We start from the raw sequence: 71,655 nt of genomic DNA, 5'->3' as shown, positions 1-71,655 counted from the left end.
AGATTTGCCTCTTTGCGGATGATACAAAAATCTGCAGTAGAGTACACACCCCAGATGGTGTAAATAACGTGAAGAAAGACCTGGTGAAGCTTGAAGAATGGTCTGAAATTTGGCAGCTAAAATTTAATGCTAAGAAATGCAAGGTCATGCATTTGGGCTGCAGAATCTCGAAGGAATGGTACAATTTAGGGGGTGAAGAATTTATTTGCACGACGGAAGAGCGTGACTTGGGAGTGATTGTATGTGATGATCTTAAGGTGAAAAGGTGACAGCGAAAGCTAGAAGGATGCTGGGTTGCATAGGGAGAGATATGGCCAGTAAGAAAAAGGAGGTATTGATGCCTCTGTATAAGACTCCGGTGAGACCTCATTTAGAATATTGTGTACAATTCTGGAGGCTGCACCTTCAAAAAGATATAAAAAGAGCGGAGTCGGTCCAGAGGAAGGCTACTAAAATGGTATGCGGCGTATGGGGATCTCAAGCTGTATACTTTGGAGGAAAGGCGGGAGGGGGAGATATGATAGAGATGTTTAAGTACCTACGTAATGTAAATGCGCATGAGTTGAGTCTCTTTCATTTAAAAGGAAGCTCTGGAATGAGAAGGCATAGGATGAAGTTAAGAGGTGATAGGCTCCGGAATAATCTAAGAGGAAATACTTTTTTACAGAAAGGGTGGTAGATGCTTGGAACAGTCTCCCAGAAGAGGTTTGAATTCAAGAGGGCCTGGGATAGGCAAATAGGATCTCTTAGAAAGAGGAAGAGAAATTGGTTACTGCAGATGGGCAGACTGGATGGGCCATTTGCCATCATGTTTCTATGTTTACCACCGGTGTTACACATTATTCAATTATTATTTATTTGGTTTTATATCCCGTCCCCCCCAGGAGAGCTCAGAATGTGTTACAAGTTTACATACATAATAAAGTATATTTATACAAAGCGATGGTAAAATATTGTTTAACAAAAATGGCAAAAAAACATACCCCCCCCCCCTCTTTCACTAACGCACAGTATGGGTTTAGCGCCGGCAGCGGCAGTAACTGCTCCAACGCTCATAGAATTGCAGGCAGGGTCAAAGAAACACTAACTCCCTTTTCTTTAGAGATAATAAAATCCAGCTGTTTTTTTGTGGTTCAAAGAAAAAATAAAAATACTTCCATCCAGCATCACAAGATATCTCCATGAGAACTTTTTTTTTTTTTTTTTTAATTTTATTTATGAATTTTTAAAAATTTTAACAAGCATACAGTCTTGCACAGAAAAGTACAATCAAGAAAACATATCATTGATTATTCTCAAACTTGAACATAAATCAAAATTACATCAAAAACATGAAAGGTAATAAGTCCAACTTAATCATACACTAGTCCTCGACAATAGATCCAAGATTAAGGAATTAGGAGTAAATATAGTACAATAAGAAATTTAACCAAAACACGTCATCTGATGCTGAAAGAGAGCTTAATTAATTAAGACACAGATGTTTCTCCTTTTTCTAGGAGCTTCATAGAGAGGAAAGCAGTCAGATGAGACGGTTCAAAGAAAATATATTTAAGGGAATTATATCTAATTACACACTTACAAGGATATCTAAGAAAAAATAATCCCCCCATCTGGGTCACACCAGGTTTTAACAATAAAAATTCCCTCCTTCTTTTCTGAGTTTCTCTCGAAACATCAGGATAAACTTGAATATGGAAGCCAAGGAAATCCCTGGATCTATTTTTGAAGAAAAGTTTAAGAATCCAATCTCTGTCTGGAGCCAAAGCTACAGTCAGTAAGAGAGAGGCTGGACTAGCCGCCTCTCTATCAGATTGTTCCAATAAAGCTGTAACATCCAAAGGATGAGAACTTTTAAGAAGAAAGCATCTGCCCTTATTTTTGGACAAATTACTAATACCCCAAAGTTCTCCCCGTACCTTACGATCTACTGACCAAAAACTCCTTTTCATTCCCTCCCTAAAAGAATCTTACTATACAAGGAAAACAAATTTTGCTATAACAGCCCCTACATTATGGAATTCTCTCCCTCAATTTCTTCGGGATGAAATTCATTTACCTAAATTTAAAACTAATCTTAAAACTTTCCTATTCAAGGATGCCTTTAATAAATTCTAATCTTTTATATCCACTTACTTACTCATCCTTTTCACAAAAGATCTCTTTCATTTCTGCGCATATCATTTTTAACTTGCACCCTTGTCCTTCATGTTCTATCCCTTCCCTCTATCTCATTTCCTCTAATATTATGTAACTTTTTCCTTCCTTCCCAATTTTCCTCACGGTCATGTTTGTCAGTATATGTCTAATATGTTTTCGTTAATTTTTCCAACACACCAATAACTAGTTCTTACTCTCCTATTTTAAATTCTTTTTTTTTAAATTGTTAACCGGTCAGATATTTGTTTTATGATCGGGATATCAAAAATCAATAAACTTGAAACTAAACAGAGGGAGAAATATATATCTAAGGGCTAAGAATTCTTCTCTGGGTATCCCTATTTAAAAAAAATTATCAGGAAACATGTGAACTTGTGATCCCCAACAAGTGCATTAATATGACAAAAATATAAACTATGTACGATAGAGTTTCGATTATGTCAGAGAGTGTGGCACGGCAGTTAAAGCTACAGCCTCAGCACCCTGAGGTTTTGGGTTCAAACCCACGCTGCTCCTTGTGACCCTGGGCAAGTCACTTAATCCCTCCATTGCCCCAGGTACATTAGACAAATTGTGAGTCCACCAGGACAGACAAGGAAAAATGCTCCAGTACCTGAATAAATTCATGTAAACTATTCTGAGTTCCCCTGAGCCTCGGAGACTTGTATAGAAAAGTGATTAAATTGTAAAAAAAATTCTGTCACATAAAGGGGACCAACAGCTTTGCTCAGATAATCAAGACCAAAAATGTCAGCTAAGCCAGACAGGTTGGGGCACCGCTTCCAAACACATCACATCTCTCCTTCTACCACACAAAACAGTAGCAGCCACACTTCCTGGAACCCCCTGCAAAGTTCCCCTCCCCCACATAAACAGTAGCAACCACGAGTCCTGTGCTCCCTTCCCAGATGGCTTCTCCCCATGCCCACCTCACCTGTATCCCCTCCCCCTCCCCCACAGCCTCATTCTGGACTTACAAAATAACTATGACCTAACTCTATTCGTAACTGTACTGATCTACCTGTACCAGCAACCCTATTGAATGTCTGAGTCAAACTGTCCCTTGTAACTTCCTGGGTAATTGGCCCAACCTCTTTAATGTAATCTGACCCTGAACTGAATAGGTAAAGGTGGAATAGAAAACTTGATTAACATAAAATCTGCTGCCCATAGGTGTCGCCACCCAAGAAAACCAACTTGTCATTGCATCTCCCACCCCAGTCAATGGGTAGCAAAAATCTTATACACGAATACGGGATGTCCGGTGCAGTACTCGGAGAAACCCCCCCCAAGAAAGAGACTTGGGAGTACTGGTCAACAAGTCGATGAAGCCATCCGTGCAATGTGCAGCGGCGGCAAAAAGGGCAAACAGAATGCTAGGAATGATTAAGAAGGGGATCATGAACAGAACGGAGAAGGTTATCATGCTGCTGTACCGGGCCATGGTGCGCCCCCACCTGGAATAGTCTAACACTGGTCACCGTACATGAAGAAGGACACGGTACTGCTCGAAAGGGTCCAGAGAAGAGCGACTAAAATGGTTAAGGGGCTGGAGGGAAAGATTGAGAGATTAGAGAGACTGGGCCTCTTCTCCCTTGAAAAGAGGGGACATGATCAAAACGTTCAAGATAATGAAGGGTATAGACTTAGTAGATAAAGACGGGTTGTTCACCCTCTCCAAGGTAGAGAGAACAAGAGGGCACTCTCTGAAGTTGAAAGGGGATAGATTCCGTACAAATGTAAGGAAGTTCTTCTTCACCCAGAGAGTGGTCGAAAACTGGAACGCTCTTCCGGAGGCTGTTCTAGGGGAAAACACTCTCCAGGGATTCAAGACAAAGTTAGACAAGTTCCTGCTGAACCGGAATGTACGCAGGTAAGGCTAGACTCAGTTAGGGCGCTGGTCTTTGACTGGAGGGCCGCTGCGTGAGCGGACTGCTGGGCACGATAGACTACTGGTCTGACCCAGCAGCGGTAATTCTTATGTTCCTGTCACTCGCATGAGAAAAAGTTTGCACGCACCTAGCCAATCTTTAGAGGGAGCACTGCTTGTCATAGAAACATAGAAATAGACGGCAGATAAGGGCCCACGGCCCATCTAGTCTGCCCACCTTAATGTCCCTCCCCTACCTTTGCCCTGTGAATAGATCCCATGTGCCGATCCCATTTGGCCTTAAAATCAGGCACGCTGCTGGCCTCAATCACCTGTAGTGGAAGACTATTCCAGCGATCAACCACTCTTTCAGTGAAAAAGAATTTCCTGGTGTCACCTCGTAGTTTCCCGCCCCTGATTTTCAACGGATGCCCTCTTGTTGTCGTGGGACCCTTGAAAAAGAAGATATCTTCCTCCGCCTCGATGCGGCCCGTAAGATACTTGAACGTCTCGATCATGTCCCCCCTCTCTCTGCGCTCCTCGAGCGAGTATAGCTGTAATTTGTCAAGCCGTTCTTCGTATGGTAGATCCTTGAGTCCCGAGACCATCCGAGTGGCCATTCTTTGCACCGACTCCAGTCTCAGCACATCCTTGCGATAATGCGGCCTCCAGAATTGCACACAGTATTCCAGGTGGGACCTCACCATGGATCTATACAATGGCATAATGACTTCCGCCTTACGACTGACAAAACCCCTTCGTGTGTAGCCCATGATTTGTCTTGCCTTGGACGAAGCCTGCTCCACTTGATTGGCAGACTTCATGTCCTCACTGACGATTACCCCAAAATCGATTGTCACCCAAAATCGATTGTCACCCAAAATCAAAATGTTCAAGGCTAGTCATCTCCACATCCTGTAGACTAGTTATCACACAACCACAGAACTGTCTGCTTTAAACAGTGTCTGGTGGTGGAAAGAGCATGTGCTATTCCCGAGGCGATGGAGGGAGGGGGGGGGGATAGCTCTATGGCTGGGAAATACAGAGTCTGTCAAACCAAAGTGGCTTCAGGGTTTATTCCAGGTGCTGCTGAAAAGTTCTCAGCCCACCCAACCAACTTTCTAAACGCTGAGCACTATTTTGTCACTATTTTGTAGCAGAAGAGTGTTATCTTATTTCGTTAAGTACCAATTTGCAGAAACAAAATTCTATGTTTTGACATTGTTTCCGACCATTGATCGAACCATATCCACGTTATTCTCTTCTTGGTGAGGCTGAGATCTTTTCAGCACCCCCTCATAGCAACATTCCAGAGCTGAGATTGTGACATCATAATACCTCATTCCACCAATAAGAGCCAACCTCATCAGTGATGTCACAATGGCTTGATTGTCCAATACTTGGCTCACTTATTACATACAAGGAGTCTTGAAAAGTTCTCATCCCAACCAACCAACTTCTCTGAACAAATCCCCCCTTCCTTCCCTTCCCACCTATTGTCCAGGACTTCTGAACCCTTTCCATCTACAATAATAAAATGCTAAGCGCGCATGCGCACTCATAAGCTGTATTCCCCGATTCCTAATCTGTCGGGATGTGGCCGGCAGAGTGCGCATGCGCGCCAGACAAGCATCGGGCTTACCACCATCTCTCTCTCCCAGCGGGCTACCAGGCCCGGGCTGCTCGGTCCATGCGTCCGGCTGACTCTCCCACCAAAGCCCCCCATGGTGGCGGCTCCTCCCGCATCCGGCTACCCTTCCGTTCAAAGCCGTGGTGGCAGGCCCCTCCCAAGAGCCGCACCAGTGTTGGAAACCCCTCCGACGTCACAACGTCAGAGACAAGGCTTCCGACGCCGGTGCAACATTTTTATGGGAGCCAGCCCTTGGAGAAGCCCAAGAGGAGCCTCCACCGCGAAAAGCTCCAGTAAGTGGGGATCGGGTGAGGAGCCGCCGCTGCCTGCCACTTTGAAATTTGGCAAGGGAGCTGGCCAGAAAATAAAATAAATGCTGCTGCCCTGGGGACTTCAAAGATAAGGGAAGGGTTCAGCTGGCACCCTCAACTGCATTGAGTGGGACCAGAGTTAAAAAATAAATAAAGTCAAGGTGAATAGGGCAAAGGCTGGGGTTGGGTTTAATCCTGGTAGGCTGGGGAGGTATTCCACTATGACTATTCAGTCTCTCAATCAATTCAGCTCCAAGAATTTCTCTCCCACATCAGGCTTTATAAAACCAGCCCAACTTTACTAATAAAGCAGCACCATCTACTCACACAGGATCACACAGTAGGGAAGTTCATTATTCTGAGGTCTACTGGGTCCACCCCCTCCTGCACCCTGGTATTCCTTCCTTCTCTTCCTGTCTGTCTTCTGCAGCTAAACCCATGGAGAAACTATTGATAAGAGGAAGTGATGAGAGTTTCCCTCGGTGATTAAGCACAGTTACTTACCGTAACAGGTGTTATCCAGGGACAGCAGGCATATATTCTCACATGTGGGTGACGTCATCTACGGAGCCCCGATGCGGAAGCATTTTCAAGCAAACTTGATTGAAGATTTAAAGTTTGCTCTGCTGCTCCACGCATGCGTGCCTTCCTGCTCCACTAGGGGGTGCATCCCCTCGTGGTCTCCAGTTCACTTAACTAGCCAAGAAGCCAACCTTGGGGAGGTGGGCGGGTTGTGAGAATATATGCCTGCTGTCCCTGGATAACACCTGTTACGGTAAGTAACTGTGCTTTATCCCAGGACAAGCAGGCATGATATTCTCACATGTGGGTGACCTCCAAGCTTATTGAAGAGGGATGGAGGGAAGTTGGCAATTTAAGCAAATAGATTTCGCAATACCGATTGGCCGAACCGGCCATCGCTTCTGGACAGGGAGTCCAGACAGTAGTGGGAGGTGAAGGTATGAACCGAAGACCACGTGGCAGCCTTGCAGATTTCCTCGATAGGTGTGGACCTGAGGAACGCTACGGAAGCTGCCATCGCTCGGACTTTGTGTCCCGTAACTCGACCATGCAGCGCGAGACCAGCCTGAGCGTAGCAGAAGGAGATGCAATCGGCCAACCAGTTGGACAAGGTGCGTTTGGAAACTGGGTGGCCTAACCGGTTTGGGTCGAAGGACAGAAACAGTTGTGGGACTTTCCGGTGTGGCTGAGTGCGTTGGAGGTAAAAGGCCAACGCTCTTTTGCAGTCAAGAGTGTGGAGCGCCACTTCTCCGGGGTGAGAGTGGGGCTTGGGAAAAAACACGGGTAGGACGATGGACTGATTGAGATGGAAATCAGACACTACTTTAGGTAGGAACTTTGGATGGGTGCGGAGTACCACCTTGTCGTGATGGAATACCGTGAAGGGTGGGTCCGCTACCAGCGCTTGTAGCTCACTAACCCGCCGTGCGGACGTGAGCACGAGTAAGAAAATTACCTTCCAAGTGAGGAATTTTGGATGGCATTTGTTTAGTGGCTCAAATGGGGGTTTCATTAGTTGAGCCAGAACCACGTTAAGGTCCCAAACCACCAGGGGAGGTTTGAGAGGGGGGTGGACGTTCAGCAGACCCTTCATGAAGCGAGTGACTAAGGGATGGAGCGAGAGGGCTTTCCCTTCCAGGGACTGATGAAAGGCCGCAATCGCACTGAGGTGTACTCGAATGGAGTTGGTCTTTAGGCCGGAGTGAGATAGTTGAAGTAGATAGTCAAGGACCAGGGGGACGGGGGCCGACACCGGGTCCTGGCTGTGGGAGGAGCACCAGGTTGAGAATCTGGTCCACTTTTGGGAGTAGCAGGTTCTCGTCGAGGTTTTTCTAGAGGCCTCCAATATCTCCTTGACTGATTGAGACACGGGGAGAGCAGTCGGGGGAGAGAAACCACGCATGCGTGCCTTCCTGCTCCACTAGGGGGTGCATCCCCTCATGGTCTCCAGTTCACTTAACTAGCCAAGAAGCCAACCTTAGGGAGGTGGGCGGGTTGTGAGAATATATGCCTGCTGTCCCTGGATAACACCTGTTACGGTAAGTAACTGTGCTTTATCCCAGGACAAGCAGGCATGATATTCTCACATGTGGGTGACCTCCAAGCTTATTGAAGAGGGATGGAGATGAAGATGAAGAGATTGAAGATTGGGATGTAACAGTGAACCCTGACCCTGTGACAGTAGAGAGGGAAACAGAGGCAGAGGCAGTGGATCTCTGACACTGAGTTGAAGTAGAAGGGAAAACCACAGCTGGCGAGGCCAGCGAGGGGCAATCAGGATCAGGGTGGCTTGTACTGTTTTCAGGTGGACAAGCGTCCGCAGTATGAGAGGAAACGGCGGGAACGCGTACAGGAACCTTCCCTCCCAGTCGAGGAGGAAGGCGTCGGCCTCGAGCCGGTCCGGGGAGTATATCCGGGAGCAGAAGAGAGGCAGCTTGTGGTTGTGAGGGGACGCGAACAGGTCTATTTGAGGTGTCCCTCACCGTTCGAACACTCCTCGTAGGGTCTGAGAGTGCAGTGACCACTCGTGTGGCTGGAGGAGGCGGCTGAGTCTGTCCGCCAGGCAGTTTTGTTCTCCTTGTATGTACACCGCTCGGAGGAAGGTGTTGTTGGAGATTGCCCATTTCCAGAGGCGCAGGGCTTCCCGACAGAGGGGCCAAGACCCTGTCCCCCCTTGTTTGTTTACATAGTACATCGCTACCTGGTTGTCGGTTCGGATGAGAACCACTCGGTCGTGGAGCAGATGTTGGAAGGCTACAGCTGCGAGATAGATGGCCCGAAGTTCTAGCACGTTGATGTGGCAGCGACGGTCTTGTGCTGACCACATTCCTTGGGTGCGTAGGCCGTCCAGATGGGCTCCCCAAGCGTACTCCGACGAGTCCGTGGTGAGTACCTTGCTGTGGGGTGGGGTGAGGAAGAGCAAACCTTTGGAAAGATTTGAAGAGTCGCCCCACCAGCGGAGCGATCGTTGCAATGAAGGAGTCACTGTCACGGAGCGGTCGATCGGGTCCCGGTCTTGACACCATTGAGACGCCAGGGTCCATTGAGGGATTCTCAGATGGAGGCGGGCGAAGGGTGTGACATGGACGGTGGAGGCCATGTGGCCCAGGAGGGTCATCATCTGTCGAGCTGATACCGAGGTCAGCAGGGAGATCCTTCGGCTCAGACTTACTAACGCCTCCCGGCGTGGAGGGGGGAGGAAGGAACGGAGGCGAACCGTGTCCAGCGTGGCCCCGATGAACTGTAGGGACTGCGAGGGGCGTAGTTGAGATTTTGGGAAGTTTATTTCGAACCCCAGACTTTGTAGGTAGGTAATAGTCTGTTGGGTCGCTGAGATAACCCCTTCCCTGGACGGGGCTTTGATTAGCCAGTCGTCCAGGTAGGGGAATACCTGGAGGCCCTGGGAACGTAAGGTTGCTGCTACCACCACGAGGCACTTGGTGAAGACCCGAGGTGATGATGCTAGTCCGAAGGGGAGGACTCGGTATTGTAGGTGCCAGTCCCCTACCTGGAAACGCAAGAACTTGCGGTGAGCGGGGTGCACTGGGACATGTGTGTACGCCTCCTTGAGATCGAGGGAGCAGAGCCAGTCGCCCTCGTCGATCAGGGGGTAAAGTGTCGGTAGTGAGAGCATCCGAAACTTTTCCCGTACCAGGAATTTGTTGAGGCGTCTCAAGTCTAGTATTGGGCGTAGGTCTCCCGTTTTTTTCGGTACCAGGAAGTAACGGGAGTAGAAGCCCTTCCCCCGTTGGTCGGGGGGAACCTTCTCCACTGCTCTCAGGCGAAGCAGGTCTCGAGCTTCGGAGAGGAGTAGGGATAGCTGAGTCCGGTTGGGAGGGCAATTCCTTGGGGGGTTGTCCGGGGGAATGGCCCGAAAGTTGAGAGAGTACCCTGATGAGATCACGCCAAGGACCCATGCGTCCGACGTGACTTGTTCCCAGCGAGGGTAAAAGGCTTTGAGTCGACCCCCGATGGGAAGTAGGCCTGGGACTATGGCGGAGGGGGCCCGCCCCCTTCCGCATGCCCCGTCAAAAGGACGGGGATGGTTTAGTGGTCGCAGGCGGTTGGGACTTGGGCATGGCCCTGTGGTGGGCTTGCGGACGCCTGGGTGGGGGCCGCGAGAAAGCAGGGGTGGACTTTTGTGGGTAGCGGCGCGGAGGGGCCCTATATGGCCTGGCCGCTGGCGGTTTGGGCTTTTGCCGGACCAGGGAGGCAAACGAGCGTTCATGTTCGGAGAGGCGTTTTGTAGCCGCCTCGATAGTGTCATCGAACAATTCCTTTCCCACGCAGGGGAGGTTAGCCAACCGGTCCTGTAAGTTGGGGTCCATGTCGACCAGGCGCAGCCAAGCTAGTCGGCGCATGGCGATAGCGAAGGCTGCTTCTCTGGAGGAGAGTTCGAAGCCATCGTAGGCCGCGTGGAATAGATGAAGGCGCAGGTTGGAGAGGGACTCTAAAAGCAGGCCGAACGTTCCTTGCCGGGAGGCCGGTAGGTCAGTCTCAAAAGCTCTCAATAGTCCAATGAGGTGTTTGAGGTAGGATGTGAAGGTGAAAGTGTAGCTTTGCACCCTAGAGGCCATCATTGCGTTTTGGTATAGTCTCCTGCCGAACTTGTCCAGGGTTCGGCCTTCTCAGCCTGGGGGGACAGCTGCTGAGACCCGGGACGGGTGAGCCTTTTTCAAGGAGGATTCTACTAGCAGCGATTGGTGGGAGAGCTGTGGTTGCTCGAATCCCGGGTAAGGTACTGTGCGGTACTTGGCCTCCATTTTGGAGGGTACGGCCGTGACCATGTAGGGGGTCTCCAGGTTCCTGAAGAAGGCCTGTTGGAGTACCGGGTTAGGTGGTAAGCGAAGGGACTCTCTGGGCAGTGATGGCATATCCAGCTCCGCCAGGTACTCCTTAGAGTATCTGGAGTCGGACTGGAGGTCTAAGTCCAATGCGTGGCCCATGTCTTGGACGAAGCGAGTGAAGGATGGACGGGATGTCCCCGGGGCCCCGTGCGGGGTCGGGGAACGAGACCTTCGTCGGGTGGAGAAGGATAGGGAGGCTTCCCTCGAGTATCGAGGTTCATGTTCCGATCCATGCTCCGAGACTGGGGAAGCACTGTGAGAGTGTTCCGGGGTTGTCGATCTTCGGCGTCTCGAGGGGCCCCTCGGAGACGATGCCGGAGTTAGGGGTACCGATCGATATCGGATCGGTGACCTCGATCCGGACTCCCTCGGAGAATACGTCCGAGGGGGAGTTCGGAGGATGCGCGGGTTGGAGAGTGATAACTCAGCCACCCTTAGTGGTCCCGTACGAGGTGTGGGAGAACGGCCTCGTAGAGTTGGTGAACCTCGGGCCTTTTTGGAGGTACGGCGGTTCGAGGTTTCTGTCGTTTTAGACCGACGTTTTGCCCCTCGGCGGTCTGCGGAGGGGGAACGTCTCGGTCGCCTCAGCGAGGAGTCTGAGGAGGATGGGATGCGGCGAGGATTGCGCACCTTTCCTCGAGGTTGATCGGTGCGAGGCTCAGGCTGGTCTGGCACGTTCGAGGTCGAGGCCGATTGAAATTGGGCCATTGCAGTGGACAGCTCCGACGTGATCATCGCTCGGAGTAGGTCCTGGAAGACGGGCACGGACAGCATCGAAGGCATGTCCTCTGCCTCGGTGCACTCCACCTGGGGCGACCTCGTATCAGAGTATTCCCGTGTGGTGGAGGCACGGCCCGAAGGCTTGGAGGGCTTAGTCGCCGTTGTCCCCCGAGGTTGGCTTCTTCGCTGTTACAGAACCTGAAGAGGGAAGAGGGGACTTACCCGGGGCCGAGGCTTTCTGTTGTCCCGAGGACTTCGGGGTCGAGTCTCGAGGCGATGCCGAGGTATCAGGGGCCGAGGTCAAGGCCGGGGCCGACCTCGAGGCCGAGGTGGAGGGTTGGTCCGGAGTGAAGAGGTCCGCCATGCGGGCTTTTCTTCGGCGGAGGGCCCTGTTTTGGAAGTTAGCGCACTGGGGGCAGGAATCGGTTGGATGAGCCGCCCCCAGACAGAGGATGCACCGGCGATGCGGATCTGTGAGAGAAAGAAGCCGCTCGCACCGGGTGCACTTTTTAAAGCCGGTCAAAGGCCGGGACATTAAATCGAAAGTGGCCGCGGCTCGATTAGCCACGCGGCCACGGGGACCCGGAAGCCTCCGGGTCGTCGAAAACGAAGCAGGAATCAAGTAAAGTTGTAAAGAATTCGCGCACAGCGACTTAATCGAGAAAAAACAAGAAAAAATCGCGGTGCTAGAAGGCAGTTGGGGCAGAGCCTGAGAAACACGGCTTCTAGGCTCGCGGAAAATTTTGAACTGGAGACCACGAGGGGATGCACCCCCTAGTGGAGCAGGAAGGCACGCATGCGTGGAGCAGCAGAGCAAACTTTAAATCTTCAATCAAGTTTGCTTGAAAATGCTTCCACATCGGGGCTCCGTAGATGACGTCACCCCACATGTGAGAATATCATGCCTGCTTGTCCTGGGATAAAGGCCAGACCGCGGGAAGAGAAGGGTGAGTGGGGCAGGGGAAGAGACAGAAACACAGATAAAGAAAGGGGGCCAGGGAGAGAGAAAGACAGAGAGAGAGACAGAAAGTCAGACAGACATATATTCTAGCACCCGTTAATGTAACGGGCTAAAAGACTAATAGTATATAAAAGTATTCAAATGCATTGTAAAGCAAAACATAAGTCTATATTAATTACATTACATTAGTGATTTCTATTCCACCATTACCTTGCGGTTCAAGGCGGATTACATTCAAACTAAAAACAAGAATTACATTCAAAATTTGAAAGAATAGAATAAGCGATGACAAAATTTTTAAGGTAATTAAAAAAAAAACCAACATTGGGTAAAGAGTTACCAACTGGAAGTAGAAGTCTTTAGGAGGTAAGAATAGGGTGAATTATGTGGTTTTGGATAACATTAGGTAAATAGAAGAATATTAGAGAGTACTAAAGGTATAGAGAGTGTTGGATGTTGGGTTGGGATTGGTCGTGCTGGATAGCTTTATATGTTTTTTGAAGAGTATGGTTTTAGTATCTCTCTTGAAGGTGTTGTAGTTTGTAGTTGAAGATAACAGGGTGGTGATTTGTCTCTCCAGTTTAGCTGCTTTGGAGGCTATTAGGTTGTCACAGTAGCGTTAACACGGGGGGGGGGGGGGCGGTCCGCCCCGGGTGCAAGCCCTGAGGGGGTGTTCCCAGCCTTGGCGTCCAGTTCCCCGCACCGTTTGCGGTGGAGAAGCTGCCCGCAGCGGGATCGCGATGCCAGCGATCCCTGCACTGCTTTTGCAGCTGCTTCCTCCACCGCAGTCCTACCCCTCCTCTGATGTCAGAGGAGGGGCGGGACCGCGGCAGAGGAAGCAGCGCAGGGATCGCTTGCATCGCGATCCTGCTGCGGGTTGCTTCTCTCTGTAGGTGGTGCGGGGAGGCCAGGGGGGCGAGCACTCCTTCGGAGTGGGTCGGGACATCAGGCCTTCAGGGTGGAGCGGACAGGCAGGTAGGCAGTCCTTCAAGGGGGGGGTGACAGGCAGGCAGGCCAGGGGGACAGGCAGGCAGGCCTTCAAGGGGGGGGGACAGGCAGACAGGCCTTCAGGGGTGGGATGCAGTCCTTTAAGGGGGGACAGGCCTTCAGGGAGGGGGGCCCTGGTGTAGAAGTACACGGAGGGAATGGGGAGTTCAAGGAGACGCACATATGCTGGACTTTGGGTGGGAAGAAATAATGGGTCTGAAAATAGAGAAGAGGGAGAGAGATGATGGACCATGGTTTTTAGGGAGGGAAGGAACAGAAAGGGAGAGAAGTTGGACAGAAGGGATGGTGTGGAGGGGGGGATAGAGATACTGGATAGGGTAGTTGGGAAAAGAAAGGGAGAGATGGTGGACCCTGGGGTGGTGGAGAAAGAGGGAGAGATGCTGGATGAAAAGGTAGTTAAGAAAAGATGGATCTGTGGAGGGAGACGAAAAAAGGAAAGATGCCAGACCTCCTGGGGAGGGAAGGGAAACGGGGAGGACAGATGGCAGATGGATGCTTAGCATGCAGAAAGAAGGAAGGAGACCCTGGCAAACAAGTTATCAGAAGACAACCAGAGCCTTGGACCAACAAGATTTGAAAAATAACCAGACAACAAAAGGTAGAAAAACTAATTTTATTTTCTGTTTTGTGATTACAATATGTCAGATTTGAAATGTGTATCCTGCCAGAGCTGGTGTTAGACCGCAAACGTGAGCTAGGATTTAACAGAGAGGAAAAGTCCTTTTTGTTTCTTTATTTTATTTACACCACAGCACCAGTGTGGTTAGGAGAAGCCAAAGGGGGGGGTGAAAAAGCTATAAAATTAACCCACCAGAATGTTTGAAAAAAAAAACAAAAACACCCAATTGGGCAGGAAAGTTGAATCGAAAAACCAATTCAATAGGCTGAATCGAAAAAAAATTATTTTTTTTTCCCTTGAATCGGGCAGCATTAGTTTGCGCTACTGTCTTAGACTTTTGGACCTGGGATTGGGGAGAGATGGCATCCTCAGTACTTTATAATGCAAGTGAAACAAGGATTTGATCAGACTTTTGAAGGGTCTGCAGAAGAAAAATATTGTATAGGCCAAGGACATGAGACAGCAGGAAACGGGAACTTTCTTCCTTCTATTTTTGTTAATGGCAAGGCTGAGGATGTCAGAGAATTCAGTTAAAATATATGCTTTATAAGAAAATATAATAATGTGTTTTATAAAGTTTATAAGCTTTGCTGGCCTACCCGGTGAGGTATTCCTAATGGTGGTGGTGGTGGCAGCGTGTCAATGTGTTGAGAGGAAGAGGTGGTCTGGGAAATTCTGCTGAGCAAACTCCGGGCCCATTTCCACCCCCCAGTTAGTCCACTCCATTCAACTGGTTCACACACTGAGTGAGTCTTTGGGTGTTGTGCCTGGGTAGTTGTTTTGGGATCTCTTCCAGTGGTTTGTCAGTATCTCCTTGTGGTCCTTTGTTAACCTTAGCATTGACCTTCAGAATATGTTTGTAACAGCGCTGCTTGTGTGGCATTAGGCTATGTAGTAATCGAAAGAAAAAACCAGACCTTTGCACATTTTTGCACTATATGGAGGGTGTATGAGGAGATTCACATTTCCTGCACAGCTAAGTCCTTGTGAAGTTACCTTGTTCTTTCTGTATTTGACATCTAGCAAGGTCTCTGTTTGGAAGGAAAAATCTAAGCTTAAAAATGAAGTGGCCAGAAGTTATGGTAAAAGCAGATAGCGTTGCTGATTTTAAGAAAGGTTTGGACAAATTCCTAGAGGAAAAGTCCATAGTCTGTTATTAAGACACTAGTGTTTTAGCCTGTTACATTCGTTACAGTAACAGGTGCTAGAATAGCCCCACCTGTACCCTGACTGACCCACCCATGTCCCGCCTCTATATTTAAGCAGCATAAATTTATTCTACTCTTTGGGACCTGTGGTCTGTCTCAGTATGGTAACTCTTATGCTTCTCTGGCTTACTTCCTTTTGTTCTCTAGTCACCTCCTGCCTCATCCCATCCCTGTACACCATGTCCTCCCTATCTCTCCTCTTTCCCTCCATCCCTGTGTACCGTCTCCTCCTTCTCTTTACCCCTCCTATGGTGTGGTATCTTTATCCTCTTTCCCAGTCTGGCATCTCTCTCCCCTCTTTCTCTTTCCCCCCCCCCCCTTTTTGTTCTGGCATTTCTGTTTTCCCTTCCCCTCCCCCTGCCTTAGTCTTGAACCTCTTCCTCCTCCTTCCTTTCCCTGGTCTGAAATCTCTCTATTCTCTCTCTGTCCCCCACCCCCACCCCCTTTCCCATCCAGTAGTCTTAATATCCCCTTTCCTTCCTCTTCCTCCCATGGTCTGGCATCTCTATCTGCCCCTTCCCTTTCTTCCCTAGCAGGTCTGGTGGGTCCTTTACTTTACTTTTCTCCCCATCCCTGAGGTCCAGCATCTCTTACCCTCACCATGCTATTCCTCCCCATCCCTCACTGCGTGATCCATCCCCATCCCTCACTGCTTGCTCACCTTGCGGTGCTGCTCTAACTCTTTGGTCGTAGCCGAGCGCGAGCCGAGCGCAACCTGCACTCTGACCGCGTGCTGCAGGAGAGGCTCAGCGGACCAGAGGGGAGGTAGAAGAAGCCGCCGAGGGAGTCGGGCAGAGGCAGGCAGGCGAATCAGCTGGGGTAGCGGAGAGAGGGAGCTCCGCCTCCGCCCCTCCCCCCCCCCCCGGTAGCTACTGTCTGAATGTAAACCACTTAGGCAATAACTCCTTTGTTATTGGACTACACCTTTTGGTGGAACTCTTTATGCATGCATTACAAATTTGAATCATATGCATATGAAAAGAAAACTATATCTCTGCTTTCTACTAGGTTGATACGTCCCAAATCACCCTGGATATTTTTGGACTTATATGTTCGCTCTACTAATTAGACATTCCTGTCCTCTTCTGACTATCTTTTCTCCCTTTCTTCTATTCCTTCTTCTCCTTTCCCTCTCGTCTGCTCTTCTCTCCCTCTTCTTCCTCTTTTCTTTTCCTTCCTTTCACAGTTCTTCTTAGTTCATAGCAATTTTAATTCTTTGGCTCTGATACAATGCATTGACTTCAATTTTTCTTTATATTGATTATGTTTCATGACACCTTTCTATATACTATTTTATCTTGTGACCAGCAATTACTTTATTTTTTGTACTCTGACTGCTATGTGTTTCTTCTTTTTCATCTAATATAATAAAATGGTAGGACACGCATGCGCACTAAAAAAATCGTGTTCCCTGATCTGTTACGTTTTTTTTAGTGCGCATGCGCGGGTTGTACGTCACCGATGTTCCTCCTCCACCATGCAACGCAAGCCATGTCCGCCGCCGGCCTCGAGCTACTGGGGGCCGGCGGCGCGAGCCGCACGGCCGGGGCTGAGGCCCCGCCTCCCGCCCTACACGGCGACGCCAGACCCGGACCTACAAAACGCTGAGGCCCGTCTTCCGACCTACATGGCGCCGCCAGATCCGGCACCACAAAACGGCCCTCACATCCGCGAACATGCTTGCCATGGAAACAGAGGGGATCAGGAACTAAATATAGATTTAAAAAAAACAAACAAATAGTGCACAACGACAGAGACACACAGACACTCACAGAAGGACAGGGGGCTAAAGAGACAGATTGAAAAAAAAATAACAAAACACTAAGGAGAAAGAGAGACACAGGTAAGGAGTGCTGCTGGGCAGGGGGAGCAGGGAAGAGGGTCAGGGGGAGAAAAGAAGGAGTGCTGCTGGACAGACAGAGCAGGGAAGAGGAACAGGGGAGCAGGTAAGAAGTGCTGCTGGACAGGGGGAGCATGGAATAATGTCTGCGGAGCAGGGAAGAAGTGCTGCTGGACAGGGGGAGCAGGGAAGAGGGACAGGGGGAGCAGGTAAGGAGTGCTGCTGGACAGGGGGAGGTAAAAGGAAGGGAGAAGGCCTACTGCTGGACAGGTGGAACAGGCAAGGGGTGATGGTTGACAGCCGAGGAAAGAGAGACAGAATGCGGTCAAGGGGAGAGAGAGAAAAAGAAAGAAAGAAATAAAGACACACACATCTATTCTAGCACCCGTAACGGGCTTAAAGACTAGTAATTAATAAAAAAATTGAACTGAAAAAAAGGCAATAAGTGATATATAAATACTAAAAAGAAATAAGTAAGAGGATACATAATACAGAGGGTGGAAATATGGCAATGGAGGTACATTAAGGATGAAAGGGAATGGAGGGAGGAGAAAGGAATGAGAAGATGGAAATTTGATGGGGAGGAGAGGGGAGGCGGGAGGGGAGATAGGAGTGAACTTGGTTTTTAGTTTTTCCATGTTCTAGAGTGGCTTTTAAAGTTAATTCACTTAAGAGAAAAAAATCTGTTGATCAGAACGAAGCCTAGAGACCCAGTGGATCGGCCAATGCAACGAAGGCGTGACGGGCACCATCTCCCTCCCCCTGTCCCAGTCACTTACCCCCATACAGAGCCCCCGGGAAGATGAGGTAAAGCGAGGCGAGAGTCCATTGTAAATAGAACCACGCTTTAGCGCCGGAGGGGGAGGGAACTTTAGTTTTTATCCACTTCTGGCCCCTCCTACCTCTCACAGTAACCGCCCACTTTTGGCCGCCAGTTCACTTTGCTTCTTGCTTTCCAGTTTCCGAAATCAGTGTAAAAGTCAAGTCTGTAAATGCGTTTATACACAGAAAATAGGAACTGAGACATTCTTAGGCAGACAGAAAAGCAGTAGGGAGAGACCAGCGGCTCATCAAGCCACACGTTCAGCTCATTCCATGTAAGTTTCTCCCAGGAATCGCACTCACTTTCCCCCTTTTTAAGTGTTTTCCCTCAGTCTGTCCCATTTAAGTCAACGAGAACAAATGCAACAGACGGTTAAAACCAACAAGTTTTAGAAAAAGAAATTAGCGAAACGCGAGAAGCCAGAAAGGGAAAGATTAAGTGAATGCATTTCGGGATCAGGTGACGAAAATACGAATTAAAATATAAAATGCGTTGTTGGTGCGATCCAGAGGTGTCGCCATTACGTTTTCTTTCTATATATTCAGGGCAGGATTAATTCTTCAAGGGCCCCTAGGCACACAAGTACACTGGGACCCAACGCCCTGCCCCCCCCCCCATTTATTTACCTGTTTTCTTCTTTACTTCCACTAGTATTTCTTTTTCTTTTATTATATAATTCAAAACAACAAAGATTACCATACTAGTGCACAGTTTTAGTTCTATGCAAGCCCCAAACATCTCTGAACAAATCCCCCCTTCCTTCCCTTCCCACCTATTGTCCAGGACTTCTGAACCCTTTCCATCTATAATAATAAAATGCTAAGCACGCAGGCGCACTCATAAGCCGTATTCCCTGATTCCTGATCTGTCGGGATGTGGCCGGCAGAGTGCGCATGCGCGCGTATACGTCACTAGGCGGATCGCAGCCAACCACTGATCTCTGTTCTTCCTGCACCATGGCACGCCAGGCATGTCCCTGCCTCCCCCGGCGCCGGCCTCGAGCTCCTGGGGGCTGGAAGTGTGAGCCGCCTGGCCGGTGCTGAGGCCCCACCTCCCGTTTCCGCCCTACACGGCGCCGCCATACCCGGCCCTACAAAACGCTGAGGCCTCGCCTCCCGCTTCCGCCCTACACGGCGCACCAGACCCGGCCCTACACTCAGACCCGCAAGCAGGGTTGCTATGGAAACATAGGGGATCAGGAGTAGAGTTGCGCGGGGACAGAAATCCCACCCGTCCCCGTGAGGAATCCCTCCGTCCCCACCCGTCCCCGCGAGGAATCCCCTCCGTCCCCACGAGGAATCTCCTCCGTCCCCACCCGTCTCCGCGAGGAATCCCCTCCGTCACCATCCTTCCCTATAAACTTCAGAAATAGTTATTTTATTTAATTATGCTACTGAATTAAAGGCTCTGGTAGAGACCCATTTACAAATAAGCAACGAGACTTTATTAATTTGGAAATATTAATTGTGAAGAATACATACTTTGTAAATGGGTTTCTACCAGAACCTCTAATGTAAATATAAAATATAAATACTCAGCTGATGAGAACCCACAAACTGTCAGCTGAGGACTTCCTTTGCAGTTCGCCTGGGGTCCCTTTTGCCAAGCTTGGCAGGCAGCAGTAGCGTCCCTGAGTCACAGATGCTGGCACCTCAGTGGCTCATGGATGCTGCCAGCGACTGCTGCGCTTGGTGGAGGGGAGTTCTGACCTCTGCTGGCGGTGCTTGGGGATCCCCACCAGTCACAGCAAGGGCCAACAAGTACTTCAACACTGTAGAAATAAAACCAGAAATGCATTTCCTTTTCTTTTGAACACAAAACAAAGATATCTGCCATATACATTTCCCAAGGCAGATGACTCTATGCAATGTCACCTCAGTAACAAAATACAAAAATAGACAAATACACCCCCTCCCTTTTTACTAAACCACAATAGTAGGTTTTAGCACAGGGAGTTACGCTGAATGCCTCGCGCTGCTCTCAATGCTCATAGGCTCCCTGCGCTAAAAAACAATATTGCGGTTTAGTAAAAGGGAGCCATAGTGCAAAATATAGACAGCAGATATAAATTCTCAAAACAGACACATTTTGATCACTAAATTGAAAATAAAATCATTTTTCCTATCTTTGCTGTTTGGTGATTTCATGAGTCTCTGGTTGCACTTTCTTCTTCTGACTGTGCATCCAATCTTTCTTCCTTTCTTTCAGCCTCCTGTATGTTTCCTCTCCTCCAGACCTCATTCTCTCCCCCAACTTTTTCTTTCTGTCTCCCTGTTCCCCCTTCTTTCTGTCTCTCTGTCTGCCCCCTTTCTTTCTTTCTCCGTGCCCTCCCCCAAGCCACTCGGTTTGCTGCCACCGCCATCGGGGAATAGTCCCCAAGCCACCGCTGTCCCAAGCTTTCCCTGCAGAAGCGTCGCGCTGACCAGCATTCCGCTCCCTGACGTCAATTCTGACGTAGGAGAGGAAGTTCCGGGCCAACAAGGCATTTCTCCTCATTCCATCCAGCCTGAGCCCCATCTCTCCTTGATCCAGCATTTCCCTTCTGTGTCTGTCAGAATTACCATTCCACCTATTTTCCAGCATCACCCTTCTTTGTGTCCATCTCATCTATATCCCTATCTCACCACTTTTTCAGAATCTTCATTTGTCTCTGTCCTTGTCTTTACCCCATGTTCATCATTTACCCTTTCAGTGTCTTTATCTCCCCCCGCACACACTTTTTCAGCATTACTTCTATGTCTCTATTTCACCTCCTCTTCATGTCCCCTCTGTATCTCTATCCTTATTCAGTAGGTCCTGCTTACCCTTTCTCTTCTTTGTGTCACTATCTCCATTTTCAGCTTTCCCCCCTTTTCCTTAGTTAATGCACCCGGTAGCCAGAATCTTTCCACCCTCCCTCCACTCCGGCCCAGCCCAGTATGAAAGATTTCCTTTTGTTTCCCTCCCCTCTCTCTTTCTCTCTCTCTTCTCCTCCCTCACCCACGAGTCCTGCATCTGGCCCTCTCCCTTCTACCTGCACCTGGCAACACCCCACTGCTCCGCGGCTCTCTTCAGCAACTCGTCAGCAGCGGTGATCAAGACAAGCTGCCGACATCGAGGCCTTCCCTCTACGAGTCCCGCCTTTGTGGAAAAAGGAAGTTGAAACAAGCGGGACTCGCAGAGGGTAGGCCCCGACGTCAGAAGCTTGTGTCGATCGCTGCTGCTGAGTTGCCGAAGAGAGCCGCAGAGCAGGGGGTGTGGCCGGAAGCAGGAAGAAGAAGGGAGAGGAAGATAGGAAGGCTGTAGGAGCATGACACCCAACCCGGCCAGGATGATTTCTTTTTCAAGCGTGCAGCTTACAAGTCCGCCGTAGCCTTGCTGAGCAGTGAGCTCAGCACGTACACAGATGAAAGCCTTGCTTGGTCCGGCTGCACGGCGGGGCGGGGCCGCCGGACCAATCAGCAAGCAAGGCTTTCATCTGTGTACGTGCTGAGCTCATTGTTCAGCAAGACTGTTTGCTTAAGGCTTTCATCTGTGTACGTGCTGAGCTCATTGCTCAGCAAGACCGTTTGCTTAAGCTGCGCGGAGGGAGGGTTGCGGCTCTGCGTCTGAATTCCTCCCAGAAATGCCATTATTGTAAACTAAGGAACTCAAGGCTTCGTTATAAAACAAAAGATTGGGCACTAAAGAAAGAAGAATATGAAAATGAGATTGAGAGATTGTCAAATGAGGTATCAAGCTGTATCAACTTCTGGTACCAGGAAGTAGAACGAATGAAAGAACCAGAACAAGGCAGCTTATCAAGCAACCAGACAAATCAAATCAATCAAAGTGTTGGTGTTCCCTGTGAAAAGATCCAGAGGGAATCAAAAAGCACTGAAACGGATAACATCCTTGAGCTACAGAAAAGGAATGCTGCCACACAGACATGTGACGATGACATAAGAGAAGTAACTGAAGTCAGTCAGGATAAGGACAGATGGATAAGGTTTTCCTTTTCTCGTTCAAAGAAGCGAAGTGAGAATAAATAAAAGTATTGAACTAGAAAATTCTTCACGTTATTCTAAGCAACTAAAAAAAAAAGATTTTGCATGAGATATGTAATAGCAAATACTGAATAAAGGTAGAGGATTGTGGCAAAAAAAAAAAAAAAAGCTGCGCGCCTGCATCGTCAGAATTTAGGTAGGCTGTTTTCATCTCCGTGGGCCAGGGGGGGAACCCGCGGGATCCCCGCGATCCCCGTTCCCGTGCAGACCTCTAATCAGGAGCTAAACAGAGATTGAAAAAAAACAAACAAACAGTGGACAAGGAGAGAGACACTGGACAGGGGGAGCAGGTAAGGAGTGCTGCTGGGCAGGGGAAGCAGGGAAGAGGAACAGGGGAGCAGGGAAGGAGTGCTGCTGGACAGGTGGAACAGGCAAGGGGTGATGGTTGACAGCCGAGGAAAGAGAGAGACAGAAAGCGGTCAAGAGGAGAGAGAGAAAAAGAAATAAAGACACACATCTATTCTAGCACCCGTAACGGGCTTAAAGACTAGTAATTAATAAAAAAATTGAACTGAAAAAAAGGCAATAAGTGATATATAAATACTAAAAAGAAATAAGTAAGAGGATACATAATACAGAGGGTGGAAATATGGCAATGGAGGTACATTAAGGATGAAAGGGAATGGAGGGAGGAGAAAGGAATGAGAAGATGGAAATTTGATGGGGAGGAGAGGGGAGGCGGGAGGGGAGATAGGAGTGAACTTGGTTTTTAGTTTTTCCATGTTCTAGAGTGGTTTTTAAAGTTAATTCACTTAAGAGAAAAAAATCTGTTGATCAGAACGAAGCCTAGAGACCCAGTGGATCGGCCAATGCAACGGAGGCGCTGACGGGCACCATCTCCCTCCCCCTGTCCCAGTCACTTACCCCCAGACAGAGCCCCCGGGAAGATGAGGTAAAGCGAGGCGAGAGTCCCCGAGATCAGAGAAAAACCACCACGGTGCTGCTCCATTGTAAATAGAACCACGCTTTAGCCCCGGAGACAGTTTTTATCAACTTCTGGCCCCTCCTACCTCTCAAAGGAACCGCCCACTTTTGCTTCAGTAACTTTGAAGAGCCCTTCGTGCGTTTATATACAGAAAATTGAAACTGAGCCAAGAACGATCACACTCGGCTCAAGTCAGCTCAAAAGAGAAGAAGGGAGAGACCAGAGGCTGATCAAACCACACGTTCAGCTCATTCCATTTATTCAAGTTTCTGTACCGTTCTCCCAGGAATCGCAATCAGTTTCTCTTTTTTAAGTGTTTTCCCTCGGTCTGTCCCATTTTAAGTCAACGAGAACAAATGCAACAGACGGTTAAAAAAAAAAAAACACAACTTATAGAAAAAGAAACGTAGCGAAATGCAAAAAAAACCACAAAGGGAAAGATTAAGTGAATGCATTTCGGGATCGGGTGACGAAATTAAAAGATAGAATGGATTGTTGGTTCAACCCAGAGGTCTCGCCTTTGCTCCCTTTACATTTTGTTTCCATAAGAAGTGGGCAAACACGACCAACGCCTCCATTTTCCAAAGAGAAAGACTGAAACCCGAGAGCTCCTGCTCAGCACTTACCCCTGCTGGAGAGCCCGGATGAACAACACATTTGGATCCCAATATTGTCTCCATTTCGCAGGCACAGTTGTTGCTTATAACTCACTGCAAGATGTTCACAGCACTGCTTGCTTTTTCGACTACCGAACAGGCGGCGCTTCCTCCAGCTTTCAAAAGACTCTGATCCTTATTCATTTTCTCGTCCATGGAGCTCCTGCCTATGATTCGTCTCAGGAGTGAGGAGCCTTGAGGACTCGTCCTCGTCTTTTACGGCAAAGGAGGCGGAGCTCTAGCCTAAGAATTTTGAGCACGTAGCCTCCAGCCTGTCTGCGGGAACTCGTCAATCAAAGTCCTTTGTACTAAGAATGGTTTCTCTTAGTCCAGTTCAGTTTGTCTAAGGCAGGGAAAGAGGAAGGAATGTCATAAATCCCAGAATAGCTCAACAAATGAAAACCTACAGACCTTGTGAATCCTACACCAGTGAATCCACTCAAATAAATTAGTCTTCAGACCCTCAGAAATGCCACCATCCACTCCATTTTAGTTTCAAAAGTGGTTGGATTTACACATTATATCCTCACCGGGTCACTTATAATCTATTGTGAAGAAAGAACTTTGCTCTGACTCTTTTGCCAATAATCTTATTATAAAGCTAATACTTAGCTGAGGTGGTGCATTCAAAGGGATCTATCACCAACATATTTCACCCTATACTGGGTTTCATCAGGGCTCCGATCCCTCTAAGTTTGAATTGGTTACCCACAACACGACCACTCAAACATTTATGCCATTTAGGTATTTAAATGTCTCTATCATATCTCTTTTCTCTCACTTTTCCTCCAAATTATGCATATTGAGATTAAGTTTGCCCCTGCATGCATTTTGTCAAAAGCCACTGGCTATTTTAGTAGCCTATCACTTGACTGACTCCATCCTGTTTATATATTTTTGAAGGCGAGGTTTCCAGAAATATTCTAAATAAGGTCTCAGCAGAGTTTAATACAGAGGCATCGATACCTCTTTTTCCTACTGTCCATTCCTCTCCCTATACATCTTGGAAAAGTGCCTCCAAATCTCTATCCAATAGGATCTTATTTTAACACCTAAACCCGTATGTGACCATAGAAAATTGTCTTGTGTGTGTGTGTGTGTGCTTGGTATAATCAAAAAGGGTATTACAGCCAGAATGAAAGAAGTTATCCTGCCGTTGTATCGGGCGATGGTGCGCCCGCATTTGGAGTACTGCGTCCAATATTGGTCACCGTACCTTAAGAAGGATATGGCGTTAGTCGAGAGGGTTCAGAGGAGAGCGACACGTCTGATAAAAGGTATGGAAAACCTGTCATATTCTGAGAGATTGGAGAAGCTGGGTCTCTTTTCCCTGGAAAAGAGGAGACTTAGAGGGGATATGATAGAGACTTATAGGATCATGAAGGGCATAGAGAGAGTAGAGAGGGACAGATTCTTCAAACTTTCTAATAATAAAAGAACAAGAGGGCATTCGGAAAAGTTGATAGGAGACAGATTCAAAACAAATGCTAGGAAGTTCTTCTTTACCCAACGTGTAGTGGACACCTGGAATGTGCTTCCAGAGAGCGTAATAGGGCAGAGTACGGTACTGGGGTTCAAGAAAGGATTGGACAAATTCCTACTGGAAATGGGGATAGAGGGGTATAAATAGAAGATTACTGCACAGGTCCTGGACCTGTTGGGCCGCCGCGTGAGCGGACTGCTGGGCACGATGGACCTCGGGTCTGACCCAGCAGAGGCATTTCTTATGTTCTTATGTTCTTGTTGCCAACAAAGTCCAAACTGTACCCTGCTGCCATGTAATCCACAAATATAAAAAATAAAAAAACAGTTCATATCAAAATTGATAAATAGTTTTGAACTCCCGAGACGCCATTACGCTTTTGGTTTGATTTCTCTGCACGCCTTGGTGGCTGGTGCTGACGGCTTCAGTTATAGCCTGTCGTCCTTAAAAATATGATTTCCTAGCAATCCCCACTCCTGAAGAAGGTAGGAAGTGGAGATTTCTATAGGCAACATACATTTCCAACAAAAATCGAGCTAAGTATTTGAGTTTAGCATGAAATTCTACATACAACTTTATGAATTTCTACAAAGAATATGAACTCCTAATTGAATGAATTATCTTTGTCCTTCATGAATTTTATGAATTATATTTACCGAATCTAGATTTTTTTATTTCACTATTTATCAATTTTGATATGAACTGCTTTTTATATTTGTGGATTACATGGTTGCAGGGTACAGTTTATGGTACTGTTTCAATTTTTTCCAGGGTTTGCACTTGCACTTTAATTCACAGTCTTTTCAAAGATTTTTATAATTCACTTCTAACACCTTAAGATTTCCAGCATTTTCATCTTATTACATTTTGGGAGACAATTCATTTATTTTTTGTTCTAGTATTTTTTCACATTTTTGTGGCTCTTTCTCCTGGAGCAAATGTTTATAAGTAATTTAAAGTACACATTTTTTGACTGTATATAAAACAGGATAACATGTATGAGGCAGTTCTTATTCAGACTTATGTCTGGTGCTAGTCATCAATGAGTTACTGCCTGAGCCAATAATTCCTCGTGTGCAATCAGAAAGGCTCATACTGGTGTCCATTATTTAAAAGTCTTTCTATTTAAACTCTTTCCATACCAAACATTTTCTCCAGGACAACTAGAGTTTTGGCCAATTTTCTTTTGGACAAATCCCAAAGACCACTGCAACAGAAAAGTGTAGTTACTTACCTGTAACGTAGGTTCTCCGTGGACAGCAGGATAGTCAGCCACACTATGGCTATGACTTGTGGTGCTTGGGGAGTTTTTAATTCCCCCCCCACCCCCAAGATACATACAGCAAGGCTTGTGCAGAAGTTACATGAACCATCTGCTTTCAATTCTGCAGCCAAATTTGTGGGAGAGAAGCTAGATTCGGGAACCATACTGGGGGTGGGGAGGGGAAGGTGAAGGTGGGCTCAACAAGAGATACACAGCAAACACAGTGAGAACAGCTGTGAGCAGTAGACCTGGAACACATCCTGAGCTTCTTCTGCCATTGCCATACAAAACCGGCGGGTATTCCTGCCTTTAATCTGCTATCTACCATTTGTACTGAAGCTGTGTGATAGTATTAGGCAGGAGAGAGTGGGATAGATGGTTTTTGCCCTTGAGGTAGCCATTGCATTCAGAATTCTGCTCATTCTCCTTTGCAGTATCCATGCTGTGAGGTGACTGTATGGCTTTCCAAGAGAGCAGAGTCTCCAAATGAGATAGCTTGGACATAACCTCACAGTAGCGAAGTTCAATCCTAGGCAGGGCTGAGGCTAAGATACAGATTGGCAGTACTTTATCAGCAGAAGAACTGGGATGTGTTTGGAATAAAACAACAGATCTTCTTCTGTCTTCCTCTCTGTTCTTCTAAAGACAGGATTCCAAATTCCCAAGTCCCTGCCTAGTCTCTCTTCAGGACCCAAGAGCCTTCTCCCGCAGAAGTAGTAATGACTAAAGCAGCTTAGGTTTGAGTCTTTTCTTTGTAATATTCTTTGAATATTTTTTTTTTTTTTTAAACCCAGCAATTTAATAACAAATACATAGGCCAGAAAAATAAAATTAAAAGTCTTTAAACAATAAAGCCTTTATCAGCACCCTTAAGAGTTTGAGCCATCTGTCTGGTAGCATTATCCTCCATTCTGATGTTTTTTTGTGTCAATGACTAGGATTTGAGCTCAGAGATGGATAAATATAAGTTCCGAAAAGCTCTTAATGTGAAAATCTGGCTGGCTCAAGGGTTGAGTGCTGGTCTAGTAACAGGAGGTTGAGGGTTCAAGTCTTTTTGTGTCAACTAGTAGGATTTGAGCTCAGAGATGGATAATTATAAGTTTCAAAGAGCTCTGGGTTAGTAACACCAGGCTGAGAATTCAAGTCTCAGCTAAGGAGTAGGGCTGCTACTGCTCCAAGAGAAGAGGTTGAGGGTTCAAGTGTCAGCTGAGGAGGAAGCACTTGTACTGCAAGAAGAGGGTATTTTTACTCAAATTTAGTCCATTTTTCATAGTAAGGAGTAGGGCTGGAGAGGGTGAAGAGAAGAGGGTAATTTTATTCAAATTTAGTCCATTTTTCATAGTAAAAAGTAATCCCACAGCTGCTGGGGGCTCTTGCAGTTATTAGGTTTAATGCAATATACAGTGGAACCTTGGTTTATGAGCATAATTTGTTCCAGATGCAATGCTCGTAAACCAAATTACTGTACTCGTATATCAAAGCGAGTTTCCCCATGGGAAGTAAGGGAAACTCGTTTGATTGGTTCCACCTCCCCTCCTCCCCCTCCGGCGCTGCTCCACCCCACCACATCCCCAAAAGACCCCCCACCCCCGAGGCCACAGGTGCGCTTTGTCACAATCCGTCCCCTGTGGCTCCGCTCATCCCAGAGCTGCCGGTGACTAAACCCTATCCAGTCATACAGCGAGCTAACCACGGGGATAGGATTATGACTAGTCCCAGGGGAAAAGGTGGATTTCCCTTTAACTTAAAGCAGGCTGAACAGCAGGGAGTAGAGGAAGGGGAGCAGAACAGCTCAGAAGAGCTTCAGAGGAACCTCCCTCCTCCTGTTCACTCTCAGCTGAGACCCATAATGAAAAACCCAAGACAAACTAAGCAAACAGTGCAGGTAACTCCTCCCCCTCAGAGAGCAGGGTGTGTTCGGTTGAACAATATAGAGGCTGCTCTGAGGAGAGGAAAGTTAGTTGGCCCTGAGCCAGCTCAGGGAAGGGTCTCTCCTGATTATGTTCCTGACTGTGAGGATGTGATAATGCAGGAAGCTGACACTGACCCTATTGCCAACCAGCCAGCTCTGCCTGAACCCATGGATTGGGGAGAAAACCTTGGACTGCCTGAAGACATGCTCCTGGAGTGAGGATAAGTGGCAGGTCTGGAGGTTTGTGCAGGCAGGAGCTTTCTCTGTTTGATAGAGTATTGTTGTGCAGTAGTGCTGCGTGTGGGAAACTGCATAGACTTGTGCTAAGAAAAAAAAAAAAAAAACACGTTTTTTTTTTAGTTAATTCAATTGGCCTGAATTGGGGACTCATGTATGTGAATGTGAGGGAAGTAAATGTTGTGATTTTGGGGAGAATTCACTTAAGATCCAGGTTGGGATAGTGGGGCCATTATTGGCATTCTGAGGTATCAGAAAAGTGATAAGTGAATTCCTTTACTCCCCTCCCCCACCAACAGCTTCTCTGTTGGTTACAGCCAAGCTTTAAGACTTGCTGAGCTTGGAGGCCCAGAACTTGTGTGCGGGAAAAAAGGTTCCTTTGCCTTCTTAGGGTAAAGACAACCCCTCTAGAGTTCTGTTAGTGATTGCAATACTGAACTGTTACTTACCTGAATTGCCTGATTGAAGGTAGCAGTGGTAAACCCATTCCGGTGGGTCCACTCCATACTTTATTTTGATATCTGGATAAAGCATTCTACTTGGACTTTGATTTTTCTTTGAATGCTTAAGGGAGACGGTGCTCCCATCATCGTTTCACTGAATAAAGTGACTTTGAACAAGTAAAGCTGATTTGTTTTATTTTTGATATTTGATTCCTGACAAGTAAAGATATACCAACAGGACTTCCTTCCTTCATCGGAAGCACGCCGGAGTTGCGCTCGGGTGAGCAGGGTCCGGGTTCTGGAGAATACAGGTACCGGCCCTGTCACATATGGTGTCAGAAGTGGGATAGAGCGCCTCCTGTTGGACACTAGTGGAACTTTTGAAAAAAAAAAATTTTTTTTTGTTTATGGTTGGAAAAAAAAAAAAAAGTTTTGGACTTTGGAGCTAATTTGTTGTTTTAGCTTATTATTTTAGTTTGGTGTGTGTGTTCCTGTCCTTGAGGACCTGCTTCCTGAATCTTCTGCCGGGAGTGCCGAAGAAGCTCGTGACCAGAGGGATCCTGTTTAGCCCACGGTGAACCTGAGCTGGAAGAGGACCAAGGAGAGCTGGAAGCTAAGATAAGAGGACAGAAACGCAGCTATACGACTGGGGGCCAAGGAGGCCTACAAACAAAAGGCAAAGACTCACCTTACGCTCTGGTAAGAGGCTTGACCAGGGGGGTGAGGGAGGTTGACTACCCTTATATAGTGGTACCGCACTTGGGTTGGTCTCTCTCTTTGTTTCTTGTAGGTTACCCGGCACGATGGACCAGCAACAGCTGATAGCGTTCCTGACGGCGGAGCGACAGAAGCAAAGCGAGGACTTACAAGCAGTGTTAAAAACCAACCAAGAGTTGTGGTATCGATCCCAGGAGCTATCTCGGCGGCAACACGACGAGATGGTGCTGGCGATGGGGGAACAAACGCAAGTACTGTCTAGAATTTTGCAGAACCCATCGACATCTGCAGGCAGTGAGCCTGGACATAGTAGTTTACCACAACCCTCAGGAGCAGCTAACCCTCTAGCCACGCTGAATCTGTGCAAGATCACACCAGCGGATGCTCCGGATGAGTTCCTATCCGCATTCGAGAGGGTAGCTACTGCTGCTGGTTGGCCTCAGGGTCAGTGGGCGGTAAGGCTACTCCCATGCCTTGCAGGAGAAACCCTGTCTGCTTATCAGACACTAGCCCCTGAGGTAGCTAACGATTACCAAAGGGTGAAAACACATATCCTAGAGTACTTAGGCTACACCCAGGAACATTACCGCCAGCGGTTTAGAGCAACCCTTATGCAGGATAAGGAAAGGCCTAAGGCACTTGCTCAAAAACTGTCTAAACTGGCTGAGCGGTGGCTTAGTCCATGGCTTGGGGATGCCCGGGCTATTGTATTGGAGTTGATCAGGGAGCAGTTTCTGCAATCCGCTCCAAAGAATTTGAGGGGCTGGGTGCAGAAACAGGGCTGCAAAACCCTAGCCCAGACCTTAGAGGTGGCAGAAGCCTATTTGGATGCTCAAGGCGCCTATGAGGAGGAAAAGACAACCACCCTACTAGGCCTGGGAAAAGCTAAGGGCAGCCTAGGTCAGGACTCGCCTAGGAAAACTACAGGGTATCCTAGGGCGAAGGAGCCTGTCCCTGAGAAACCCCCGAGGTGTTATCGTTGTGGGAAAATAGGGCATACCCAGAGGTACTGTAGGGTGACGAGGGATTTAATAATAACTCAGAGGCCTGGGGCCCAGATTCCCGAAGAATATCAGGTAATAGTCTCAGTGGCCGACAGGGAGGTCGCGGCTCTCGTCGATACTGGGGCTGAGCAGTCGGTCGTATCGGAGCAACTATGGGGAGAATTGGGCCGAGATCAGGAGATGGGGGCGAAGCAAGTACCCATCGCCTGCATTCACGGAAAGACACAGGAATACCCTCTCAGAGCCCTGACCATACAACATAGGGGTAAAAAAACCCGCATATCAGTAGCAGTTTTAAAGACAACACCTTACCCATTAATCCTGGGAAGAGATTGGCTGAATCGGGCACGGATAGGAGTGCCTGAGGGAAAGGGGAGTCCGAGTAAATGTGTGTTGGGTAGTCGGGTAGAAGAGAGCTTAGTTGCCTCACTGGAGGGAAGACGACGGGCTAAGGGGTTAAAACCTAAGTATGGGAAGCCCACAATTCGGTGGGCTCCGCTGTCCGATAGAGCCAAAGCACCCACACGGGTTTACTCTAAGGCTGCAGGCTATGACCTATATGCCGCCTGTGAACAAACTATCCCTGCTAAGGGAAGGTCCCTGATAAACACTGATATACAGGTATCTTCCCCGCCAGGTGCCTATCTGCGGATAGCTCCAAGGTCAGGATTGGCGTTAAAGCAGTCAATTGATGTGGCCGCTGGGGTCATTGACCCAGATTTTAGGGGTAATGTCGCAGTACTCCTGGTCAATCAGGGTGATAGCGAGTACAAGGTGCAAATCGGGGATCGTATAGCTCAGCTCATTTGTGAGAGAATTTGGCACCCCAACCTGGTACAGTGGTCCCGTCTCCCGGACACCAGCAGAGGAGAGCAAGGGTTCGGGTCCACAGGGGTAGGAACTATAGAAAGGAGGTCTCGCCCTGAATTAGGATCTGAGCTGAGGGGAAATATAGAGGCCGCTAAAATAGCCGCACTAGATGCCGAGATACTGAAATGAGAGAAGAATTGACACTAGCACAAAAGGATTGGGAAGCTAACTTAAGAACCCAAACCGAAGCCAAATTCCAAGCTTGGAAGGATCCCCTAGACCGAGATAATCAACGGTCCAGGGAGGAAATGTCTGCCCAGTGTCAACGGGAGTCAGGGAAGCTGACCGATCTTATGGCGCAAATTACTGCGCAACTGAAGGTAGTACAGGGACAAATAAGGGAAAATGAAGTCCAACAGCAAGCGATTCAACGTAGCGTTATGGAAATAAAGAACACTTGCGGGGAACTAACAAACCAAACTGGGAAAGCAGAGAGTTGGGTAGCTAAACAACGGGCACAGGAAGAACAACTGGAACAACATGCCCAGCATTTTGAAAAGGTACTGGATACCTTTAGGGGAATGGAACAGGACCTGGAGGAAGTGAGGGTTCAGATTGCCCAAGTAAAAAAGGAAGACTTAGGGGATATAACTCAGGTGGTAGCTGCTCTTGCACAGAGAGTAGAAGGGTTGGAAAGTCCTCAGGAACAGGATAAAGGGGCCTTAGCAGGACCTTATGAGACACCCCTGTTGAGATGGCCGGAGGATTTTGAGGACTCTGATCCACCACCCCTAAGTCAAGGGAAAAGGGCAAATAGACCCCGGAAACGATATTGAGCATCGCCCTGGCAAGTTAAGTGTGAATGTTGACACTCTGTCTCGAATGCAAGAGGATAGTGAGTTGCCCCTGGAAAATAGGGACAATCAATCCTTAAGGGGGAGGGTATGTCACAATCCGTCCCCTGTGGCTCCGCTCATCCCAGAGCTGCCGGTGACTAAACCCTATCCAGTCATACAGCGAGCTAACCACGGGGATAGGATTGTGACTAGTCCCAGGGAAAAATGTGTATTTCCCTTTAACTTAAAGCAGGCTGAACTGCAGGGAGTAGAGGAAGGGGAGCAGAACAGCTCCCTCCTCCTGTTCATTCTCAGCTGAGACTCATAATGAAAAACCCAAGACAAGCTAAGCAAACAGTGCAGGTAACTCCTCCCCCTCAGAGAGCAGGGTGTGTTCGGTTGAACAATATAGAGGCTGCTCTGAGGAGAGGAAAGTTAGTTGGCCCTGAGCCAGCTCAAGGAAGGGTCTCTCCTGATTATGTTCCTGACTGTGAGGATGTGATAATGCAGGAAGCTGACACTGACCCTATTGCCAACCAGCCAGCTCTGCCTGAACCCATGGATTGGGGAGAAAACCTTGGACTGCCTGAAGACATGCTCCTGGAGTGAGGATAAGTGGCAGGTCTGGAGGTTTGTGCAGGCAGGAGCTTTCTCTGTTTGATAGAGTATTGTTGTGCAGTAGTGCTGCGTGTGGGAAACTGCATAGACTTGTGCTAAGAAAAAAAAAAAAAAACACGTTTTTTTTTTAGTTAATTCAATTGGCCTGAATTGGGGACTCATGTATGTGAATGTGAGGGAAGTAAATGTTGTGATTTTGGGGAGAATTCACTTAAGATCCAGGTTGGGATAGTGGGGCCATTATTGGCATTCTGAGGTATCAGAAAAGTGATAAGTGAATTCCTTTACTCCCCTCCCCCACCAACAGCTTCTCTGTTGGTTACAGCCAAGCTTTAAGACTTGCTGAGCTTGGAGGCCCAGAACTTGTGTGCGGGAAAAAAGGTTCCTTTGCCTTCTTAGGGTAAAGACAACCCCTCTAGAGTTCTGTTAGTGATTGCAATACTGAACTGTTACTTACCTGAATTGCCTGATTGAAGGTAGCAGTGGTAAACCCATTCCGGTGGGTCCACTCCATACTTTATTTTGATATCTGGATAAAGCATTCTACTTGGACTTTGATTTTTCTTTGAATGCTTAAGGGAGACGGTGCTCCCATCATCGTTTCACTGAATAAAGTGACTTTGAACAAGTAAAGCTGATTTGTTTTATTTTTGATATTTGATTCCTGACAAGTAAAGATATACCAACAGGACTTCCTGCCTTCATCGGAAGCACGCCGGAGTTGCGCTCGGGTGAGCAGGGTCCGGGTTCTGGAGAATACAGGTACCGGCCCTGTCACACCACCTAAGTGCAATCACGGCATACCACGCTGGCCTAGACAGCAAACCAGTGTCGAGGCATCCAGTAATCACAAAATTTCATGAAGGTTCTGTCCAATCTGCACCCACCGGTCAGACCACCACCGCCCGGATGGGACCTCAACTTGGTGCCGCATCATCTCACCTCGACCCCTTCAAACCTTTGGGGGAGGCAGATCCCGTATACCTGGCTGGGGAAACCCTGACCATTGTGTCTACCGACACACTCCCTCATGAGAACAGGGTGGTACCCAGAATCCACCCCCGATTCTTGCCGAAGGCGGCTTCAGTGTGCCTCCCGGCACTCTACATCTCCCCACAGGGAGGCACACTGCCACCTCAGCAACACCTCCTGGACTGTGTGCGGGCCCTGACTATGCAGCAGATTAGACAAGCTTCAATTGTTCGGCTCCTACGACCAAAACAGACCAGGACTTCCGGCCATCAAACGCAGGCGCGCGCGCTGGATATAAGAGTGCATCCCCTTCACCTATAGAAAAGCGCAGCATCAACCACAGGTGGGAGCCAACGCCCACCAGCGCAGAACCATAGCCAACACAACGGCACATCTGCACCACACACCAATAGGGGACATCTGCGATGCAGCCACTTGGTCCTCCATGCACACCTTCAATGACAAAGCGATTAATCAAAAATTTAATAAACTTGAAACTTGAAACTTCACCAAGCACAGGTTCCCTCCCGGGAGGGACAGCAACCACTAGCACAGCTTCGACAAACACTGTTCAAGTAGGGTGTTATAGATATTGATTAAGTAGGTCTTCCAGCACTCCTTCCTAGACTGAATGTGGAATAGGCAAGTATGAATTCTCACATGCAAGTACGATTTGTCACTGTTGACCAGTTGGTTTCCCACTGTTCATTGATTGTCATTGACCAATTTCACTGTTCTGTGAGTTAAGTAGGTCTTCCAGCACTCCTGTCTAGTCTGAATGTGGAATAGGCAAGTATGAATTCTCATATGCAAGTACAAATTGTCACTATTGACCAGTTATGAATTGTCACCGTTGACCAGTTGGTTTTCTCACTGTTCATTGATTGTCATTGACCAGTTTTCGCTGTTCTGTGAGTTAAGTAGGTCTTCCAGCACTCCTGTCTAGTCTGAATGTGGAATAGGCAAGTATGAATTCTCATATGCAAGTACGAATTGTCACTGTTGACCAGTTAAGAATTGTCACTGTTGACCAGTTGGTTTTCTCACTGTTCATTGATTGTCATTGACCAGTTTCGCTGTTCTGTGAGTTAAGTAGGTCTTCCAGCACTCCTGTCTAGACTGAATGTGGAATAGGCAAGTATGAATTCTCACATGCAAGTACGAATTGTCACTTTTGACCAGTTGGTTTCTCACTGTTCATTGATTGTCATTGACCAGTTTCGCTGTTCTGTGAGTTAAGTAGGTCTTCCAGCACTCCTGTCTAGACTGAATGTGGAATAGGCAAGTATGAATTCTCACATGCAAGTACGAATTGTCACTTTTGACCAGTTGGTTTCTCACTGTTCATTGATTGTCATTGACCAGTTTCGCTGTTCTGTGAGTTAAGTAGGTCTTCCAGCACTCCTGTCTAGACTGAATGTGGAATAGGCAAGTATGAATTCTCACATGCAAGTACGAATTGTCACTTTTGACCAGTTGGTTTCTCACTGTTCATTGATTGTCATTGACCAGTTTCGCTGTTCTGTGAGTTAAGTAGGTCTTCCAGCACTCCTGTCTAGACTGAATGTGGAATAGGCAAGTATGAATTCTCACATGCAAGTACGAATTGTCACTTTTGACCAGTTGGTTTCTCACTGTTCATTGATTGTCATTGACCAGTTTCGCTGTTCTGTGAGTTAAGTAGGTCTTCCAGCACTCCTGTCTAGACTGAATGTGGAATAGGCAAGTATGAATTCTCACATGCAAGTACGAATTGTCACTTTTGACCAGTTGGTTTCTCACTGTTCATTGATTGTCATTGACCAGTTTCGCTGTTCTGTGAGTTAAGTAGGTCTTCCAGCACTCCTGTCTAGACTGAATGTGGAATAGGCAAGTATGAATTCTCACATGCAAGTACGAATTGTCACTTTGGACCAGTTGGTCTCTCACTGTTCATTGATTGTCATTGACCAGTTCACTGTTCTGTGAGTATTATTGCTCAGTTAACACAGCACTTTATCTAAAACCTTGTTTCCACAACCTTACCTGCTTTGCCTGATTACCCTGCCCGGCTCGGCCTCCACAGCCAGGCGAGGGATGCACAAAGCGCTAAGGCGCAGGTCCAGTCGGTACATCCCTCGGCTAGGGAGTCACCCATATGTGGCTGACTCATCCTGCTTGTCCTAGGAGAAAGTGTAGTTACTTACCTGTAACGTAGGTTCTCCGTGGACAGCAGGATAGTCAGCCACACAACCCACCCGCCTCCCCATACGGCCGACCCTGCCACAGCTAGGAACATCCTGGGGATTAGGGGGAAGCAGGGGGAAATGGGTTGGGCTCGGGCATGCCCAGTGGGGCCCGGGCACTCACATGCTCGGAGAAAAAAAAAAAAAAAATCTCTCTGAGCTATTGGAGAGCTTATCCGCAAATTGGGAGGTGTTGGGACAACACCCATATGTGGCTGACTATCCTGCTGTCCACGGAGAACCTACGTTACAGGTAAGTAACTACACTGTTGGTACTATATAGCCACAAATGGAGGAAAAGATCTCAGATAAACCACTAAGGGAACACGTGAGTATTCTCCCTTTAAATTCGTGGTTGTAGGTTTCTTTCATCGATCTAAAAACCTCCAATATATTTTTTAAATTTTTTATTATGCATTATTTATTAAACTATCTCACAAAATACTAAAAAAGTGTACTAGTTATCTTTGGTTGAGAACAGGTAAAGTGCTTGAGTGCTCCAGTCAAAAAGCGCAGATAGCTAGAAAAAACGGCACATAAAAAGTTATTAAAGTGCTCAGTGTGTATCCAAATAGCACCATAAGGTTAAAGTGCAAAAATTACTTATCTGCAATATGGAAGCATTTGTGGCTATATAGTACCAACCTATTGCTGTATCTTGTAAGATTTAACCATTGGTATACATCTTTCACTATCCTGTCTGTATTGGTATGTGTGCCTGAATGAAAATACAGATAATTTTTTTCTGCTTAGGTTCAAAAGTGCAGTGGAAGTAAAACCCAGAAGTATATCCGTCTGTCCTCTTGTTCTGGATTCCTATGGTAACCCTATCTACACATGTTGATCTTGGCTTGTCAAACAAAGTCACCGGGTGTCTTTAGAGATTATCCCTGTATACCAATAAGATCAGGGCCGGATTAAAGGATAGGCCTAAGAGGCACGTGCCTAGGGCCTGACATTGTCAGGGGGGCCCCAGGGCCGGTGTTATAAGGAGCAAACAGGGCAGCTGCCCTGGGCCCCACAGATGCAGGGGGTCCCACGGTCCGAAGTGCTTTATTAAAAAGCTACCGGTAAATTTTCCTTTTCAGAGGGGCCCGACACAGCAGCCGTTCTCACAAACTGCCGGCGGCTGCCCCGAAGCTTTCCCTCTACAGCGATCTGCTCTGTCGGAAACAGGAAGTTGCGGCAGAGAGAAAACTTTGGAGCAGCCGCCAGCAGCTTGTGAGAAATGCTGCCATGTTGGACCCCTCTGAAAAGGAACCTCCCGGACGATGCTACCCACGCTTCCGCCACACATGCCTCAGCTCAGGTCAGAAAAGACGGCGGACAGACGAGACCCATCCCCACCGGCTGTCGTGGGCTCCAGTGTACCGGTCTTCCTGCTAAGCTTTAGTAAAAGAACCCCTAACACTGATCTGATCAGGGCTGGATTAAAGGGCCCAGTAAGTAAGGCTTGAAATTGTCAGGGGAGCCTGCTGAAGAAGGGCAAACAGAGCAGCTGCCCTGGGAATGAGAGAATGACAGTTGACTAAATTGACTGTGGAGGAACATAAGAAACTGCAGTGAGGATGGGTTGGCTCTGTGTTTTATGCTTCCTCCTCGGGCAAGTGGGCTGGGGTATGTTTGCTGGTCCGTAAGGGGTTAAAGTGCGCTGTCACCTTATGCCATCAAGACCCCCAGGGTAGGAATTTATTGTTACACATTTCTTTGAAGGGTACAGATTTTAGGTTGTTGATCACCTATGGACCTAATCTCTACTCTCAGACCCACTTTAACTCTTTGGTTTCTCTGGGTCTTCTAGATGCCTCCTTTCCTCTTATAGTGGCTGGGGATCTTTTTTTTTTTTTTTTTTTTTTTTTTAAACATATGTTTATTGACAGCGAGAGAGAATACACCGCCCAGCAGGGCGCAACAGCAATCATTTGAAAAGACAAATAACAGTCCAACACTCAAAACAGGCATCAACAATAGCAATACGTCCCCCAGGGTACCCCCCCATGCAAGTGATAGACAAAAAACAGAGCAGGACAAAAAGAGCATTGAGGGCATAAGCTGAGAGGAACATTCGAGAAGGAAGGTCACCCGTCTGGAGCAGTGATCTCCCGCCATTTTTTCCATGAGAAGAACCCCCAAAAAACCCACGCAACACTCAGATCATCAAGCGCACTCATCTGCAGCCATTCATACAGACCATTCACTCATATCCCAGGAAGCTCCCTCCCCCCCTCCCCTCCCCCCCATCCCAGGGCACTAAAGTATAGAAAGGAAAAGCAAAAGAAAAAGAGAGAGACAAAGAAGGCTGTAAAGAGTCAGATAAAGGCGGCAAAACCCCAAGGGCCGGCCAAGAAACGGAAAATCAGTTCCCTGCTAAGAAGGCCCCTGGTCCCCCTCTCGTGCTGTCGACGGCACCAGGTCCCGCAGTCTCGCCCATAATCCAGCGTAATGTTGCTTAAGCACGCTCGTTCTCGCTTGGGATCTAATTTCAAACAGAGCTACCTCTCGAAGCCGGCACCTCCAGTGCGGCAGCGGAGGGGGCTCCTCAGACATCCAGTATGTCAAGATCAGTTTCTTTACTACTAAAATAGCATTATAGAGAAACCTGCATTGGGGTATGGTGAATCCCTGGTCCTGGAGGGATGTCTGCAGACCCAGGAGTATGAACCCATAGTCCCATTCCACAGTGCGCTGCACCACTTGTTCCAACAAGGGGAGGGCTTCCCTCCACACATCCAGCCGTGTGCACTCCAAAAAGGAATGTATATATGTTCCGGCACTGCTCTTGCATTTAATACAAAGACCGCTCTCCCATATTCCCATTCGCGCTCCCCTCTGTGCCGTAAAGTATGCCCTATGAAGGATCTTATACTGGAGTTCCTGGAAGTCTGCTGATTTAGTGTAGGAATATAGTGTTGTAAAGCAGGCAGTGAACTGTGATTCAGAAATATCCTGCCCCAGGTCTCGTTCCCAGGATGTACGCACCGGTGTAAGTACCGACGTGTCAAGAGACAGCTTAAGGACGCGATACCAGCGCGCCAGGGAGTTTAGCGCGGGCTGGGTGGCCGAGAACAAGATATCCAGGGGGCCCCTGACCCAGGCCCCCGCCACTCCCCTACGTTCCGTCTCCCAGTAGTGACGAACCTGAAAATAAGAGAACATATAGCTCGAGGGAAGACCCCACGCGTCCCGGACCTGCTGGAAGGAGGGAAACCCAGACGGAGACAGGTCAAGTACGTTTTCCATCAACCTACAACCCTGGGCCGACCAATGCTGAAATACAGATCTTCCCCTGCCTGGTGGGAACCTGGGGTTGCCCTCCAGGCGCACAAAAGGGGATATGTCCGGTGGTAGTTGCTGTCGTCGCCTCCACCAACGCCATGCCAGTCTGAACGGGCGCAGAAAACGAGAACAAACCGTATAGCGCCTCCCAGGATCATCATGTCGATGTATGAGGTTCATAAAGTGAAAGGGGGCACTCCAGCTCGCCAACCAACCTCGAGGGGAGTAGCGGGGGCACTCACTATAGCCCTCGTGAATCCAACGGAGGAGAGAGGCAACATTATAAAGCCGAATATCCGGGACATTAAGTCCCCCCAGTGATTTATCCAAGATAAGCTTGGACATCGCTATCCGAGGAGTGCGAGACCTCCAAACAAATCGAGAGATAGTAGATTTGAAGACAAGCTCATCCCTCCTGGTAAGCCACAGTGGCATGGCCTGCAAGGGATACAAGAGTTTCAGTACCAGACTCATTTTCACTAAGGCCACCCGACCCAGAATCCCCAGTGGCAGGTCCTGCCAAGCTTGGCACAGTTTTGCTATGGCCTCAAGGGGCCGGCGGATATTCGCGTTGTAAAGCGTGGGAAGATCAGTGCTGAGGTATATGCCGAGGTATCTCATTGGTTTAGTCGTGGGTGCGATAGGCAACACCGCGTGCCAGGTCTCCGCCCGGCCCCCAGCCAGTAGCAGAAGTTCCGATTTACTACAGTTAACTTGTAATCCCGACAGTGCTCCAAAGGCTCGAATCACCTCCAGAGCTCTGGGCAAATGCACGGAAACATGATCCAAGTAGAGTAAGATGTCATCAGCAAACAGGCTGATTTTGCATTCCTGTCCCCGTACCGCAACTCCCTGAATTGTCACATCCTGCCGGATTTTCGCCGCTAGGGGTTCGATAGCCAGTAGGAAAAGGAGCGGTGAGAGCGGGCACCCCTGTCTAGTTCCTCTCTGCAGACCGAAATCTTCCGTCAAACCCCCATTGATCATTAGGCGCGCCCTGGGGTTGTGATATAGGGCAGAAGCCCAGGCCAGAAAAGCACCCCGAAATCCGCCCCGACGTAAGACCCAAAAGAGATAATCCCAAGAGATGCTATCGAATGCTTTCTCCATATCCAGTCCCGCCACCGCCTCTTGTCCCCCCCTGCCTACCCTGTCATGAATCGCTCCCAAGACCTTCATTAAGTTCATAGAGGCGTATCGACCCGGCACAAACCCAACCTGATCTGGGTGAATGAGATCGGGAAGAAGACCATTCAAACGTCTCGCCAAAGTCGCAGCCAGAAGCTTAATATCCTGATCTAGTAGGGAGATCGGGCGGAACGACCCCACCAGATCCGGATCCTTGCCCGGCTTAGGGAGTAGAACTATATGAGCCATGTTATCCGGAAAGGAGCCCCCTGACGCTGCCACTTCGTTATACATTGCACTCAAGGGTTTCGCCACCAGATCTTCTAGAATGCGGTAGTATTCGGGCCCAAACCCATCCGGGCCGGGCGCCTTTGCCAATTTAAGGGACCGAATGGTGACACGGAGTTCAGCCTCGGTAATCGGCAGGCTCAAAGAGGCAGCCTGATCCTCCTCCAGGCGAGGTAGTGACAACCCCCTGAAAAAATCCTGAAGGGCCATCTCATCTAGAGGTCTCTTACCGTATAGAGTTTCATAGTATTTAACAAATTGTTCCGCAATTCGTCTCTCCCCTTCATGTCGAGTGCCCCCAGCATCGCGGATTGCCGTAATAATTTGACGTTTCTTATAAGGTCTCACTAGGTTCGCCAGAAGTCTCCCCGTCTTCCCTCCCCATCTATGCAGGTTATACCGTTGAAACGCAAGGGTCTGCTCCGCTCGTTGATGAAGTAGAGTCTCAATACGGTCACGTATAATCTTGTATTCCTGTCGCTCCTTATCCGAAAGAGAGGAGATGTGGGCCCTGCGAAAACCATGCAGCTGTCTCGTGAGTGAGAGAAGCTCAGCGCCCCGGGCCTTGCGTTTAGCCGCAGTGTATGCAATCACATGCCCCCTCAGGACTGCCTTGGAAGCATACCAGTAAGATATTGGTCCAATATCCGGGGTGTCATTTGTAGCCTGGTAATCCGCCCAACGTGCCCGAAGATACGACCGGAATTCCCGGTCTTGGTACAGGTGTAAAGCCATTTTCCAAGAGGAGGCCTTCCTGCCAGCTGCCAGCGTCAATGTGAGATCCACAGTAGCATGATCCGAGATCGTGGAATCCACTATCTCCGATCTAGTAGCCCTAGAGAACAGCCGTTGGTCTAGTAGTATATAATCCAGGCGGGCATACACCTTATGTACATGAGAGTAAAAAGTAAACTCCGAGTCATATGGGTGTAGTGTCCGCCATACATCCACCAGACCTAAATGCTGCATCAGGAAGCCCACCCCCTTATTATCATGATCCCTCAGACTGCTCCTGGGAGGTCTGCAATCCACCCCCGGGTCTGCAGTGATATTCATGTCCCCCCCCAGGACCACCTGATAATCCGGGTAAGCCGAAATTAGGGAGAGAACAGAGGAGAAAAATTTATGACAGTAAGAGTTGGGGGCGTACAAATTACAGAGTAACAATTTTAAACCCCAAAGTTCCCCCAGCACAATTACATATCTCCCCTCCCGATCGATCAATTGTTTATGCAAGGTAAAAGGTAGTCTCTTGTGCAACAGTATCGCCACCCCGCGTTTCCTGCCCCCGGAGGAGGAGGAATAAACATCCCCAACCCAAGTTCTTCGCAACTTCGAGTGTTCGATCTGAGTGAGGTGGGTCTCTTGCAGGAACGCTACTTCCGCATTCAAATGTCGCAAGCTGGTAAGAATACGGGATCTCTTTACCGGGGACCTGATGCCATCGACATTAAAGGTTACAACTCTTAAATCAGCCATAACAGTGAGAGAGTAGCTCTATGCAGCACAACAATCCAGAAGGAAACACCCCTCCCAAAGAGTGTGAACTCATCCATTCTCCATCCGCCAAATACACATTCGTCCAATACAAAAAGAATAAGTGGGCCCAGGCGAAGCCTCCCAGCTAAGCTTCGCTGTCCCCGGTACCTCTGTGCCCTCCAGATCCACCCCCCAGACCCCCACCCTACCCCCCTGCGCACTCATCCCATACACAACCACACGCTCCCATTCACTCCCCCCCCCTGAACCCTCCCTCCACCCTCCCCCCCCCATTCTTACCCCCCAGGCTGATCCCATCCCATCAGCATACAAACCCATACAGTTCCCCCAACCTGCCCGGAGCCCTCCCCCCCCACCCACATAACAATACCCCTAACATATAGTCCCCACATTTAATGCAAAAACAGGAAGTTAAACACAAACAGTGAACAGTGAATAGGTGATACCAAGAAGTCCAAGAAAGTACTCCAGAGCTGCCGCATGCCACTTCGAAAGGGATCCCCTCCATCCAGGGCGGCCCGCACCAAGATCAAAGAGAGTCATTCAGGGGTGAGTTTAGCCGACGGAGATACAGGAGTCCACTGGAAAGACGTAAGCACCGCAGCCCCTCACTGCCAAGCGCGTATCACTCAGGTCACTCCAGCCGCTCGGGTTCGGGGAAACATATCCAAGTCGAGGAAAGGAGCCCCACCACCGCAATAGCGGCTTGGTCTCACGGTTCCGCTGAACGCGCAGAGGATAGATTCAAAAGGACTCCAACACAGCTCCCAGGAGTACTGAGCCGCATCTACAGGCGAGCCGCAAAGCAGCCACCTCCGGTTTAAGGTAACATTAGGCGGGTAAAGTTGCCAGAAACGCCCTGGCCTCCTCTCCGCTGTTAAAGGTGAGAGTTTTGCCCTCATGCCAGACTCGGAGCTTCGCCGGATAGACCAGCGCGAATTTAACACCTCTGTTGTGGAGGTCAGTGCAGGAGGGCGCCATAAGCTTGCGTTGGGCCGCCACCCGCACAGAGTAATCATTGAATATAAGCACTCGGGATCCTTTGTAATCCAAGGTGCCCGCCTTTCGGAAGGCCCGGAGTATGAGTTCTTTTTCCCTCCAGTTAGAGTAGCGGGCTATGGCGGTTCTCGCCCTACTCCCCTCCAGAGGTCGATTTCCAATGCGGTGCGCCCGTTCGCAGGCGAAGGCCTCCGCTCCCCCCGACAGGTTCAAGGTCTCAGGGAGCCACTTGCTGAAAATCATATAGAGGTCCTGGTCACTCACCGTCTCCGGGAGCCCTACCAGCCGCAGGTTGTTCCGTCGGCTCCTGTTCTCCTGCTCCTCCAGGGCCGCCTGCAACTCCCGAGACGTCCGTGTGAGTTCCTCCACCTGGGCCGTCAGCGTCACACACGTGTCCTCCTGGTTGGACACGCGCTGCTCTACCTCTGTTAGGCGCTGGCTGTGGGAGTCAAATTTCTCGTGCATTTCATCCACCGCTGATTGAATTTTATTCAGTTTATCTGCCAGCGCCGCCGTGACCGACCTCGTGATGTCTGTGATCCAGTCGCCGGCGGGGATAGTGAATGTGGCCTGCTCCGCCGCCATCTTGGAGGGGGTAAGAGAGGATTTGTCCCGGGCGCCCTTTGCCGTTTTTATGGGCATGCCCCGTGCCGCTGCAGTCGCTCCCGAGGACCAGGAAGGGAAAAGCGGGCTGTTAGTCCCCGGCCCCCCTGCTCGTTTCTGCCTTGGGGACGCTAAACGGCCCGTAGTGCCCGTCACTTTTAGCGGGGGTAAGGTAGGAGCTCTCCGGCGCGCGACCGCCCAGGCAGGCAGCACCACGTGGCCCCCCCCCGCCTCTGCAGTCTCCCCGGTTGATGAACAAAAAACTGGGAGGTATTCCCCTTCCTACCTGCTTCGGTTCAGCCGTGGGGACTCAATATAGTTGATATGTGTGCCGGGCTTAGCGGGGGAGAGGCCGGAATTATCCGCCACGCGGCCGTCCAGGCAGTCAGCACCACGTGACCCTCCCGTCGCCGCAGTCGCCCCCGAGGAACAGAGATAGAAAGGCGGGATGTCAGTCCCCGTCCCACCTGCTCGTTGCTGCCGTGGGGACTCAAAATCGGCGGTATGAGTGCCGAGGTTGGCGGGGATGAGGCCGAAGTTCACCGCCACGCGGCCGTCCAGGCAGGCAACACCACGGGACCCCCCCGCCGCTGCAGTCACTCCCAACAATCAAAAATAGAAAATAGGAAAGCGGGGTGTCAGTCCCTGTCCCACCTGCTCGTTTCTGCCGTGGGGACACAAAGGAGTCGGTATTTTAGCCGGTTTTAGCAGGGATGAGGCAGGAGCTCTCCGGCGTGCGACCGCTCAGGCAGACAGCATCACGTGACCCCCCGTGGCTGGGGATCTTAATCAGGTGTTGGATGCTTCGATTGACCGTTCCAGTCCCTCTGCTTCCCCATCTGGTGCTCTTACCAAGGGAGTGCCCTTTCTTTGCAAGTCCCTCGGCCTGGCGGTTACTTCATTCATTTGAGAGGGATTACACTCACCAATCTCGTGCCCATGGGACCTTTTCCCATCTAGATTATCTTTTGATCTCGGAATCCTTCTTCTCTTGCGTTATTGAGTCTACCATTGGACCGCTGGAAGTCTCTGATCATTGTCCTATCTGGATGGATGTGTCCTGGGGCGTTTCTCCTATGGGGAGCCTACGGTGGCGCTTTCCCTCGTTCCTGCAGGATGATCCTGGTTTTTTAGCTTACTTGCGTTCCTGTTGGGATGATTTTTTGATAACTAATGGTCAGCATCAGTCTACTCCGGACCATTTTTGGGAAATGGCCAAGGTAGTCCTTAGGGGGGGCGATTATATCTTACGTGACAGCTCGCTGTAAACGAATCTCGCATGGCATTATTCATTTGGAGAAGCAATACTCTCACTTGAAAGCCCGATATTTACAACATCCTACCCGTCTACTTCGGGAGGAAATGCACTCGGTGCAGGTAGCCTTTAATGCCTTACTGCATGATCGGATTAAGCGCTCGCTCTTCTATAGAAAATACAGGTTTTATCGTTTTGGGAACAGAACGGGTAAGTTGCTAGCCACTCTGACTAAGAACTGGCAAGATGATCGTTATATTTCCCGGATTCGGGCGGATACCCATTCCTATCACACTAAGCCGGCGGACATTGTGGATGCGTTTTACCAACACTTCTCTAAATTTTACGCTAGTCCTGGCCCTTATACTGGTTCCGATGTTCTCGACTATTTGGAGAACGCGGGTATGCCTATGTTCACTGATTTGCAGAGATCGGCATTGAATGGACCGATTCGGGGCACGGAGATCCAGAAAGCGATTAAGAACTTGCGCTCTTGTACGGCTCCAGGCCCTGATGGGTTCTTGACTGAATTTTATAAAATGATGTCTCTGCAGGTGTGTGAGCCTCTCATGGGCTATTATGTTACGACCCTGGAGAAGGGTGTGTTTCCGTCTCATGCTAACACGGCCATGATCACTTTGCTTCCGAAGCCGGGTAAATCCAGGGATGACGTTGACTCTTATCGTCCCATCTCCCTCCTTAATGTGGATTTTAAAATTCTGGCTTGCCTATTGGCAAACCGTCTGACTCCTCTTTTGCCACATGTGATATCTTCGGCTCAGGCTGGGTTTGTACAGGGCAGGCATTTGGTGGTGAATATTCGGAGGGTGCTGTTGGCTATGTCCGGAGCTCAGTCCACTTCCACGCTGAGCCTCCTCGCGAGTCTGGACGCAGCCAAGGCGTTTGACCAAGTCCACTGGCCTTACCTTTTCAAGGTCTTGGATTATGTGGGTGTGGGAGGTTGGTTCTGGTCTTCTTTGAGGGTGTTGTATTCTGCCCCTTCTGCTTCGATTTTAGTGAATGGGATTCTAACGCGATCTTTCGCGGTTGGTCGGGGGACTCGTCAGGGTTGCCCTTTGTCCCCTTTGCTCTTTCTTCTTTACTTGGAGCCCCTTCTACGAACGATCCAGAGGGACGATGAATTTGTTGGGTTACCGGAGGGTTCTTCCCAATTACGAGTGTTAGCTTTTGCTGACGACTTGTTGCTCACTTTAGCTCAACCACACCGCTCCTTGTTGCGTGCTCTGGAGCTCCTGGATGAGTTTCATCTCTTCTCTGGGTTGACGCTGAATAGGCAGAAGTCTCTGGTGCTTCCATTACAACTTTCAGTTCGTGATTCCTGGACGGGCGCCTTTCCTCTTGTGTGGGCTACTTCTTCCATTCGCTACCTGGGCGTTCTTATACCCAGGGACCTGACTACTCTTTATTCCCTTAATGTTCTAAAACTGAACAACGGTTGCGGGCTTGGCGCGCTTATCCTTTGACTCTCTTGGGCAGAATCGCTTTGTATAATATGATGGTGATCCCTCAGTGGCTCTACATTCTGCAGACTTTGCCTCTTCTTCTGCGCTGTCATCTTTGGCTGCATCATCGCTCTTTACTTCTGTTTTTATGGGGAGGCAAGAAGTCCAGGATTCCTTTACACTCCTTATCCTTGCCCATTACTCAGGGGGGTCTTGGGCTATTGCACTTAGGTAGACTCAATGTGGCCTGTCAGCTCCGGCATATGAATGATTGGTTCTGTGGGACAACTCATTTCTCGGCCACTGGGGTGGAGTGTCTTTTCTCCTTTTCACTTTAGTTATTTACTTCATGTACGCTGCTTACCCTCCCGGGAGCAGTCTTATGGGGATTTGTTCTTATTTCCCTTGCGTAAAATCTGGAAGTCCCTTTGCACACAGTTGGCCATACGGTTTGATGTGACCCCATGTTTATCTATAACTGGTAATGGGGACTTTCCCCCTGGTATGGGTCTGGGCGCTCACTCCTGGTGGACTGGGAGGGGATTGTTTTATTTGGTTCATGTTTTACAGCCGAATGGTTCTCTCCAGTACTTTCGGATATTATGTGACTCTTCTGCATTGGAGGCTGGGGACTGGTTCTCGGTGTCAGGTCAAAAGCGCGCCGGGACAAAGGCGCGCCCAGACAATTGAGCGCAGCGTGGAGGCGCGCACCGCTCAAAATTACTGTTTTTAGGGCTCTGACGGGGGGGCGTGGGGGGGAAACCCCCCCCACTTTACTTAATAGACATCGCACCGCGTTGTGGGGGCGTTGTGGGAGGTGTGGGGGTTGTAACCCTCCACATTTTACTGAAAACTGAACTTTTTCCCTGTTTTTAGGGAAAAAGTACAGTTTACAGTAAAATGTGGAGGGTTACAACCCCCCAAACCCCCCATAATGCCGGCGCGATGTCTATTAAGTTAACTGGGGGGGTTCCCCAACAAAACCCCCCGTCGGAGCCCCTAAAAACTGTAATTTTGTGCGGTGCAGCGGCACACACTGCGCTCAATTGTCGGCGCGCGCTTTTGTCTTTCGCGCCGTTGTCTATGAACCCTGGTTCTCTCATAGACAATTACAACACTATGTTTGTTCCCTACCTGGCTCTGCTCTGACCGGGGAGATTCATGAGAAGTTGTCTGAAGCTTTCTGTTTAACTGCCCAGGTGCCCCCTGCGTTTTCCTCACCGCTTTTTACAGAAGTTGGCAGGAGAGTTGGACTATGCTACTCTGGCTACCAAATTGACTCAGGACTTGCAGTTCTCTATTTCTGAGGCCATGCTAAAGGGAGCATTTTATTGGGGGCAAAACTATTGGTCTCTGCTGTGGAAAAGGAACGGTATTACAAGTTTTTGGTCCGGGCGTATTTTGCCCCTGCCAGAGCCTTTCGGGCACACATTAGCACCACTGACTGTTGTCCGAAGTCTGCGGCCCCAAGGGCCTCCTTGGGCCATATCTTTTGGCTGTGCCCGGGCATACGGGCCTATTGGAAACGCATTTGTCTGCGTGTCAAGTCTCTCTGGAACTGCACCTGGTTGCCAACGGACACTTTTCTCTTCACGCTGAAACTTTCCTTGCTTCCTGTTCGTCCGGGTGCTGCTGCATTTGTCCAGAAAGCTATTTTTATGGGACTTAAGACTATTCTTCAGTGCAGGTTATCCCCACAAACCCCTACAGTGTCGCAATGGCGGACTCAGATGATCCAGTTGGCAGGGTGTGAACACCTGGCTATAGCTGATATGGACACTCTAAGCACGGTTCTCTTTATTTACGCTGTTGGTTACCCTTTTGTTCTACTTTGACACCCACTGTACTCAGTAGATTGTTGAACTGATATGTTGCACATTGGACTGGCTGTTCCCATGGGTGGGCGGGTGGTTGGTAGGGTGGGGGGGATTTTCTTGTGTAAAAGTTTACTGTTTGTTCAATTTTTATGCTTCTTCTTTAAAACCAATAAACAGATTTAAACATAAACTTGAACCCTAAAGCCTTGGCACCAGCCTGGTCCTTTCTATTGTGAAGTTTGGAATGTGATATAAATTTCAGCTGTATTTGTCTTGTGGCTTTGAAAAGGCTGCAAAACACACAGTCAGACTTAGAAGTGAAAGTAACCCCTGTTCAAAGTTCACAAAACTCCTGGGTAAGTGGCAGTAATTTATCCACTACTAGACTCCTGTGCCTTGATCATCACAGACATGAACAAGGTTGGTCGGTGTTTCCTGCACTTTCTCCTCCTCCTGAGCCTCGTTGGACCTTCATCTGGGGGTAAGTGCTAGGACTGGGGTCATGCTGTGATAACATTTGATGCTGGATTTTCCTTCTCGTCCTGGCTGAAAGTTGCCTATTTTCACCTGAGCTGCCTGGAAACTTGAGACGGAGAGAGAGCATTGACGGTGCTGGTTCCCCTTGGCTGAAGTATTTGCTTAGGTAGTCTGCAGCCTTTTGATGGTGTCAAATTGATCCATAGCTGCACTGAGTGTGAAATAGTCAGATCATAAGGTTCATACTGCAGGGGGAGGCAAAAAAATAAAAAGTAACCCCCTAGAGTATTTTGCTATTTTCTCTGCAACTGCTTGGGAGTTTATAGCTTTAATTGTTGAGATTATCTGTAAACATGGCAAAATTATAGACTTGGTGCTGTGACCACGCGTTGATTTTCACATGTTCAAAAATGTTTGCACTGTAAAACTCTTAACAAAAGAGATCAGAAACTTGCACAGCAATGCCCATTCTCCTAGGACAAGCAGGATGAGTCAGCCACTTATGGTTGTGTGGTTGACTATCCTGCTGTCCACGGAGAACCTACGTTACAGGTAAGTAACTACACTCTAGGTAAGATCTCTGTCTACCAAAAATGGAGGACAAAAGCCAGAGGTGATACCATGCCAGGGCAATACTACCGATCCTGCATTCAGGGGCCCGGAGCTGACAGGGGGCCCGGGCTCCCCCAGGGTCCTAGGCAGTGTTCTAAGGCAGGGACGCCAGTAGCTCGCCAAGGCAAAGTGAGTCGATCACCCAGGGCTCACTTTGCCTTGATGATCTATCGGGCCGATCAGTCTTCCTCTCCCCGACGTCAATTCTGCAGTCGGAGAGGAAGTTCGGGCCAGCCAATCGCTGCCTGGCTGGGCGGAACTTCCTCTCCGACGGCAGAATTGACGTCGGGGAGAGGAATGCTGGTCGGCCCGAAGCAGGGAGAGCATGCGTCGGCGTCGGCTTTGGGGCCTGTTATCCATTGGTGGGGCCTGTTCCCCGATGGCAGCGGCAGTGGCAGTGGCTTGGGGAACGGCAGGGAGAAAGAAAGAAAGGGGGCAGGCAGGGAAACAGAAGGAAAGAAGAGAAACAGAAAAAAAGAAAGGGGGCATGAAGAGAGGAAGAAAAAGTTGGGGGAGGGAATGAGGTGTGGAGGAGAGGAAGCATACAGGCTGAAAGAAGGGAAGAAAGATTGGATGCACAGTCAGAAGAAGAAAGTGCAACCAGAGACTCATGAAATCACCAAAGATAGGAAAAATGATTTTATTTTAAATTTAGCAAAGTGGAGGCAGTATTACCACAGTTTTCAAAGGAATTTGCCCAAATAACTTAATAGTTAACTGGGTAAATTCCCAGAGATGAAAACTTCCCTTCACTTACTATGCACAGTTCTGAATTTATATCTGCTGTCTATATTTTACAATATGGTCCCCTTTTACTAAACCGCAAAGCAGGGAGCCTATGAGCGTCAAGAGCAGCGCTGGGCATTCAGCGCAGCTCCCTGCGCTAAAAAATGCTATTGTGGTTTAATAAAAAGGATGGAGGGTATATTTGTCTATTTTTGTATGGTTGTTACTGAGGTGACAATGCATAGAGTCATCTGCCTTGACCTCTTTGAAAAAAACCCAGAATAGGAATGATAATTAACATTTTCTCAGCGTATAGTGTGCTTTGTGTTTTTTAGTTTTATTTTTGGTAGATCATTTTGACTTGGTCATTTTAAAGTAGCTCACAAGCTCAAAAAGTTTGAGCACCTCTGAGCTAGAGCGTTGAAACTGTGTATTTCTATTTTATCCCCCCTTTTACAAAACTGTGGAGCGTTTTTTAGCGCCAGCCATGGTGGTAGCAGCTCTGATGCTCAGAATTCTATGAGCGTCAGAGCTGTTACCACCGTGGCTAAAATCCACAATACAGTTTTGTAAAAAGGGTGAGGGGTTAGTTTGTGATGACATATTCCATACTAGGCGAAGGTGTTTTCTGTGTTCTGTGTGTTCGAAAGACATGGTTTTCTGTTAGGATTGACGGTGTAGGATTGATCTGTGCTGGTCTGGCTTGTTTAGTTTTACAATGGGTGTATTGATGTTCTGCTGACTGCAATATGTAAGATGCTACCTTTTCCTAGGTACTCATGTGTGACGTATGGTTTGTTACTAAAAATCATGTTTTTCTTACAGATGGCGGGGGGGGGGGGTGCCAAAAAATGATGGGCCCCGGGTGTTACATATGCTACGGACGCCACTGTATGTAAAGATACCAGAAAGCTGGCGTAGCAAAAACTTTAAGTAAATTGTTATTCTTCTAAGTTTTGAGTATTTAACCCTCCCACAATCTCACGGGCACTCGTTTCAAGTTTCAAGTTTATTGAGATTTTGATTTAAACGCAATATCAAATATTTTCAATGCGTATAACAAAAATAAATTTGGGGAAATAAATAAAACCATTTGAACAATAAACATACAAACATATCCATAGATGATTAAAATTACATAAGGAGTACAAGGATAAACTACATTTGTTTAAAAATGCGTTCTCCGCGCCTGCTCATAAATTTGTTGACTGGAAGGATTCAGCAATGTGGCCAGATGCCATTCAGGACAAAGACAGAGAAAGAATTGTGCAATTTGGATTAATGATGGAAGATGATTTAAAGCAAATGGCACAGTCTATGAGTAAAGATCTTGACGGACGTTCTTTTTATGAATATCTCCTCTATGCCAAATCACCCAATGGACGTGAGAAGATTTTAAGGAACTGGCTTAGGTGGAGCATTAGCAGAAAAGTATGTGTGTTTCGGCCCATGGAAGAAGGGGGGGTGTCGGGGGGGGAAGGGGTGCATGGGGGGCCCAATAGGATTGCTCAGTAAGGGGCCCAGAAATTTCTGATGGCGGCCCTGTACCATGCTACCAAGCAATGTATACCAACACCTCTTCATTAGCCTAGATATCTTTCATCGGCAAATAAACCTTCATCGTTTTAACTCCTATGTGAAATTCGTAATTAAGTACAACGTGTGTGATTTAATTTAAAAAAAAATGGGAGAGATAAGTGTCAAAAAGAGGAGTTTAAGTGTCGAAGAGATGGGTTTTCAGTTTCTTCCGGAATATGGTGTAGTTAGGTTCTGTTCATTTCTGTGAGGTCATTTTGAATCCTGCTGTGACTTCCCCCCAGTTCCCTCCCTTTTCTCCTCCCTCCATAGTACACACTCCCTCTCCCACAGGAAAAACTGAAGGAGTCTGGGACTGGTTTTCCAAGTGTTGAACTGAGTTTTCTCTTTAATAAAATGCTGAATTATGTTTAGCTGCAGACCTAACTTATCTCATGTTCTAGCCTGCCTGTACTGGGTGTTAGCTTGGACATTCTAACTTCTTATGGCTATCTCAGCATAAACGACATATACAGAAAGACTGCAGGGCCTAGATAAGTGACTTGCTAGTGACCTGCTAGTGTGAGCTGAGGACCAATGATTGTTAAGAAAAGTAACACGTGAAAAGTTTTTTCTAGAATTCAGTTGTATAGCCGGAAAAATAAATAAATATCTCTAACTTCCTGGTTTTGGGACTTCTGAAGCCAGCTTGGAGCTCTGGAGTCGCATACGTATGCTAATAAATTATCTGTGCTTTCTTCAAGTCTCTAGGTTTTTTTGGCTGCCCAAAGTGACCTTTCAAAACTATTTCAGTATTTTCACTTACTGAGCCTGATTCGTTGGCAATTGTGGAGGAGGGAAGTGGCTGTAAATCAGGACATAATATTCCTTCTCCAGCATCAAGCCTGAATTAATGATTTGAACCATGGGGCTCTACAGTAAGCCTTAAGTGCTGAAGGAGGAGGAAGAGAAGGTGATGAATATGTTCTGACTTGCAGCCACTTTTCTCTTCCTCCATTATCAATAGACTCGGATAAGGGAAAATATTTGAAATAGCTTGTCTCACAGTGAGGGTCCTGAAGGAGAGGGGTGTACGAGTCATGGAAAACAGTAATATGCTCAAACAGTAATATGCTCAAACAGTAATATGATTTACTCATTACACCACCTTTGGATTTCCTGCTTAAAAAGAACCCCCTTTTTTCTCAACAAACAGTGCTGCAATCAGCTCTTTCTAGAAAGCAAAGAAAGAACATGGAAAACATATCATTATTGCACACATTACGTCATTTTTCACCGCTTAAAAAGAGATAAACCAGATATAGACCTTAACATGCATTTTCCCTCATTGCAAAATGGAGCTCTTCAGCTTCACAAAGCTGACCTCATTGTGAGATCATCAAGCTGCACCTTCAAGGTAGTATGCCACAATTAAAAGATGCACTGGGTGTTGAACTCCCAACCTTTGTACAACAGCACATAGAAACATAGAAACATAGAAAGACGACGGCAGAAAAGGGCCACAGCCCATCAAGTCTGCCCACTCTATTGACCCACCCCATTGAGTGCTAGTGACCTAGTTCCTTAACTTGACCCTCGTAGGGATCCCACGTGGATGTCCCATTTATTCTTAAAATCGAGCACGCTGGTGGCCTTGATCACCTGCACCGGAAGTTTGTTCCAGTGATCTACCACCCTTTCCGTGAAGAAATACTTCCTCGTGTCACCACTAAATTTCCCCCCTCTGAGTTTGAGGGGGTGCCCCCTTGTGACCGAGGGTCCCTTGGGAAAGAATATATCGTTTTCCATCTCGACACGACCAGTGACGTACTTAAATGTCTCAATCATGTCACCCCGTTCTCTGCGCTCCTCCAGGGTATAGAGCTGCAGTTTGCCCAGTCTTTCTTCGTATGAGAGACCTTTGAGTCCGGCGACCATCCTAGTGGCCATCCGCTGGACCGATTCAGCTCGAAGCACATCTTTCCGGTAATGTGGCCTCCAGAATTGCACACAGTATTCCAGATGAGGTCTCACCATGGTTCTGTAGAGTGGCATTATGACTTCAGGTTTGCGGCTGACAAAGCTTCGATTGATACATCCCATCATTTGCCTTGCCTTAGATGAGGCCTTGTCTACTTGTTTAGCAGCTTTCATGTCTGCACTGATGATTACCCCCAAGTCCCGTTCCTCTGAAGTCCTAGCTAGCGTTTCTCCATTCAAGGAGTATGTTCTGCATGGATTTCCGCTGCCGAGATGCATGACCTTACATTTTTTAGCGTTGAAGCCCAGCTGCCATGTCGAGGACCAGTTTTCCAACGTGATCAGATCCTGCGTCATACTGTCCTTGAGGTTGCTTTCACTTACTATGTTACACAGTTTGGCGTCGTCGGCAAACAGTGATACTTTACCCTGAAGCCCCCGGGTCAGGTCTCTTATGAATATGTTAAAAAGGGATGGTCCCAGGACTGAGCCCTGCGGCACTCCGCTAGTCACCTCCGAAGTCTCAGAGAGGGTGCCGTTGACCACCACCCTCTGAAGTCTTCCACTCAGCCAATCATTGACCCATGCAGTTAGTTTCTCACCCAACCCCATCGATTTCATCTTGTTTAATAGTCTATGGTGTGGGACACTGTCGAAAGCTTTACTGAAATCCAAGTATACTATGTCCAGAGCCTCTCCTCAGTCTAGTTTTCCTGTCACCCAATCAAAGAAGCTTATAAGATTAGATTGGCATGACCTGCCTCTTGTGAATCCATGTTGACAGGGATCCCTTAGATTCCCTTCATCCAATATCGAGTCTAATTTACCTTTGAGTAGAGTTTCCATGAGTTTACACACTATTGATGTGAGACTCACTGGTCTGTAGTTCGCTGCCTCTGCTCTGCAACCCTTTTTGTGCAGAGGAACGACGTTTGCTGTTTTCCAGTCCAGGGGTACTCTCCCTGTACTTAGGGAGAGATTGAAGAGCATGGCTAACGGTTTCGCCAGAACATCGCCTAGTTCCCTGAGCACTCTTGGATGCAACTCGTCCGGTCCCATGGCTTTGTTCACCTTGAGTCCTGACAGTTCTCTGTAAACATCAGCTGGTGTGAACTCAAAATTCTGAAATGGGTCTTCCTTGCTTTGCATTGCTTCCAGCTGTGGCCCGTGTCCTGGTGCCTCGCAGGTAAAGACCGAGCAGAAGTAATCATTCAGTAGTTTGGCTTTTTCAGAATCTGTTTCCACATAATTCCCGTCTGGCGTTCTAAGGCGTACTATCCCGTTTGCGTTCTTTTTCCTGTCACTAATGTACCTGAAGAATGATTTGTCCCCTTTCTTGATGTTCTTTGCTAGAGTTTCTTCCATTCGAAGTTTGGCCTCCCTAACTGCCGTTTTGACCGCTGCAGACTTTGTCCTGTATTCAATGTTTGCTTCTTTTTCCCCGGTGCGTTTGTACGAGAGAAATGTTCTTTTCTTCTCCTTGACGAGGCGCGAGACCTTATCAGTGAACCATTGGGGTTTCTTTCTTCTTTGTTGTTTAGTTACTGATTTTATGTAGCGGATAGTTGCCTCATGAAGGGTCGATTTCAAGGTTGACGACATAACCTCCACATTATCCGTTCCTTCTTGAACCTGAAGCGTCTGATGGATGAAGTCTGCCATTTGTGTGAAGTCAGCACCCCGGAAGTTGAGTACCCTTGTTTTTGTTTGTGATCTAGGAAAGCCTTTCCTAAGGTTAAACCATACCATGTTATGGTCACTGGTGGCTAGCGGTTCTCCCACCGAGATCTCCGAGACACTTTCCCCGTTCGTAAGTACCAGGTCCAGGATGGCCTGGGCTCTAGTGGGCTCTAGTACCAATTGTTTGAGCCGTACTCCCCTCATGGACGTCAATATCCTCCTGCTATCACAAGTTGTCGCTGAGAGTGTGTTCCAGTCTACATCAGGCATGTTGAAGTCCCCCAATAGAACAACGTTCCCCCGTAAGGTGATATTTTCAATGTCATCAATTAAATCAGCGTCCTTGAGCTCCGATTGTCTTGGAGGTCTGTACACTACACCAAGGTATAGGCATTTTTCTCCGTCTCTGGCCAGGTTTACCCAGATGGATTCCCCAGTATACTTGACATCCGTGATCCTGGTTGTTTTGATGTTTTCTTTGAGGTAAAGTGCTACCCCTCCTCCTAACTTACCCATAGCACACGACTTTAACCCATAGAGCTACATCAGCTTCTACTCAGGGGGGTCTCAGTTCCCTTTCATATAATAGTTGACTGACCTGCATATGTATCATCTGATTAGCTATAATATCACAATCACCACAAAGAAAGCATTTCTGGCTTACCAGGTTAATGTGCCTTGTTGTACTCTGTTCATCTCAAACTTCCTGGTTCAAATCCCACCTTTGCTCATTTTAACAGCTTCCTATTAGCTGTCATAAGAGGGTCTAGATCAGGGGTGTCCAACCTGCGGCCCTGTGAAATATTTTGTGCGTGGGTGTTTGCCGTCTTGCCGGCTCCCTCCTCTGTCTTGCTGCAGCGTGTGTGCATTTGTGCGACCCCAGAAACATTTTTTTTGGCCAATGCGGCCCAGGGAAGCCAAAAGGTTGGACACCCCTGGTCTAGATGGTGGACTTTGCCGTTTTTAGCAGCACATTTCCCTTTCCAGGCAAACTTATTTTCTCCTTCCCATAGCTAGGAACATCCTGGGGATTAGGGGGAAGCAGGGGGAAATGGGTAGGGCTCGGGCATGCCCAGTGGGGCCCGGGCACTGCACGTGCTCAGAGAAAAAAAAAAAAAATCTCTCTGAGCTATTGGAGAGCTTATCTGCAAATTGGGAGCTGTTGGGACAACACCCATATGTGGCTGACTATCCTGCTGTCCACGGAGAACCTACGTTACAGGTAAGTAACTACACTTAATGCATAAATGTCTTTCACCACAAGCTTAAATTAAGATATTCCAATGTTATGAAAGATACAGATATATATATATTTTTTGAACTGCTCAGTGTCTTGCCCCTGCCTCAAGGCTTTTAAACCCCGTATTCTTAATTGCCAATTTAATATTATTTGTTTTCTATGTTGCATAATTATCAGAAAGCTTTAAGCTCATCGGCCCTGATCATCCTGTGGTCGCTATTCTGGGTGAAGATGCCGTGCTTCCATTATGCCTAACCCCACCTATCAGCACTGAGAATATAGAGGTGAGGTGGTTCCGAACCACATTCAGTTCACCCGTGTACCTGTATGAATATGGGAGAGATCAGAATGAGCACCAGCTTCCAGAATTCCAGGGGAGGACGGAACTGATCAGAGACCACATGGCCAGAGGAAACATGGCTCTGAAGATTCACAACGTTACACTGTATGATGAGGGAAGATACACGTGCTTCGTTCGATTGGGGTCTTACTATCAAGATAAAGAACTGGAGCTGAAAGTAACAGGTAAGGGGAAGTTTGAGCCTCTTTTGAATTTCAACCCCTTCTTCCTCTTATAGATAATTGACTGTAAGATGTGATCAACCATAGACCAGGTGCATGCAAATATCATGTGCATAAATTATTGAATAGTAAAAAAACCCAACTGTAAACTAAACTAAACTAAACCTTAAGTTTATATACCACATCCTCTTCATAGAGATAGAGCGTGGCACGGTTTACAGGTAGTAGGATTAAAATTTGCTCTACTGCCAAAGTTTTGCAAGCAAATCATAGTGGTTCTCAATAAGATAAAATTGGCATAGGTAGAAAAGAACTCCATACAAATAATAATAATAATAATTTTATTCTTATATACCGCCATACCCAGCGAGTTCTAGGCGGTTTACATCAATTAGATTATGATCTGCATTGAAAAGTAGATTTACAACAATTTATCAGAATTACAGCTTTGATCGAACTAGACAAAGCACGGCAAATGATAGGCTGTATCAAGAGAAGCTTCGTCAACAGGAAACCTGAAGTCATGATGCCACTGTACAGAGCCATGGTGAGACCGCATCTGGAATACTGTGTTCAATTCTGGAGGCCACATTACCGTAAGGATGTGCTCAGAGTTGAATCGGTTCAGCGGATGGCCACCAGGATGGTCTCGGGGCTAAAGGGTCTCCCGTACGAAGAAAGACTGAGCAAATTGCAGCTCTACACTCTCGAGGAGCGTAGGGAGAGGGGAGACATGATTGAGACATTTAAGTACATCACAGGATGGGTAGAGGTGGAAGATGATATCTTTCTTCTCAGGGGACCCTCGACCACAAGAGGACATCCGCTCAAGCTCAGGGGAGGGAAGTTTCGTGGAGACACCAGGAAATACTTCTTCACGGAGAGAGTGATTGAGCATTGGAACGAGCTTCCAGTGCAGGTGGTCGAGGCACGCAGCATCTCAGACTTCAAGAACAAATGGGATACCTATGTGGGATCCCTACGAGGTCATGCCAAGGGATAGAGTCACTAGGACTGAATGAGCGGGTCAGTAGAGTGACAGTATAATTACAATTATTCTTTAGGGGGTCAGTAGATTTAAGAGGGTGGGTAAATAGTGTGGGCAGACTTGATGGGCTATGGCCCTTATCTTCCGTCATCTTTCTATGTTTCTATGTTTCTATGAGAGTAGGGAAAAAAGGGAAGGTCTAGTGAAGGAGGAGAGGAACAGGGGGGGCGAGGTGTTATTGTGGGATGTGGGGACAGTTAAGGGTCATGTTTGCTGAATAGGTAAGTTTTAAGTAGTTTTCTGAAGTCAAGGTAAGTGGGGGCCTCGAGTATCATTTGGGCTAGCCATGGGTTCAGCTTGGCTGCTTGGAAGGCAAAAGTTTTGTCGAGGAATCTTTTGAGATGACAAAGTTTTAGCGAGGGGAAGGCGAATACAGGAAAGTATAACATCTACACTTCTACCAGAATAATTAAAAAGAATAAAGCTAGCTAAATAGAATCTGGTAAATGGGCCCTGCACTCCCAGCAGCAACTCTAGCTCATAGGTAGAGGTTAAGACGGGTCAAATGTTCAGGTCAGTTTATCTGATATACAGCAAATATGAACAAAATTAAATCTAAGCGGTTTACAACCAGATTGGAATAGGAAAGTTTTTTTTCAGTTCTGATTGGAATTCTCGGTATGAAGTGATCGATCAGAGAGAGAACGTGGTAAGGAATTCCATAACGAAGGAGCAAGATAGAAAAAAAAAGCAGTTTGAGCCAATGGAGGTACCACTAAATGAGTGTTTAATGCTTGCAAGAGTGTGTGGGAGTGTGAGACAGGAGATACTATCATGGAATACTTTTTATGCCAATGTGAGAATTTTAAAAGCTGTTCTAGACTGGATAGGCGGCAGCCAGTGTAGCTGTTGTAAAAAGGGAGTAATGTGATTGTAGCACTTAGCATTAAATTTACTTGAGCAGTAGTGTTTTGAAGAAGTTGCATCCTAATGAGGCTGTACCTGGGAGGTCTTTATTGCCTAATTGAGGCTTATGAACCAAGCTCTGACTAGGCCAGGAACATAAGAATAGCCAGACCAATGGTCCATCAAGCCCAGTAGCCCATTCTCACAGTGGTCAATCCAGGTCACTAGTACCTGGTCAAAACCCAAAGAGTAGCAACATTCCATGCAACCGATCCAGGGTAAGCAGTGGCTTCCCCCATGTCTTTCTCAATAACAGACTATGGACTTTTCCTCCAGGAACTTGTCCAAACCTTTTTTAAAACCAGCTACGCTATTTGCTCTTACCACATCCTCTGGCAATGCGTTCCACAGCTTAACTATTCTCTGAGTGAAAAAAACTTATCCTTCTATTGGTTTTAAAAGTATTTCCATGTAACTTCATCGCGTGTCCCCTAGTCTTTGTAATTTTTGACGGAGTGAAAAATCGATCCACTTGTACCCGTTCTACTCCACTCCGGATTTTGTAGACTTCAATCCTATCTCCATTTCTTTTCCAAGGTGAAGAGCCCTAACCGTTTTAGTCTTTCCTCATACGAGAAGAGTTCCATCCCCTTTACCATCTTGGTTACTCTTTGAACCTTTTCTAGAGCCACTATATCTTTCTTGAGATAAGGAGACCAGAATTAAATACAATACTCCAGATGAGGTCGTACCATGGAGCAATACAGGGGCATTATAACATTCTTAGTCTTGTTGACCATCCCTTTTTTAATAATTCCTAGCATCTTGTTTGCTTTTTTGGCTGCTGCCACCACCGCTGCCACATGTTAACTCTCATGACTGTTACCAAACTTCCTGCAGCACTGGACACTGACATTCAGACATTCCAAGGAACATATGTGTTGTCTCTCTCTGGTGTGAAACTTACAGAAATTAGAAAGTCACAGGATAGGAGATAATGGTTATTATGGATTAAGAACTGGTTGAAAGAAAACAGAGTATGTTTAAATGGTCAATATTCTCAATGGAGAAGGGTAAATAGTAAATAGAGACAGTGACAAAGTAAGGGGGGGCGGACCACCTCGAGCACCATCTTCATGGGGTGGCGGCACCTCTTTGCCGCCCCCACACACACCATATTCGTGCCCTCCCTTCCCTGCCCGTACCTCTTTAAAATGTTCACCACTGCAAGCAAGTACTCTAGCCTGCTGCTTGCACCAGCCTGGCACCTTCTGAAATCACTTCCGGGTTGTGGGGCCAGGAAGTGATGTCAGAGGAAAAGCCAGTGCTAGTGTAAGGGACACTTAGGTGTAAATAATCCTCTAGACAAGCCACTTGGCCTATAACAAATAATTTGGGTAATTATAGAACCCAAAAGAACCTGGCTGGGAGTTCTCAGTGCACTGGTTAGAGACCTTGTCCTGTTGTACTCATACTTGGCCTGACTTCCCTAGTGGCCACCCAGTGGCGTACCTAGCATATGTGACACCCAGGGCCCATCATTTTTTGACACCCCCCCATCTGTTTGAAAAACATGATTTTTAGTAACAATCCACACATCACACATGAATATCTAGGAAAAGGCAGCATCTTACATACTGCAATAAACCCATTGTAAAACTAAACAAGCCAGACTAGTACAGATCAATCCTACACAGTCAATTCTAACAGAAAACCATGTCTTTTCGAACACACAGAACACAAAAAACACCTTTGCCTAGTATGTAAACACAAACTAACTCCTCCCCCTTTTACAAAACTGTAGTGTGGTTTTTAGCCACGGTGGTAACAGCTCAGATACCAATGCTAAAAAACGCTCTACAGTTTTGTAAATGGGGACATAGAATAAAAATATGTAGACAAAGGTTAAACTGAAGCACCAAGAAGCTGGACTCTGCATACAATGCAACATCACAGAAACAGCAAAAAATAAATAAATATAATTTTTTTTCTACCTTGTCTTCTCTGGTTTCTGTTTTCCTCATCTTTTTGTCACTCTCTTCCTTTCATCCACTGTCTACCCTCTCGCTGCCCCTTCTATATGGCATCTTTGCTCTTTCTATTCCCGTTCTAGAAACTTTATGCATCCCCCTTCCATTTCTCCCTTCACCCCCCATTAGTCTGGCATCCATCTTCTTCCCTTCCATCCTCCAATGGTCTGGCATCTCTCCTCTTCTTCCCTTCCCTCTCCCACACCCACATGGTCTGGTATTTCACTCTCTCCTCTCCCTTCCCCCCACTTCCATCAGCATCTGCCCCCTTTCTCTCCCTACAACCCAATTCCATGCAGTATCCTTCCCCCTTATGTCTCTTTCCCTGCAATTCCATAAGCATCTGCCCCTTTCTCTCCCTCCACCACGTTTCCATACCACCCTGACCCCCCTTTCTCACCCTTCACCATGATTCCATACCACCCTGATCCCCCTTTCTCACCCTCCACACCCTTCCATACCACCCTGAACCCCCTTTGTCACCCTTCACCATGATTCCATACCACCCTGACTCCCTTTCTCACCCTCCACACCCTTCCATGTCACCCTGACCTCCTTTCTTTCTCCATCCCAAAGATCCCACGATGACTGCTTCTGCTCCAGATGGAATAGGTAAATGACATTGGAGGGGGCTGCGCAGGCAGAAGCAGTTAGTTGCAGCAAGATCCCGTGATGACTGCGGCTGCTGGTCCCCCCTCCGATGTCACTTACCTCTTCCGAAACAGAGGAAGGATAAAGGCGCAGTCATCGCGGGACCTTCTCCAGTTCAGTGCGGCTGCCGACTCTGCTCTAAGTATGGCAGCCGCGCTGAAGTGCCGTTTGGAGCAGCGCAGGAGGTTCCGGATCAGGCCGGCTGTGCACCCCCTTGGAGCATGCATCTGGGGCGGACCTCCCCCCTTGGTACGTCACTGTGGCCACCTACCTATCCCAACAGCCCTTCTCCTGGTCCCAGGGAACAGGAAACGTTTGGTTTCCTAATCCCATTCTGCAGAGGTTCTTAGGTCCTGACCCTGCCTCTGATAAGAGGGACATGGAGGTCTATGTCTTACATCTGAGCTTCAGGACTGGGAACCAATTCATCAGTGCTGCCTTGTGGCTAATTTTTTACAACAGTTGCTGTAGCCGTAGGTATCACATAGTTTGACACTCCAAAATATATTTGACTATCAAATGGCAGGAAACAACAGCAGCCTAATATGCCTGCGGTCTCTCAAGCTTTGACCATTGCTGCATTTCCTGAGTGTTACTATCTTATTCCACACTTCAGGGCTATTCCTTTCTGATCCATGTAGCAGATATTAAGATGTGAAGGCAGTGAAGTACTGAGGTGAGTTCCTGAAGGCGGTGGGGGAATCTGCCTACTTGGGTAATTCAGAGACATTGGATTTGACTTGTGGTCAGTGAACAGAATTGATTTCCTGACTCTTTGTATGATTCATCACAATTCTCATGAAGAATCACCTGACAAGGTATTATCTTCTTTATTGTTGGAAATATTCTTTGACAGATAAACAGTCCACAGAAAGCAAGTCCAGGAGAGACCAGGCTAGAGTGCTGATAGTGATCAGGATTTCTTTGCCTTTAGCTTCTGGGGGCAAAATAGCTGCCAGATTAAATATCCAATATAAAGTCTGACCATAAGAAAATAACTCTTTCTGGCTTCTTTTAGGCTTGGGTAATTCTCCTCAAATCTCTTGGGATCGCTATCAAGATGGAAGAGTGACGGTGCTGTGTGAATCTACAGGATGGTATCCAGAACCTGAAGTAATCTGGAGACAAGATAAACAGAGTCTGACACCATTTTCTAAAACTGAAACATCAGAGCAGAATGGTCTTGTCAACGTCAAAAGTTCCCTGTCTGTGACAATAAATAAGAGCAGCGACATTTCCTGCTGTGTCCGTAACATCATCTTGAGCCAAGAGAGAGAATCAACAATTTCTCCATCAGGTTAGTGATGGTTTAAGACAGGGGTCTCCAAAGTACGGCCCGCGATATGATTTTATCTGGCCCGCAAAAGAATTGTGTGGAAATGCCAGCACTCACCCGCCTCCCTCCCAGACTTATTGCAGGGCTCCGCTAGGCTGCCAGGCTCTGCACCCAGTCCCCCCCTCCTTGCCCTGTCCATGGTACCTCCTCTGCCGCTGGAATCCCTGGTGGTCCAGAGGTGTAGCCGGCAGAAGCGAGCTTTCTGCGCTCCTGTCCTGCTGCTAACCCAGTTGGTCGCTGCTGCAAGTTCCAGCTTCAGCTGCTGAGCAGTACCGAGCAGGAGTGCACCCTGGCGCTGCCGCTCGATGCTGAGCAGCTTCCTGAATGGCTTACGAGAATTCGCAGGAAGCCAAGCAGCAGCACCAAAGCACGCTCCTGCTCAGTGGCTGAAGCCAGAACTTGCAGCATTGACCATCCAGGTTAGCAGCAGGGCAGAAGCGTGGAAAGCTCGCTCCTGCCCGCTACACTATTTGACCACCAGGGATTCCAGCGGCAGAGGAGGTACAATAGACAGGACAGAGAGGGAGGACAGGGTGGAGAGACTCCTGTGTGGCAGGAACTCCAGAAGTAAAAGTCCTTCATCATCCCAGAAGACAGTTGCCAATGCCTGCAGATTTTTCTGTCTTGAACTTTTTTGGGGGGTGGGGGATGACTTATGCTTAATGTGACCATATGTCCCGTTTTGAACGGGACCGTCCCGTTTTTAGCTTGCCTGTCCTGTTGTCCCCACACACAGCTTCAGGATGCCGAAATATCCCGTTTTCTGAAAGAGCATCCTGAAGCTGTGCCCAAGCCGCCGCAGCCTATTTTTCCAAGCCACCGCTGCACTAACAGATTATCTTCGTGCAACAACTGCACAAGCCTTCCCCCCTCCCCCCAACGTTAATTCTGATATCGGAGAGAAAGTTCCGGGCCAGCCAGTCACTGCATGAAGTTAATCTGTTAGGGCGGCGGTGGCTTGGAGAAGTAGGCAGTGGCGGCTTTGGGGGGTGCGGGTAGGAAAGAAAAAGACAGACAGACAGAAAGAAAGAAAGGGGGATAGGGAGAAAGAAAGAAAGGAGGGCAGGGAGGGAGTGAAATAAAAGGGGGCAGGGAGAGAGAGAGAGAAAGACAGACAGTCAGAAAGATAGAAAAAAAGGATGCTCAGTCAGAAGGAAGTGCAACCAGAGAATCATGAAATCACCAGACAACAAAGGTAGGAAAAATGATTATATTTTCAATTTAATGATCAAAACGTGTCAGTTTTGAGAATTTATATCTGCTGTCTATGTTTTGCACTATGGAGAAACCCAAAAAGCCTCCCTCAAAATCGCCTTCGGGCAGGAGGGCATCTGCACATGCATGGATGCTATTTAATGACATCACGTGTGATGTCATCGCACCGCATGTGCGCATGCCCTCCTGCCCAACCAGAGCAGGCATCAGGGGCGGGATTGGGGTCGGGACTGAAAATTAGTAGATGTCCCATTTTGAGGAAAAAAATTAATGGTCACGTTACTTATGCTTCTATCTCATTGACTCCGTTTTAGACTCGGGATCTCTGTGATAGACCCAAGTCTTATCTCCAGTCACCAAACGATGAAAAAAAGTCACTTGATGTTTATTGAGCTTCTCCAAGTTCTCCTGACAACACTGAGCCTCGAGGCCTTCTGACATGGCATCAGCATTCTTGGAATCCATCTTGCTCTAACCTTGGACATGCCAAATGTTTCAGGAATTATTTTCCAAACTGTGCCTGCCAAGATGCCCATTTCTTCAGCTATTCAGGAAACCTTAATTCGTACGTCTGACAAAATTAGATCCTCAACTTTCCTGCACATAGGCTGTCCTGTGTGAGGGTCATCTTCATCTTCAATGGGCTCTCTACCCCACTTAAACTGCTTGCCCCAAAATTTTACTTTGTAGGATGATGGGGCAGACTCACCATAAACTGCAGTCAGGTGTTCATGGATCTCTTTTGGCCTTTCCCCTTTTTGTGAGAAATGTTATCACTGAACAGTGCTCCAACTCTAACAGCTTCTTACTTGATTCACACAAGGACTCTCCTGACATCCTGTCTCTTGGAATGTTAGACTTGCACTGAGCCACAACTCTGCATGAATAACCTTGAAACATATCACAACATGCAGAGACTTGTTTCAATATGCTTGCTACTTTCTTTTATACTTAGGTAGATAAATTATTGAACGCCCCTAGTGTTTGTGCCATAAAACATAAGAACATAAGAAATGCCTGCACCGGATCAGTCCTGGGGTCCATCCAGTCCGGTGGTCTGCACACGCAGAGGCTCAGCCAGGCATACCTGGGCGAATACCTTAATCATTTGTATCCCTCAATGTGTCCAATTTTACCTTAAATCCTAAAATGGTGGTTTCCTCCACCACATCCTCTGGGAGAGAGTTCTAGGTGTTCACCACCCGCTGTGTGAAGCAGAACTTTCTGACATTTGTCATGGCCTTGACCCCTCTTAGCTTCAGTCCATGACCTCTTGTCTGAGTCACATTTGACAAAGTGAATAACGCTGTTTCTTGCTCTCCATCCTTTCCCCTTGTCGGTGAGCGAGCTTGCTCCATTTTGTCGATTCCTTTTAATATTTTAAAAGTCTCTATTAGATCCCCTCTCAGTCTTCTCTTCTCAAGGGTGAATAATCCCAGATTTCTGAGGCGTTCTTGGTAGCTCAAGTTTTCCATACCTTTTACTAGTTTCGTCGCTCGCCTCTGCACCCTCTCCAGCAATGTTATATTCTTCTTCAGGTACGGAGACCAGTGTTGGACACAGTATTCCAAGTGTGGTCTGACCATTGCTCTATAAAGCGGCATTATGACCTCTTTCGATCTACTCGTGATTCCCTTCTTTATCATGCCCAAGGATGTTAGCCTTCTTCGCTGCCGCTGCGCACTGAGCCGACGGCTTCAGATTCCTGTCTAGCAGTACCCCCGGGTCCTTTTCCTGTTCGCTCTTCCCCAATGTTATACCTAGCAGTTTATACTCATGCTTCTTGTTTTTCCTGCCCAGGTGCATCACTTTGCATTTTTCTACATTAAAACTCATCTACCAATTTTCTGCCCATCTCTCAAGTTGGTTCAAATCTCTCTGGAGTTCCTCGTTGTCTTTTTGTGATATGATTGCCTGGCAAAGCTTTGTGTCATCTGCAAACTTGGTGATGAGGCTGGTCATTTCTACATCCAGGTCATTTGCGAAGATATTGAATAAGAGAGGCCCAGAACCGAGCCCTGAGGCACGCCGCTAGTTACTTGCTTCCAGTCCGAGTACTCCCCATTTATGCCTACTCTTTGTTTTCTGTATTCCAGCCAATTTCCTATCCATCTTAGTATATCCCCTTCTATTCCATGACTTTGTAGTTTTCTGAGAAGTCTCTCGTATGGTACTTTGTCGAACGCTTTCTGGAAGTCCAAGTATATTATGTCCACCAGTTCTCCTCTATCGACATGTTTGTTCACCATTTCAAAAAATTGAAGTAGGTTCGTCAAGCATGACTTCCCTTTCCTGAATCCGTGCTGGCTACCTCTCAACAGGTCATGGGTATCCAGATGCTGGACTATGCTATCTTTAATCAAAGTCTCGACCATTTTCCCAGGGACCGATGTGAGACTCACAGGTCTATAGTTTCCCGGTTCTCCTCTCGATCCTTTTTTGAAGATTGGGATGACGTTCGCTATCTTCCAGTCCTCTGGTATCCGTCCGGTCCTAATTGACATATTAGCAAGGGATTGCAGTAGTTCTCCAATTTCTACCTTTAGCTCCTTTAATACTCTCGGGTGAATTCCATCTGGGCCAGGGGATTTGTCACTTTTTAGTTTGTCAATCTGATAGTATATCTTGTCCAGATCCACCTCCACTGTGGTGAGGCTCTCCTCTATTTCTCCCTTGAATACTTTCAATGTCTCTGGTATTGATGTGTCATCTTCTTTGGTAAAGACAGATGCAAAGAAGGAATTTAATCTGTCCGCAATCTGTTTGTTGTCTTTGATGTATCCTTTTCTTCCATTGTCGTCAAGAGGGCCCACTGTCTCCTTAGCCGGTTTCATCCCTTAACATATCTAAAAAAGGGCTTGAAGTTTTTGGCCTCTTGCTCCAACTTTTCCTCATAGACCCTTTTGGCTTCTCTCACTGCCCTGTGGCACTTCTGGTTGGCTTTGAGGTTGTCCCAAGCCTCGGTTGTTTTCTCATGTTTCCATTTTTTAAATGAGTCCTTCTTTTCCCTCACTGCATCCTTCACCTCTTTGGTTAGCCAAGCCGGTTCCCTTTTGTCTTTATTTTTCCTTCCTTTGGCTATCTGCGGAATGTATATATTCTGTGCTTCGGTGATGGTAAATATCACTTACACATAAATGAGCGCTTAAATACTGAATAAATACTAATAAATGTCCAAGTCAATAAATAAAAGAACCAATTGGAACAACAATTTAATGCAGGCACTGGTAAGATAAACAGAAGGATGGCTTACCCAGTCGATGTAAAACACAACCTTCACCAAACTGGCAACAACTATTAAAAAAAAAATAAATAAATATATATATATATATATATATATATACTGTATATAAACTCTAAGTAACAAGATGTTACTAATAAAACCAGGAATGATAAAAAGTATGCAATGGAGAGTAGAAAATCACCAAATACACTCAATTTTTCTGCTCTACCTTGAATATGTATGAGCAGCGCAAATAAGGTAGATTGTGAGAGCAAGCTTGTCTGAGCGTCTTTACAGACCGACCCAGGAGAAGGATCACAGGAGTGGAATTTTACTGGATTGTTTTTAAGTACCAGATTAGTTTTTTATTGTTTTACTGAATTACTTTTATCATTCATGGGTTTTATTAGCTAACACCTTCTTACCAGGTTCTTCAATTGCAAGAGGGAATGAACCATGATTGGAAGGGCTTGATACCCTGTTTCAGGGATGGCTTTATATATATTTCCACTATGGCCCCTGTTAAACAAGATAATTCAGAAGATGGTGCCGGTGGTTTTGGATTAGCCAAGAAGAACATGACACACAGATTTAATGAGACTGAAGTTTGAAGACCCTTTTCCATTTCTGGGGGAGAAAGACATCTTGCACCAGTTTCTGATCAGGATGCCCTTGTATTGCTCTCTGGTATAGCTCGAATACTGTGTATAATTCTGGTCACCATATCTCAATAAAGATATAGTGGAATTAGAAAAGGTACAGAGAAGGGTAACGAAAATGATAAAAGGTTTGGGACGACTTCCATTTGAAAAGAGGCTAAAGTGGCTAAGGCTCTTCAATTTGGAGAAGAGACAGCTCAAGGGTGATATGATATGAGGTCTTTAAAATGCACTAAACAGATTTGGTATGACCAGGTGGGTCTGCTGTGGTCTGATTTGCTGTGAGAGTGACACTTGCACATGTGCAGAGACGGCAGGGGAAGCCCTGAAGCAGCTTCCTGCCACTCAACTGTTCAGGGCAGGAAACCTCTTTTTTTTTTTTTTTTTTAATGGACACACGTTGTGTGTGTGTGTGTTTCCCACACACAATATCTGTCCCCATTTTTTAAAAAGTCATGCAGGCTCCCCCTCCTGACCCCAGCCGTCATACCCTCCCCACCGATGACAACCACGGGTCCCCGACAATGATGGCCGTAACAGCGATACACCCAGAGAAACAGGAGGGATGCTTACTTCTTCTTGCCTCAACAACCTAGATGTGCATCTGGGCCACCCCCTGAAACTCTACCCAGCACTCCCTCTGACACCCCCCACCCTACACAAAGATTCTCCCTCCCATGAACTCACCAACAAGACACCAAAAGACAGCCCTGGTGTTCTGGGGTTGTCAGCTCGGAACCCCCCTAGCTCAAGCAATCCTCCCCAGCCCCTCCCTTATACCTCATTGTAGAAGCCGGCAAGAAGGATGCCCACTCCCTCTTGCCAGCAGACCTGCCTCTTCGAAATGGCGAGCCTTCCACTTCCTGGTGCATCCTGGGGTGCATCGGGGAGGGGCCTAAGGTCCAGATTGGCCTGGATACATTAAGCCCCCTCCTATGGGACGGACATTGTGTCTGGGCCAATCAGGGCATTAGGCCACCTTCCTGGTGCATCCTGAGATGATATTCAGACAAATAATTTTCATTTTTCATATTTGGCTGAATAGTAAAATATGCTATTTGATATAGCTCTATTTTAGATTATACAAGGCTTGAAGGTAAGGTATGAGTGATGGTGGGGGCAGGCATGAATTAAGTCTAGGAATTTATACACTCATTTATTCAGGATAGAGAACCAATAAGGCAGAAAACAAACACTGGTTTAGATCAGAAGTGATATGCCAAAGGACAGATTTCTGTGGTAGATCCTGAGCAGTGTGGACAGAAATAATTGACCATCTGCTATGGACAAACAACCCCTGGGAGTAGGTGGAAGCTGCTAGAGCTGGGAACAGTATCTGCTCCCCCTAAAGATCCTCTACAGGGCTTCCAGATTTCAACCCTCCCCCCTAACTAGTTGCTAACAAACCTCTCTTTGAGACAAACCATAACCTTATTTCATTGTCTTTGCAGATCTCACCAACATTAAAAATCGTCCCAGCTATGCAAGAACTCTTATTTTCACTAGTGTTGTCACTGTTGTAATCATTTCTGGATTCTATTTAGCTGTGGTTTACTGTATCAGATTGCAATACATCAGGATTCTATGCATGAAGCCCTGTATCAGAAAAGCTGAAAATGAAGGGGAGCTACAGGCACGAGATGAAAGGACATGTCTAGAAACCAAGATCGTCTAATTTTAAGGTCTTGTGGTGAAGAAGCAAGTACAAGCAAAATTTCCTATGGATAACAGACATAGAAACAGAGACAAATAGAAAAGAGACAGAAGTAACTGCTAAACCCCTTCTACTCTTTTCTACTACTACTTTCAAGCAAGCAACCCTTATCTCGTAGCTCAAAAAATATATAGTGAAATTAGAAAACGTTCAAAGAAGATCAACCAAGATGATAAAGGGGCTGGACCTCCTCCTGTATGAGGAAAGACTAAAGAAGTTGAGACTCTTCAGCTTGAAAAAGAGACAGTTTAGGGGGGATATGATTCAAGTCTACAAAATCCTGAGTAGGGTAGAATGGATAAAAACTAGGGGGCACTTACATGGTGAAATTACATGGGAATACAGTGAAACCTTAGTTTACGAGCATAATTCGTTCCAGAAGCATGCTTGTAAACCAAAGTGCTCGTATAGCATAGGAAGTAAAGGAAACTCGCTTGATTCGTTCCCCCCCCCTCTCCCCGAGGCCATCGGCACTGCTCCACCTCACCCCTACCCCTGAGGCCACTGGTGTGTTTCCACCCCTCCCGCGAACCGGCATCGCCCCCCCCCCCCCCCCGGCGCGATCCAGCATCCTCTGCCCTCCCAAATACAAGCCCTTACCCTGATCTGGCACCGGCATGCAGCACCAACCCACAGGACGTGCTGGTGCTGGAAGATCCTGCCTCTTGCCTGGGCTGGGTCTTGAGCATCTGCGCATGCTCAAGGCCTTCTGGCTCCCGCTCTCTCCGAGATTCTCAGAGTCAACGGTCGGTTTGTGAGGCACGATTTGCTCGAGTGTTTCGCTCGTCTTGCAAAACACTTGCAAACCGCGTTACTCACAAACCAAGGTTTGACTGTACTTTTAAAACAAATAGGAGGAAATATTATTTTTACTCAAAGAATAGTTAAGCTCTGGAACTCATTGCCAGTGATTAGCTTAGCTGGGTAAATAAAGGTTTGGACAAGTATCTAGAGGACAAGTCCACTCTCTGCTATTAAGGCAAACATGTCATCAGGGACGCGGCAGAAGAAATTAGGTCACTAGAAGAACACGAACCAGCATGTTTACTGTGCCTCAGAAGCTGCTGGAGCCGGGAGGTTTGTGTTCGTCTCGCAGTGGGTCGGTTGGAGGGTCAACAGAGGTTTCTGGTGTGCCGGGTAGGGTCGGCGGTAGGGGGGAGTCGCGGCGTGTTACCTGCCGCTGGTCCTTAGACGCGCGCATGTGTACTCTTACCCGCCACAGCCCGACAGATTAGGGATCAGGGAACACGGGGTAAGAGTGCGCATTGCACTTTTGGAGTTTGGAAAATTAATAAAGAATTTAAAAAAAGAAGACAAATAATGGTAAGTGGAGTGGGTATATAATCTTTCCAAAAATCTCAAAAAAAAATTTTTTCAAATGTCTGCCGACTGTAGAATCTCAATAATATTTTAAAATAATATTTTGGGAAGGTTGAAGGACCTCATACTCCCCTTCCCAATCATCGGTCCACCACCTCCTTCAATCTTAAAGTACATCTGCAGTTCAAAAAAAGCAATTCAACAGGACCTTAGCTTGAATTGATTCAAATCTCAGATCTCTGATCCCAACGGGGTCCATTTCGCCCTAAGCTTCTTCAGGAGATTGGGGGGTAGATCCTTTCCAGCCATGTTCCAAATAATTTCTGATAGAACACTATCCACAACCCTTACTTAGGGTAGGGTGAAACACTTCTCTTTCTCCCAAAC

At 47.5% G+C, this 71,655-nt stretch overlaps 1 protein-coding gene across 1 annotated transcript; it reads left to right on the top strand.

Annotated features, from left to right (window-relative positions):
- Positions 1 to 48,720: 48,720 nt before the first annotated feature.
- Positions 48,721 to 71,448, top strand: LOC117346031 (butyrophilin subfamily 1 member A1-like). Its single transcript, XM_033915251.1, has 4 exons — positions 48,721 to 48,955; positions 56,882 to 57,229; positions 62,820 to 63,098; positions 69,686 to 71,448. The coding sequence occupies exons 1-4, from the start codon at positions 48,886 to 48,888 to the stop codon at positions 69,907 to 69,909; spliced, it is 921 nt and encodes a 306-aa protein (XP_033771142.1). The 5' UTR covers positions 48,721 to 48,885; the 3' UTR covers positions 69,910 to 71,448.
- The last annotated feature ends 207 nt before the right edge of the window (positions 71,449 to 71,655 follow it).

Source organism: Geotrypetes seraphini, chromosome 12 (genome assembly GCF_902459505.1).
Source record: "Geotrypetes seraphini chromosome 12, aGeoSer1.1, whole genome shotgun sequence".
In the NCBI taxonomy this organism is placed as follows: domain Eukaryota; kingdom Metazoa; phylum Chordata; class Amphibia; order Gymnophiona; family Dermophiidae; genus Geotrypetes; species Geotrypetes seraphini.
Note: the sequence above shows the minus strand (reverse complement) of the source record. Positions and strands in the feature narration are given on the sequence as shown.

Coding starts and splice junctions, on each gene's coding strand:
- LOC117346031 (XM_033915251.1), top strand. CDS start 48,886: ATGAACAAGGTTGGTCGGTGTTTCCTGCACTTTCTCCTCCTCCTGAGC. Junction 48,956..56,881: donor CGTTGGACCTTCATCTGGGG/GTAAGTGCTAGG, acceptor CATAATTATCAG/AAAGCTTTAAGCTCATCGGC. Junction 63,099..69,685: donor ATCAACAATTTCTCCATCAG/GTTAGTGATGGT, acceptor TTGTCTTTGCAG/ATCTCACCAACATTAAAAAT.